Source organism: Pipistrellus hanaki, assembly GCF_964339955.1.
Source record: "Pipistrellus hanaki genome assembly, chromosome: 3".
Taxonomy (NCBI): domain Eukaryota; kingdom Metazoa; phylum Chordata; class Mammalia; order Chiroptera; family Vespertilionidae; genus Pipistrellus; species Pipistrellus hanaki.
The window spans coordinates 142,283,736-142,353,128 of NC_140505.1; the positions used below are offsets into that span (position 1 = coordinate 142,283,736).

The 69,393-nt window shown below is 56.4% G+C and overlaps 3 protein-coding genes across 13 annotated transcripts in view; 2 read left to right on the forward strand and 1 right to left on the reverse strand.

Moving 5' to 3' along the window:
- The first annotated feature begins 26,989 nt into the window (after nt 1-26,989).
- Nucleotides 26,990-59,263, forward strand: FIGNL2 (fidgetin like 2). Of its 2 annotated transcripts, none has more exons than XM_084877401.1 (2): nt 26,990-27,204; nt 54,851-59,263. In XM_084877401.1, exon 2 carries the CDS (start codon nt 54,862-54,864, stop codon nt 56,818-56,820), a length of 1,959 nt encoding a protein of 652 aa, XP_084733527.1. In that variant the 5' UTR covers nt 26,990-27,204; nt 54,851-54,861; the 3' UTR covers nt 56,821-59,263. The 2 variants fall into 2 exon arrangements, with proteins under 2 accessions (XP_084733527.1, XP_084733528.1); XM_084877402.1 differs by lacking the exon at nt 26,990-27,204 and adding an exon at nt 28,118-28,373.
- A 1,927-nt stretch (nt 59,264-61,190) lies between these two features.
- Nucleotides 61,191-62,841, forward strand: TMDD1 (transmembrane and death domain 1; the record flags this gene model as incomplete). The annotated part of the gene is made up of 2 exons (XM_084878265.1): nt 61,191-62,114; nt 62,794-62,841. The coding sequence occupies 2 exons, from the start codon at nt 61,191-61,193 to the stop codon at nt 62,839-62,841; spliced, it is 972 nt and encodes a 323-aa protein (XP_084734391.1).
- Nucleotides 62,662-69,393, reverse strand: part of SCN8A (sodium voltage-gated channel alpha subunit 8) — a 179,391-nt gene continuing 172,659 nt past the window's right edge. For 8 of the 10 annotated variants that reach the window (XM_084877342.1, XM_084877343.1, XM_084877347.1 and 5 more), the window contains one exon: nt 62,662-69,137. In XM_084877342.1, the coding sequence (XP_084733468.1) occupies nt 68,011-69,137 (1,127 nt within the window). In that variant the 3' untranslated portion in view covers nt 62,662-68,010. The remainder of the gene's footprint in view (nt 69,138-69,393) is intronic. The other 2 variants (XR_014794460.1, XR_014794461.1) reach the window with 2 other exon arrangements.

The following is a 69,393-nucleotide window of genomic DNA, read 5'->3' on the forward strand; positions in this document are numbered from 1 at the left end:
GGGCAGACTTCTTTCAGATTCAATCATACATGAAGGGCATGCCCTTTGGTATCACAGCTTTTTAGAGAAATATATTAAATTCCAACCTTGGTTCCGTCAAAGATAAAGACTGCAGAAACTGAAGCTCAAGTTTGCCTGGTTCAACAAATGTCCTCAGACACAGTAGATGCTTTGTTCTACTCCCTGAGTTCCTGCCTTCCCTCATCAGGGGTGGGGAATTCTGGCCCTCAAAATCACTTCGTCTGGCCCTGTCAAGGCATTTATGGGTGAGTTAATTAAATGTTTGATGAAATATAGCAGGCTAATTTTTAAGCTGATAATTTTGTAGTGCCCACGAATGATGTTATAAATATCCAAATGACACAAAAAAAGTTTCCCCGCTCCTGCCTTAGATTATAACCTGATAAAGTCTTGCTATCTAGCCATTCTCTTCAATGCTTTTAAAAATAATCTGCATTTGTATTTTAACCGGCACTCAGAAAGATCCGTCCAGAGTCCAGCCAGTCATATTATAAGAAATAGAATTTTCTCTAATCCTAATTAAATTAAAAATTCAATGAGAAAATGGACAAAAGACATGGCAATTAACTCACAGAGGAAATACAAATGGCCAATAAATATATGAAAGGATGCATAATCTCACAGGTAAGCAGGAAAAGGCAAATTAAAACAACAATGGCCCTGCTGGTATGGCTGAGAGGTTGAGGGTCGACCCATGAGTCAGAAGGTCACAGTTCTATTCTCAGTCAGGGCATATGCCCAGGTTGTAGGCTAGATCCCTGGTGGGGGACATGCAGAAGGCGGCTGATCTATGATTCTTTCTCATCATTGAAGTTTCTATCTTTCTCCCCCCCTCCTTTCCTCTCTCTGAAATCAATTAAAAAATTTTTTCAAACAATAATGAACCCCTATCCAAGTAACTCAGTGGGTTAGAGCATCATCTTGATACATCAAGGTTTAAGGTTTAATCAAGAACATACAAGAATCAACCAATGAATGCATGAATTGGTGTAACAACAAATCGATGTTTCTCTCTCTCTCAACTCAATAAATTAAAAAAAAACAACAAGAATGAAATATTACCTTTGGCCCATCAGATTAGCAAAAATTAAACATTAATAATATTAAGTGCTTGCAATGTTGGGGGAATATAAATTAGTGAAGTATTTTTGGAAAGCATTTTGGCAGTTTCTACCAAAATAACAAATGTATATACACCTTGACCCAGAAATTCCGTTTTTAGAAATATTTCCCAAAATAGTACTTGCATATGTGAGTAAGGATATATACTGTATAATCAAAACTTGTTTGGCTCAGTGGATAGTGTCCGTCTGCGGACTGAAAGGTCCCAGATTCAATTCTGGTCAAGGGCATATGCCTTGGTTGCAGGCACATCCCCAGTGGCGGGTGTGCAGGAGGCAGCTGATTGATGTTTCTAGCTCCCTATCCCTCTCCCTTCCTCTCTGTAAAAAAATCAATAAAATGTATTTTTTGTAAAGAAAGATATACTGTATATACTTTGCAGCATTGTTGGCAATACAAAGAAAAAATTTAGAAAGAAATCAAATGTTCATCCATAGAGAAGTGCTTGAAAAATATGAGCATGCCTATTATCATTTGAATTCTAAAAATCAGATTCCTATGGACTGCTCTGAAAAAGTCGGAGACACGTTAATTGAGGAGCAAAGGAGCTCAATTAGTGTGTGAGGGGGGACACGGTGTGCTTGGCTGCTTACATGTACATACGTACATAGAAAGGGCTGGAACGGTTCTCAATGTTGGCAGCACAGCGTCATCTCTTAGGCGGGGACTTTGTAAAAATAGTGATACCTGAATTCTCTCCAGAGATTTGAGGTAATTAGCCTAGTCCCTAGGGCATGACTTGGACAGTGGGAGTTTTCGAATCTCCCCCTGTGGTTCTCATGTGGAGCTCATTCAAACGGAAGGAAGGTGAACAGAAGGGAGGTGAAAGGAGACCTTCACATTTTGCTTTTCAAACTTGTATAATGTTTGAATCTTCCACCAAGATTATTACAACTTGATAGCAAAAAAAAAAAAGAAAAGAAAAGAAAAAATAAAGGAATCAGAGAAATGTCCCTGTTTTTCCTTCTTTTCCTCCCCAACCTCTCCTATATTCAGTTCATCAACCCTCAGTGCTATTTCTGTACTTCATTTATTCATTCATTCATTCGTTCGTTCATTCATGAGGTAACTGTTCATTGAAACCTGCCTTGTGCCGGCACATGTTTGTCTTTTGTACACTAGTTATCGTTAATCTCGTTCTTGGCTGTTCCCCTCACCTTGGTCATCTCTGTCTCCTGCATGGAGCCCGGTTTCAGCCGCTCGGGAACCATGAGCTCCCTGACAGTTTCTCCTGTAGCCTGAGAGCCCCCAGCACCATTCAGGAATGGCTGTAGAGAAAGGTGCGACTTCAACCTATGCTGAGAGCCCCAAAGACATCTAGCTAGTAAAAGGGGATTTCACACTTTGCTTTTCAAATTCCCTTCCCCCAGGCCTAATCCAGACCAGCTCCAGTCTCTGCCGGGGTCCTATTTCTGCAAGGCCACACTCAGCCAGCAGGTGGCAGCCTGGGACAGGAATTGGGAGCGCACCCCCACCTGACAGTTGATGCTGTAGCAGAAGGTCAGTGGCCAGATGAGGAGATGGGGTCTTGACAGGACAGATGCTCAGGAGGAGGGTGGTGGGGGTCGCGTTTTTGGCCCAAATCATGAAGTGTAGAGGAGTTACTTCTATACATCAGCTTGAGCCCACCTGACTAGTTACCTGACTAGTTACCGAGGTTTGTGAGGTTTGTTTTACCTTCCACCAGTAGAGATGGCTGTTCTGAGGTCCCCTGTGCAGGCCTCTGTCCTCAGGAGCACTCTCTGCTGGTCCCTTCCTACCCCTGTCCAGTTCCCCAGGCTGGGTCTTTTTTTAAAATATATATATATATTATTGAGTTTTTAAAGAGAGGAAGAAAGAAGGATAGAGAGTTAGAAACATCGATGAGAGAGAATCATCGATCAGTTGCCTCTTGCACACACCCCCCCCACACACACACACACACACTGGGGATGTGCCTGCAACCAAGGTGCATGCCCTTGACCGGAATCGATCCTGGGACCCTTCAGCCCACAGGCCGAGGCTCTATCCACTGAGCCAAACCGGTTTCGGCCAGGCTGGGTCTTGACCCTCCCTGTTTACATCTCTGCTGGTGGAGATGGCTGTGGTAGCGGGGGAGGGGGTTGCTGGTTAATGTGTAAAATAATGGATAACATCCTGGGGGATATGGGGCGCTTCAGCCGGCGCCTTCTGGAGTCTTCGTGTGGTGCCTGGAGGATTGACAGCGAAGGAATTGTACAGCTTTTGCTCCTTTGACCTCTTAGCTGCTGGGGGCTGACAGGAGTTCACCAGAACACGCCTCTTGCCACTCCAATTTCTTTTCAACGTTGCTCTCTTCGCTGCCTTCTGTCTGCCCATCTTCTTTCTGTCTGTCTCGCTTTGCCTTTTCTCCATCTTTCCGACATTTGATCTTCCTCATCTCACCGTCAGGATCTTCCCACCTGTCTAACCCTCTGACAATGGCAGCACACATTGTCTGGAGCACCGGCTTGGTCTCCCTCTTGCTCTCTGTCATGTCCTCCCTCAGGCCATCGACTACTCCTTTAGGCAGGAGTCTTGACTTGTGGAACTCAACCACAGACAAGGGGGAGGTTTGGGAGAGTGCAGTGGCACACCCACAGAGAAAGCACTCAGCAAACTTTTTTTTTTTTTTAAGTGAAACACCAAATCTTTTTTTTTTTTAATATATTTTATTGATTTTTTTTACAGAGAGGAAGAGAGAGGGATAGAGTTAGAAGCATTGATGATAAGAGATAATCATCGACCAGCTGCCTCTTGCACACCCCCTACTGGGGATGTGCCCGCAACCAAGGTACATGCCCTTGACCGGAATCGAACCTGGGACCTTTCAGTCCACAAGCTGACGCTCCATCCACTGAGCCAAACCGGTTTAGGCTCAGCAAACTTTGAATCTGCTTTGGAGCACAGACCTGTCTCCTTTAGGAAACCAAAGGGCCTATCACCTCACCCTCTCCCTTTCTTCCCGGACACTTTTTCTCCCACCTCATAGGCCTGCTGGCAGGTGCAGCTGGGGCCAGCAGTCTGCGGAATTGGCTCACCTCAGCTTAAGACCAGACACGGGATGGGACCCAGAGGGGGGAGTGAAGAATGGAGGAGGTGGCCTCTGACCCCGGCCCTGGCCCTTCTGGGGGTCCTGTGTGACCGGCCACAGGTCATGCCCCTCCTCCCTAGCCACGATCTACATCACAAAACCCGCAGCTCGTAACTCAATGCCAGCCGGGGAGTCTGAGATTGATTTAGGGCCCCTCCCGCCAGCTTCCCCTCCCTGGACTATGGCCCCTCGGGAAGGGTTGGGGATGGGGGTCATGGGTGAAGTTCAGACAAGGGGTCCTGACCACCAGTCCATCACACCTGTTGCAGAGCCTTCGGCGAGCACTCCTAGTTGACTTGTTGGGGGCGGGGTCCGGGCCCAGGAGGCCAAGGTTCCCCTGGCCGGCCTGTTTTCTCTGGCTCAGCTCAGGGCACGCTCAGAGAGCTATGCACAGGGCCCACTTCATTCTGGTGTTTAACTCAGGATTCAGGCCCAACGCATCCTACAAAGCAAAGAGAGCCTTGCCACCCAGAGAGGGCGGTTAGGCAGGTCCTAAGAGCCCCTCTCCACCAACCTCAGCTCCCCCAGCTGCTCGGAGCCCGGCCCCCAGCCCATCACCTCTCACCTGGGGCGTTTCCTGTCGTTAGTGTCCATCCTCCCACCATTCCCTTCTGAAAACACTTCCCCCACGTAAAACGTTTGCAACGTTCTCGTCCGTCACTCATACGAAATACATCTACCCAGGACACATGAGCATACATATAACATACATATGCATATACATATACATATACATATACAACAGAAAGCAAAGTTTATCAAAACTTTGTGATGCCCCGTGATGTTTTCTACTCTATTCTATTTTGATATAAGAAAAACAAGGTCTCTAAGATGATTTTACAAACAACAAAGGGCCTGGCACGTACTGCTCATAAGGAACCGCTGACATGTTTACACCTTCCCAAGCTGTAAAGCTGGTTTTACAAACACAGACACCCGTGTTCTCTTCCTAAGAGCCAGTGGGAAGGAGAGGCCAGCTTTCTCATCGGCCCCGTTTGCAGACGAGGAGGAGACAGACTGGGAGAGGGAACGAGCCCGCCTGAGCGTGTCCCGCCAGTGGGTGGCAGAGAGCGGACTCCGAGGCCGGGTGTGCGGCCCGGTGTCCTGCGGCGTCTCTCCCCTCCTTCCCCCCACCCCCCCGTTGACATCATTATCTCCCAGTGTGAAGGCCATCCCTTCCACGGGGAAGGTGGAGGGAGAGAGCAGCTGAGTGGTTTTGCTTTCCACGTCATCTGTTAACACGGCACCATCTGCCCCTTCTACTCTCAGCCCCACCGTCTCCCCAGAGGCCGGGAGGGGGAGGAGGCGGCTTCCCGGAGCCGGACCTCCGGGCCCTCCTCTCCCAGGGCCTCAGAATGCCGACAGAAAGCGCGTTTTTCTGCCCAGAGCCAACAGCGGCAGGCTACAGCGGACGTGGGAGGAAGGACAGCGAGAGAAACAATGGGATTCACCCCTCACTCACCCTCAGGGTCTGGTCTTCAGGCCCCACACACGCTCCGCCTGGAGGCTGGGAGCTGCGGGGGGAGGAGCTCAGCCGGGGCAGGAGCCCCCGGCCCGCCCGGGCGGAGGCAGTGAAGTCCATCTCACAGGGAGCCCGGCAGATTTATGGGGCTCGGGTGTGGCCGGCTGTTACTCAGCCTCTGACTTTTTAATTCCCCTCTCCTCACCCGCCCGCCTCCTTCCCTAGCAGGCCTTTGTGCAGGACAATGAGGAATCTATAAATTCCAGGGGACAGGCGTGTGGGGGAGGGGAGCACCAGCCCGAGAGGCCTGCATGGAGCCCGGGGTTGGCCTCCACGGACGGCCCATCTCCTCTGATGCACACCGCAGCCCAGGGAGAAAGGTGGGCCAGGTCTCCTCCTTGTCAGAGGAAGAAACGGAGGCACAGAGCAGGGGATGTCTCTAGCTCCTGCTTCCCTCACTCCGTCTTTCACTCCTGTACTTATTCTCCCTCCCTTACTCATTCCCTGGTCACTCGGACATTCGCTACAAACACATGTAGTCTCTCACCAAACACGCACTGAGTACTAACTCTGTGCAGGCCAAGTACAGAAGAGGCCACAGGTGGTACAACCTGCCCCCCCCTGGGGGGGGGCACAGAACAGTGGCTGTAACTCAGCAGAGCTCTAACCCCATCTTCCCAGGGCAGCAACCGCACCTTCCCTGGTCCCTCCCACCAGCAAGCACTTCCATGAGCATTTTTAAATCCAGTCCTGGCAACCACTCCAGGAGCTCCTGTATGTAAGCCTCCCCTGGCATTCTGCTAAGGTGGCTCCAAGGAGGTGAGTGGTGGCCCCGATCACCTCCCTGGTGGGTGGCAGAACGCCGGGACTCAGGCCCTTGCCTCCGCACATCTGCACCCTGAGTGCCCGGGGAACCAGAGTGGCCTAAACTCCCTCTTCTGCTAGGACTTCCCCCTTGCCCAGACTAGCCCCATGCCCTCCTCCCCCCCCCCACACACACACACACTCCTCCATCCTGCCCTATTGCTCTGTTCCACCTTCCTGCATAGTTACTAAAGGCTCCTCACTCACCTCTGGGCACCCACTCCACCCATCTATCTGTTGTATGACAATAACCAATGGATTCAATCCTTAGGGTGCACTGGGTGTGTTTGCTGAATGATCACACATTCTTGCCTGTGTCCTGGTGAGTCTCTGCTTGTAAACTGAGGATATTAGTATTTATTTTGTGGTGCAAGTTAAAATGAGTGAAGCGGCCCTGGCTGGGTGACCCAGTTGGTTGGAGCATCATCCGGTACAGTACGCCAGAAGGTAGTGGGTTCGATTCCGGGTCAGGGCATATACCTAGGTTTCAGGTTCATCTCTAGTCAGGGTGCATATAGGAGGCAACTGATCAATTTCTCTCTCTCTCTCTCTCTCTCTCTCTCTCTCTCTCTCTCTCTCTCAGTGAAAACATAACCTGGGGTGAGAATATTAAAAAAAAAAAAAAGAAAAAGAAAAAGAAAAAAAGAAAGAAAAGAAAGAAAGACATTATTTAAGCCATGGAAAGCACTCAGAGCAATCCTTGGCACATAGTATGGCAGATACTCAGTAAGCACTGGCTGCTGAGATGATTGCCATTGAAAACCACAGGCCTGCCCGTGTCTGTCTATAAAACATGTGGGCTCAGTGGATAGAGCGTCAGCCTGCAGACTGAAGGGTCCCAGGTTCAATTCCAATCAAGTGCATGTACCTTGGTTGTGGGCACATCCCCAGTAGGGGGTGTGCAGGAGGCAGCAGATGAATGTTTCTCTCTCTTCCTCTCTGTAAAAAAAATCAATAAAATATATGATTAAAAAACAACAACATGTGGGTGAACACAGGTTAGCACAGAGGATAGCGGCCAGCCCATCTCTGGGACTAGCCCCTGAGGGTGACCTGTGCCCGGTGGGTTCCCCAGGCCTCCTGTGTTCCTTAAATGTAGGAGTGTGTGGAGCACCTGCAGGTTTGGGCCAGGCATTGTGCTGGCAGAGACAGACCCGGCCCCCATACTCATGAAGCAGCTGGCATTCTGGGCAGTGAGACAGACCATAAGCCAAGTGAATAGGGAAGATGATTACAGAAAGTGGTTCGTCCTGTGGAAGAAATAGAGCAGGTTAATGGGCACAAGAGGTTAACGGGCACAAGAAATAGAGAAGGTTAATCGGCCGAGGGGTGTGGGCTGCTTCAGTAGTGTGGTCAGGGTTAAAAGGAAGGATCTGCGCAGAGTGTTCCAGGCAAAGGGAGCAGCAAGGCCAAGGCCAGCGGTGGGGAAAGGCTTGTCAAGTTCAAGAGCCAGGCAGCAGCCAGCGTGCGCAGCAGCTGGGCAGAGGGGAGAAGGATGGAGGCCAGGCGGGAGAGGCAGGGCCTGTGTAAGATGTTGGGGCTTTCTTCCCCGCGAAGCCCTAGGAGGCTGTTAAGCAGTGAGTGACATGCCCTGAGCTGTAGTTTTTTTTTTTTTCTTTTTTAATATATTTTATTGATTTTTCACAGAGAGGAAGAGAGAGGGATAGAGAGTTAGAAACATCGATGAGAGAGAATCATCAATCAGCTGCCTCTTGCACACCCCCTACTGGGGATGTGCCAGCAACCAAGGTACATGCCCTTGACCGGAATCGAACCCGGGACCTTTTAGTCCGCAGGCCGACGCTTTATCCACTGAGCCAAACCGGTCCCGGCTGTTTGTTTTTTTTCTTATTTGTGTTTTTGAAGGTCACCTGGCAGATGTGTGGATTGACCCATGAGGAGCCAGGAGAGCAGACAGGAGCCTCTGCGGTTGTGCCAGACGGTGATGGGGGCTTGGACACTGGGTGGGTGGGGGAGGGGCTAACCCAAGATATATCTTAAGAGGCAGAAGGGACAAGTTTTGCTAATGAATTGGACAACACGGGGGAGAGGATGGGAGAGAAATTCAGGAAGAAAGAAAGGGCCACGGAAGCTCGATGGGTCCAGCTGTCCCGGCCATGGGCCCGAGTCCCCCTGCCTCTCGGGCCTGCCCTCCCCACAAAGGCCCCTCCGGCCACCGGGGGCCTCTCTGCGGCCAGCAGCTGCACCGGGCAGTGCGGGGTGCTCCCGGGCCTCTGTGGGAAAGGCCGCTTTGCCTTCCTTCCTTCCTTCGGAGCAGAGCGAGCCAGCACCTGCCGAGGCCCAAGGCTTGGGTTTCAGACGCCACTCACCCCCTCGGCCCGGCCCCCGTTTGATAGCAACCGATGCCACCGCCCGGCTCCGGGTCGCGGACCACCGGCCCGGCCCGAATCCGCGGAGCCGGGAGACCCGCGGGGAGCCGGGCTCCTGGGGGCACGGGCCTCGGAGAACTCGGGGAGCGGAGGCGGAGCGGGATGGGGCGCGGGCTCGGCCTTCCCAGAGGGAACCTCCCAGCCCGGCTCCCGGGGAAGGAAGCCCCCGCCCCGCCCGCCCTCCGCCGGGAGCGCGGGGAGCCGCTCTTCCGGCCGCGGGCTGGGGCGGGGGGGGGGGGGGCAGCCCGGGAGGGGGAGGGGGAGGCCCCGGAGGGGAGAGGGAGGCTCCGGAGCGGGAGGGGGAGGCCCGGGAGGGGAGAGGGAGGCCCGGGAGGGGAGGGGGAGGCCCGGGAGGGGAGAGGGAGGCCCCGGAGGGGGAGGGGAGGCCCGGGAGGAGGAGGGGGAGGCCCCGGAGGGGGAGGGGGAGGCCCCGGAGGGGGAGGGGGAGGCCCGGGAGGGGAGGGCCCGGGAGGACAGGGAGGGGATGGGCCCGGGAGGGGGAGGCCCGGCCGTAATTGCTGCCATCTGCTCCCTCCGCCTCCCTCCGCGGCCCGGCCCGGCGCGGGGCGGGCGGGCGCGCCGGCTCCCCTCTCCCCACCTCCGCACCTGGGGCGCCGCGGGGAGCCCCGGGGATGCCCCACCGACTCCCTTTGGGGCGGGGCCGGGGCCCCCCGCGGGAGTCCCTCTGCTCCAGACGGAGCCCCGGGTTCGGGTTCGGTCCTGCCCCCGCGGAGCCCGCATCCGAGAGGCCCCGGGCCGCCCTGCCGCGCTCGCTCCGGGAGGTTGACTCATCGATCCCGACCCGGAGGGATGTGACGGGGGCGGGGGGGTGTTGGGGGGGGGACCGAAGGTCGAGCCTGGAACCCGGGGCCGGAGGCGGGTGGCTGCGGGCAGAACTTGGCTTTCAGACGCGGCTGCCGCCGTCCCCCACCCCCTCCGCCGGCTCCTGCCCGGGGCCGGAGCTGCTTCCGTCTGCAGATCGGACACCCGGAGCTGCCGCCGCGGGAGGTGTCACCGGGGGACCAGCGGCTCCGGGCCGCCTCCGGCCTTGGGAGACAGCACGGGCTGGGGGCTTGTGGAAGGTGCTGTGGCCGCCGGGAACCCCTGGAAGCAGGGTCTCCCCTGGGGAAAGGGGGTGAGCTGGGACCCGAGGCGCGGGCAGGTCATGGGGCAGCCTCGCTGGTTCCAAGGCTGTCCCCTGGGCTCTGCGACATGGCTTCAGGAGGCGAGGATGACAGCAGTGAGGTCCTTGGGGTGTTCACAGGGCAGAAGAGAGCACCCCACTGTCCTGGGCAGCCCCCCCAACACATCTCTCTCTCTCTCTCTCTCTCTCTCTCTCTCTCTCTCTCTCTCTCTCTCCCCTCCCCCCCCCCTCCCCAGAGGTCTAATCAATGCCCCTGCTACTGAAGCACAGGTGATCCTGAGATGAGGGTCCCAGATACACCAAGCCCTGGCCCACCTGCTCAGGTCAGGGTCCTCTAGTGACACAGGGGTCCTTTCTGCCTAGGCCCAGGACCTCACCCTGTGGCACAGGATGCCCGCTCCCGCAGAGGCCAGCTCCCAGGGGCTGAGCTACAGTCCCCTAGCCCAGTGGTGGGCAAACTCATTTGTCAACAGAGCCAAATATCAACAGTACAACGACTGACATTTCTTTTGAGAGCCCAATTTTTTAAACGTAAACTTCTTCTAAATGCCACTTCTTCAAAAAGAGACTTGCCCAGGCCTTGGTATTTTGTGGAAAGAGCCACCCTCAAGGGGCCAAAGAGCCGCATGTGGCTCGCGGCAAGCCGCAGTTTGCCTAACCCATTCCCATCACCAATCTGATGGCCTATCCTCACACAGATGCACCCTGGGAGGGCCTCTCCCTCAGGGAGGTGAGGCAGGGGAGAGCACCCGGGATGGTAGGGACCCTGGGACCGCCTGAGGAGTCAGGGCCAGTGGCTTCTGGGCTAGGTCTTAAGGGAGAAATACAAGTTTAGCAGGGGCGGAGGAGGAGAGGTGGTGTCCCAGGCAGAAGGAACGGCAAGTGCAAAGACTTGGGAGTGAGGAGATACCTGTGTCTGGGGGAGGCCGAGATGGTCGGTGTGCCTGGAGCGAGTGTCGGAGGGGAGGGCTGGTCTGGGACAAGAAGACACATGTGCGGAGGGAGGCTGAGGTGACACATAGGCAGGCCGAGGAATTTGGACCTGGGTCTGTTGTGGCAAGTTGAAGTGGGGACAGACAGAGAGGGACAGACAGGAACAGACAGGGCTGGAAGGGGCGAAGTTGACTGGAAGTAAGATAAGAATTCAGGGCCAGACCAGTGATAGAAGGGCCGTTCACTCGCCTGGACCTCGCGTCTGGGATCGGATAGGGCTTGGCGGGGACTGTGGTGCACATGGAAGACCCCTTCTGAAGGCAGTGACTGCTCAGCCCTAACCAGTTACTGCCACGCGGGAATGCGAGCTCGGTGCTGTCTGATATTTTCAAGGAAAAATTAGAAATGTAGATTCTTTAAAAATATATATATATATATATATATATATATATATATATATATATATATATATAATTGATTTTTTTTTCTTACAGAGAGGAAGGGAGAGGGAGAGAGAGAAACATCCATGAGCTGCCTCCTCCACACTTCCTATTGGGGGTGTGCCTGCAACCAAGGTACATGCCCTTGACCAGAATCGAACCTGGGACCCTTCAGTCTGCAGGCCGACGCTCTATCCACTGAGCCAAACCAGTCAGGGCAGAAATGTAGATTCTTTACCTGTTGCCTCCTGATTTTTAAATGCTGAAAACTAGTTTTTAAAACTTTAAATGGAGCCAAAGCTGGTTTGGCTCGGTGGATAGAGTGTCGGCCTGCGGACTGAAGGATCCCAGGTTCGATTCCGGTTAAGGGCATGTACCTTGGTTGCGGGCACATCCCTGGTGGGGGGTGTGCAGGAGGCAGCTGGTCGATGTTTCTCTCTCATCAATGTTTTTAGCTCTCTATCCTTCTTCCTTCCTCTCTGTAAAAAAATCAATTATATATATATACTTTAAATGGTGAGTGTGTCCAAAGCACACACAACACAAACATATCTGGGAACACACACGGCTGCCCAGTTGCTAAAAAGCTATTGGACATTTTTGTGAGGAGAGAAATGATCTGAAAAACCGGCCTGGGTGTTAAGCGGCCCGCTCAGGGGCAGCAGGGACGGACGGCCTGGTCAATGGGGACAGCTGCCAGCATCCAGGCCGGAGGGCTGAGGCCTGGACCACGCAGCTGCCCCCAGAGGGGAGGGAAGGCTCCCGGGCACAAGTGTCGAGGTCTCCGGGGATTAACCTTCCCGGGGTTAAAAGTTTGTCCCCTGTCCCTTTGTCCCCTTTAAGGGATTGGAAACACATCGCTGACTGGGTGGGGGGGCCCTGCGGAGTGGGCTGCCCGGGGAAATCCCTCAGATTGCACTCCGGCAGGCCACCCCTGGACGCGGGGTAAGACTTTCTGAACAGCCCCCAGGAGGGAGGGCTCCTGGGGGAGGGGCTCAGGAATCCGCCTGGCCTCCAGGAAGACCCTGCCGCCCTAATGGGAACCACACGTGGGTGGCTGGGATCCCGGAGCGCCTGTGGTGGTTGGCTTTGGAATCGGACACTTGGCTCCGGTCACTCCTGACCTACTGAAGCCTGAGGCCTCCCAGCCCCAGCTCCCTGCTAATCGCTGCCAGACACGTTCTGCCCCGCACCCAGCGCTGGTCCTGAGTCCTGGAGCGGGGTGCCTCTCTGGGGGGCCCCACTTCCTGCTAGGAGAGCGGCTCAGCCCTGGAGGGGTAAGGATTCTCAGGCAAGAATTCTAGGCGTCCTGCTGGCCCAAAGGCTGATGCTCTCAGAATAGCAGGTTAAGAAGTCCTTTCCAGTGTACCCCAAAACAGTTTCCTTGAACTTCACACACACCGCCCCCCCCCTCCCCCCAGCCCTATCCACACCCCTCACCCCCGAGCCCAGAGCTGCTCTGGCCTTGTAGAACCTGGTGCCCTCGGCCTCCATCCGGCCCTCAGCCTCTGTAGGGGACTCTGTGGCTCTGGCACTCGGAGCCTCCCCCAGGCCTCACAGGTTCCCTTCCCGCAGGACCCCAGCTCCAGAGCAGGGAGCAGTCCGAAGGGCCGGGAAGAGCCCGGGGAGCAGGTGGTTTGCTCCTAAGGGTTCGCTATAGAAACTGGGCAAGAGAGCAGGTCTCTCCTAGCAAATTCCCGGTGCGTCCTCTCCCCCCTGACTCAACGCCTCCGAGCCGGGGACTGAAGATGTCTCCGTCAACACGGAGGGCCCAGGCGTACTTCCGGTTCTTATCTGAGCGGCTCACTCCAGCCTCTGAGGAATGCCTGTCATTACACCCACTAAACCCTCTTCGTAGCCCTCCGAGTTTGGTGCACGCACCAGTGTGTGCGTGTGCACACGCATTTGTGTGTGTGAATGTGTGTGCGTGTGCGTGTGTGCGTGAATGTGTGAGTGTATGTGTGTGAGAGTGTGTGTGTGAGTGCATGTGTGTGTGTTTGTGTGAGTGTATGTGTGTGTGTGAGTGTGTGTGCGTCTGTGTGTGTGTGTCAGTGTATGTGTGTGTGAGTGTGTGTGTATATGTGTGCGTGTGTGAGTGTGTGTGTGTGTGTGTGTGTGTGAGTGTGTGTGTGTGTGTGTGTGTGTGTGTGGTGGGGGTGCGTTTCCTGTTTAAGAACTGGACACTCCCCAAGGCCCCCTTCAGGCCCTCAGGTCCAGCCCCCTCCCCCTGGGTACCCTCCTTGAGAACTTCCAGGCAGCCTGCTCAGCATCAGGCCGGGGCCCAGGAGCACGGACAGGCTGCATTCCTGGGGGAAGGGGAGTGGAGAGGAGGGTTGCACAGAGCGCCCCCCCTTCTCCTCTATTCTAACATAAACCCCATGCTGCCCAGCCTGAAGCCCTCCCACGCCATGCTAAGAAGGTCAGTGTCGGCCAAGAAAGCCCAGGCAAGGCAGCAGGCCAGGGACCTGGGGCCTCTCCGGAGGTGAAGCCCTGTGTGCCCTGGCGGGTGGGGCCTGAGGCTGCAGCTTTGGTAGGGCCCACAGTGGTCGCTAGGGAAGGGGTGGGTGCAGTGAGGTGGCCAGGCATGGAGGGGATACAGGACAGAGGACTGGGGCATATTTTAACGCCCACTTTTTCTTCGGGGTGGCCCGATCTCCCAGAAGTCTCTAGAGAGGGCTTAAGGGACTTCCAGAGAGAAACCAGGCCAAGCAGCATGGAAACCAGGCAGCAGAGGTTGGGGAAAGCCTTGCCTGGAGCCGGGGATTCTGGGGGTCGGGGTTGTTCCTCCAACCCAGTCTGTTCCCCTCCCCCAGCCTGGTTTCGGGAAGCTCTCCCAATGAATATTTAATAGCTCGGCGCTGGGCCTGATTGAATTTTAATGCGGGCGACCCGAGCCCGGAGCCCCGAGTCCCAGCAATTAGTCAGGAGCCATTAACGCTGACCGGGCTGATTTATGGGCGGGGACCGGGCTGGGTGAGGAGGGGGAGCCCAGGCGGCGGACGCCAGGATTGGGTGGGCAAAGTCATCGGCGTTAGCCAATCCCAACAGCCTCCTGGGTTTGTTTTGCATCTCATTTGCATAGCACTGCCTGCGGGCAAATGTGGGCTCTGGGCGGTGGGGAGGCCGGGGTAGGTGGAGGCGGGCCCCTGACTGAGAGCTGGGCCCCCCGGGCTGGGCTTGGCTCGCCACTTGGGATTCCCCATCCGACACTCCTGCCATTCGAAGGGCCTCTCCCCAAATCCTGGCTGGGCAGAGCTGGGAGGAAATTCCAAAGGAGAAGGAGGCGAACAGAGGCTAGGGCCAGCCTGGAACTGCTGCGTCTGAGGACCTAACAAAGGCCCTGTGGCTTATACAGACGGGAGCTTGTGAACCCATACTGTGTGCCTGCAACTGTGATTCCATGCGTTTCATGGCTCTCCCACCTCCCGGGTGCACCTCCCCTCCCGCTCCCACTTCCCCCTTCCCCTCCCAGAGGGGCTTCTGCACTGACGCTGGTGGGGCTTGTGGGTTCCGGGGTGCTGGGTTATGCCTCAGAGGGCTGGGAATGACGCCAAAGGGCTCCTGGGGAAGGAGGCCCCCCGCCCCTCCCCGCCCCTCCGTCCCCCTGACCTGTGTGAAAGAGCTGGGCCGCAGCCTGGAGTGCTCTATTGAACTGTGCCCGACCCCTTAAATCATAGGTCAAGGATTTAGCTGGCCTGTCTGCCGCCATTCTGGCAGGTGGCCTCCTCCTCCCCAGCCCCGCCTCTTTCTGAGGTCATCTGGGCCGTGTGGTATCCTTCCCCTCCCCCGCAAACATCCCCTTGGTCAGGTCTTATGTGAGCGGGAGTGGTCCTTGTTGAGGGATGGGCAATGGGAGGGAGTAGCTGGAGCTGTGGGCTAGGGGGCCGGACTCTACTGGGAGGCTTGTGGAGAGGTTGGCAGGGAAGGAGGAGGCATTAGTCAAGGAAGGCTTCCTGGAGGAGGAGGAAAGAGTAGACACTGGAAGGAAGGGAGGAACCAGGTCAAAGAAAAAGAAAAAAAGAGGAAATTCTCTGCAGGGGAACATCCTGCTTGAGGCAGGAGAAGGGAATGTGAGCTCCAGACTGCCTTACATGCCAGCTACAGAGAGGACTGTGGCAGCCGCTGCCCAGCCTGAGGCTTCCTGCCTGGGCGTATGAGACTATTACTATCTAATGGGCACTTACTGTGTGCCAGGCTCTGTGCTAAACACTGTGGGTGCATTGCTTCCTCCGGTCTTTATAGAAACGGATGAGCTAAGTATTTTTAGAAATCCTGTTTCAGAGGCGAGGACACAGGCTCCGAGAAAGGCTGTACAGGTGGCTGGCGGCAGAACCCTTGTTCTTGTTCGCCCCTTTGCACTGCTCACAGACACCCCAAACTCAACGGATCCTCTTTTTTAATCCCCTAAATCAGCTCCTCCTTCTATGTCTCTTTCTTTCTTTCTTTCTTTCTTTCTTTCTTTCTTTCTTTCTTTTTTTTTTTTTTTTAATATATTTTATTGACTTTTTTACAGAGAGGAAGAGAGAGGAACAGAGAGCCAGAACATCGATGAGAGAGAAACATCAACCAGCTGCCTCCTGCATACCCCGCACCGGGGATGTGCCCGCAGCCAGTGTACATGCCCCGGACCGGAATCGAACCTGGGACCTTTCAGTCCACAGACCGACGCTCAATCCACTGAGCCAAACCGGTTTCGGCCTTCCATGTTTCTTATTTCCCTCTGCCAGCATCTACCTGGTGACAGAGACAGATACTGCCCAGAATCTTTGCCAAAAGCCTAAGAAGCAACCCCATCCACACTGTCCTTGGGTTTTACCAATCCTCTGCAGGTTTCTGAGTTCTCGTCCCTCCTCTCCTCCTACTGGTTCCTCTGCAAGACTCAGGCGCAGCTCATCCTCACCAGGGCCAGGCAGTGACCGAACTCTCACTGTGTGCCAGGCACAGTGCCCAGTTCCCTGCGTTTCCTCTGAATTGTCACTGGAGCCTGAGAATAAGTCCTGAGAGCAGGCGGGCTGGGGAAGTCTGGGGAGGTGGGAGGTGGGGGAAGGCCCCGCTGTCCAGGGCTCAATCTGATGGTGGGTGGGGAGCAGACCCACCAGGTCAAGCAGAGTTTCTGTCTCTGGTCCTTTCCAGCTGTTCCTCGGAGCCCATACTTTCCAGGCTGGGTCTGTATCTTGACCTCTGAGTGCCTCTCCCCCATTTTTACCAGAGGGATTGGGCTTCAAGCGACAGAAGACACAACTTAGAAATGGCCTAAATAGTAAGGACGCTCATTTACTTACTGCGTCGCAAAACAAGAAACCCCAAGGGGAGGCTGTTGGTTAAGTGAGTGACAATGTTATTTAAAAAAAAACAATCCAGGTCACTTCTTTCTTTCTTTCTTTCTTTCTTTCTTTCTTTCTTTCTTTCTTCCTTCCTTCCTTCCTTCCTTCCTTCCTTCCTTCCTTCCTTCCTTCCTTTTTTCTACTTTATTGAAATATAATTTACATGCAGTAGAACGCGGATTTTAAAAGTATAGTTTGACAAATCTTGACATATGGAATAGTATACCTGGTAACCATTCCAATCAGGATATAGCTCACTAGCCTAGCTGGTTTGGCTCAGTGGATAGAGCACCAGCCTGCGAACTGAAAGGTCCCGGGTTCGATTCCGCTCAAGGGCACATGCCCGGCTTGTGGGCTTGATTCCCAGTGGGCGACTTGCAGGAGGCAGCCGATCCATGATTCTCTCTCATCATGGATGTTTCTATCTCTCTCCCCCTCTTCCTTCCTCTCTGAAATAAATTTAAAAAAAATTTTTTTTTTTTTTTTTAAAGATATAGCTCACTGACGTTACTCCGGAAAGTTCTCTCTCACGTCCATATGTGGTCAATCCCTCCCACCCCCCAGCCGATCTGACTTCTATCTCCATAGCTTAGTCATGCTTATTCTAGACCTTCTTATTCTAGACCTTCAGGGGTCTTCAAACTACCGCCCTCGGGCCACATGCGGCCCGCAGAGGAGTCTGATCCGGCCCGCCAGGTTTTTTGGGCAGTGAGCGCAGCCGAGGTGTTACAGTAGGAATTAGTAGTTCATATAGTCCGGCCCTCCAGCTCTCTGAGGGACCGTGATCTGGCCCCCACTTTAAAAAGTTTGAGGACCCCTGCCTTATATACTCTTTTGTGTCTGGTTCTTTTGCTTCAAACAATGTTTTTGAGATTCACTCTTTGTGTGTGTGTGTGTATCAGTTCAATTTATTTATGAGTAGGATTCCATACTATGAATATTCCCCCCTATTTCTTTCTCTTTCCCTACCAGCCTATCACGTCCTTGTGCCCTGGCTTCTCTGAGAGTCACAGATGGCTGCCGTGGCTCCAGACCTCACATGCGGATAGCTCCGTTCAAAGGCCAAGAAAAGTTGTTTCTCCTTTGGCCTCTGAGAAGTCTTTCCAGAAGTTTCCCAAAGAACATCCTCTCATGTTTCATAGGCCAGAATCATATTTTACATGTCCATTCTTCAAGGACACACTGGCAGAGGGAGTGGGATTCCACGGTTGTCTCAGACTGACTGAGATTCAGCCTGGGGCTGGGGAGGGGTTCACTCCCCTAAAGAACAGGGCAGCCTGGTTCCTGAGCAAAACCTAAGCTCATTTAGCAAGAAAGGAGGGCAGTGGTTCCTGGTAAATAACCAAGAGTGCCTGCTTCTTCCCTATTCATAGAATTTTGTTCAGGGAGCTACCTATCAAGGAAAATAGCTCTGTGTCAAACTCAGGAGTAAATCCTGATGCATCTACGTCGATCCTGGTAGTCCTGGCCCCTGACCAGGGATTGGTGTAGGCTGGAGGGCAGTGGAAGACACTGATTGTGGCCACCTAACATTCTTTCTTCCTTTATAATAAAGAGTCAAACTTTATTTAAGGTGACACAGTGCCCTGCTAAAAAAAAATGTTTCTAGCCTTAACTGATTTGGCTCAAAGGCTGGAGGGTCAGTCTGTGGACTCAAGGGTCCCAGGTTCGATTCAAGTCAAGGGCATGTACCTTGGTTTCAGGCACATTCCCAGAAGGGAGTATGCAGGAGGCAGCTGATCAATGTTTCTGGCTCTCTATCCCACTCCCTTCTTTTCTGTAAAAAATAATAAGATATATTTTTAAAATGTTTCCAGTGTGACGAAGTCCTGACGGAGAAGATGTACTAGTAAACAGGGATGTTCCATAGACTATCCAGCTGACTCTTCTGAGGGCGAATCCTCCGCCTTCTGCTTTTGTTCCTTCTCGCCTACAATGTGGACCTATGGCTGGAACCCTGGCAGCCACTTTGGAACACGAGGTGGATTTGAGAATGAAATCACGTGAGATGGGTGGCACCTGGCTCCCCGATGACACCGAAACGGCCTTATCTTCACACTTCTTCCCTGTGAGGAAGAATACATCCCAGTCTGGTTTAATCATTCTGAGTTTTGCTAACCTCATCTTGACGAACACAGGCAGTAACCATTTCCGGTCAATGAGACAAGAGGGGAAACCTTTTGGAGTCTCTGGGAAAGATGTCCTTGCTTTCAAAAGGAGGCCCCTGAGAGTAACAGTCGGGACCAAGTGGGACGATTGAACGGCATCGGCCACTTTGTGACTTGAGGAAACCATCCAGGGGCACAGAGGTGCTGAGGAGGTGAGATTCAAAGACGGGAGGGCCCTGAAGAAGGTGCCGAGTCTTTGAATTTATCAATTCCGAGGCTGCCATTTCTCATTCTCTAAAGTGCACAGCTGGTCACCTTTGGACAATTCTGAAATCACCCTACATCTTATCATCGGCAGCATCGTAGTCTGCTGTCAGCCACCCAGCGGTGGTGCGTAGCTGTCCTCCCTGCACATGTGCAAGCGGAGTGACCTTCCTGAGGTCATGGCAGGACAACTACAACCCTGTGTAAGGATTCCTGGAGTCCTGACACCTGGTCATCCTCCAGCACCAGCACTTTCAGAATGGATGTCAGTGGCTTAGAAGGATGTGGTAGGCGGTCTGCAAAGTAGCCCCCCCATGGTCCTCACTCCTGCTCGGCACACCTTTATGTAGCCCCGCCCCATTTTGTCCTGGGTTGGTGTTTCTGTGACCAGTGGGGTAGAGCAGAAATCATGATATGTCACTTTCAATATTAGATTTTAGAAAGACTATGGCCTCTGTCTTGAGTGCCAGCTTGTGCTCTCTCTTGGGTCATTTGCTGTGGGGAAGGCCAGCTGCCCTGTCAGGAAGACAGTCAGACACCTGTGGAGAGGCCCAGGGGTGAAGAACTGAGGTACCAGCCAATAGCCAGCCAGGAGCTGACTCTGCCCACAGCGTGGGAGTGAGCCCTCCGGGGCTGCCCCCACCCAAGCCCTACCCCTGGCAGTTTGAGCGCCTGCTCCTAAGAGACTTTGAGCCAGAACCTCCCAGCTAAACCACCTCCTGGTCTCTGACCCATAGAAACTATAAGGCAATAAGTGTTTGTTGCTTTAAGCTTCTAAAATTTGGGATTATTTTTTTCTCACAGATTAATTAATAGATAATTAATTCAGTTGAACAGTCTTTTAAGAGATGCATTAGCACCAATACTCGTGATGGCCCGGATGGCGAGTCCATGCGGAAAATCACAGACACCGACAGCTCGGGGCTGAACAGTGATTCCAAGAACCAGACTCTGACGTCAGTGACGTTGAAAGAAAGCCCTAACCCGTTTATTTCGCCTGGATTTTCCTTATTACACACACACAAGAATAGCAATAGATGTTAAAAACATATTCCCCTATAGGTCTAGAAGAGCTTTTTTAACAAGTAAAACTTCTAAGTGATAAGAAGTCTTGTGTCTGTTTAATTGGCAGTGCTTTTCTCTTTCCAATGGTAACAGTGCTTCTCAACGTCAGTGGCAAATCAGTTGGATAAAATATGATCATGCACTTTTCTTAGTGAACAAGCCACTGCGGGAAGAGTTTTCTGGCACTTACAGCAGAGGGTTTTAACCTGGGGAGCACAGAAGTAGGGTCGAGGAGGAGGTGAGTGAGGAGGAGAGACCAGCATATGAAGGAGCGTGGGAGTAGGTTTGTGGCAAACAGCTGGAAAACATTGATAGGAAACCCACACTGTTCACTGTGAGAGTGGGCTAGTCCTAATCCTCCAGGGGGTTATTAGGAGCCTGGAATCCTATGTCACCGATCGCTGGCTGTATTTGGAAATGCCTGCATTTCCCAAACCAAAATGAGGACATGTGACCTGACACAGGAGTTTTGCTGAATATCATTCATAGACTTTGCTGAGTCAGACACATGTCCCATGAGCATCTTCTCATCCTTCCTCAGGATGCTCCCTGAGGGAGAGAAGAGCATCTATCATCAACCCACTTTACAGGTGGGGGAAGCTCGGGTCCCGTGTTAAATCCACAGGAAAGAGGGCAGATCAGGACTTGAACTCAGGCAATCTGGTTCCAAAGCATGTGTGTGTGTGTGTGTGTGTGTGTGTGTGTGTGTGCGCGCGCGCGCGTGCTACTACACTGGGACATGTTAAGTCTCTGGGGAATTTAGCAACCACGAATCCAAGCCCCTGATTTCACAGTTGAGGACACAGGGGCCTAAAGAGAGAGAGGGACTCGCCCCAGACCCACAAAGAAAGGGTGCCTGGCAGAGCTCCTGCGGTTGTGGATTAGCGTTGCTAAAAGGAGGGGGCTGTAGGCTTGTGTACACTGCCCCTCCCCGCCCCGCCCCCAACGCAAGTGCCCCTTCTTCCCATTCCGGGATGGGTACAACCCGGTGAGGGGAGAAGGGGGCTGGGGGAGCCACCGGGCCTCCTTCATTCCCGGATTCCGAGGCAGCCATTGTCCGGGGAGGAATGCTCTGCCAGCAGCCCCAAGGGGCGGGCCTCCTTCCAAGCCCCAGACAAGCTGGCTTTGTGCTCTCCACTGGGGCCCCTCCTGGCCGGCACCCGCCAGGCCTTTTGAGCATTTTCCAGGGTTCCCAGGCCAGGTCACTAAGTGATGAAGCCACTGGCAAAGGGAGGGGCCTTGGCTGATGCACTGGGCCTTGGAAGGCCAGTCTGGGAGGGCTGCCTGGAGGAGGTGTGAGAGCAGTGCCCAGAGGCCTGGGCTAGTGGTTTCACAATGCTGAAAGCATGTATTCTCATTAGTAGGAATTTACCCTAGTAAGACACCTGCAGCAAGGTGGATGTTACAAGTCTGTTCATTAAGCTTCTCTTTTTGGAAAAATAAATTCAACAACAAAGGAAACAAACTAATTCTTGCATGTCCATAGGATTGAGCTGTCAAATATTAAGCTGTCAAAAAATGACCTGCTATATGCCTGGCCAGGTAGCTCCGTTGGTTAGAGTGTTGTCCCGGATACACCAAGGTTGCAGGTTTGATTCATACTAAAAGAGCACATACTAGAAGCAACCAATAAATACATAAATAAGTGAAACAATAAATTGATATTTCTCTCTCCCTTCCTCACTCTCTAAAATCAATAAAAAAAAGTTATGTGGTATAAATGTATTTATAGTCAGAAAAATATATTCAAAATATTTGTCTACAGATCACAAAATAGTGTGGAGATCTTTTATATATCAATATCTGGAAAATGTCTGGCCTGTTCCAAAGTCTTAACAGTGGCCATCTCTGGGTGGTGTGGTTAGGGTGATGGGTTGTTTTGTTTTGTGCTTACCTATATTTTCTAATTTTTGTGAAAAGGTGTTTTCCTTGTGTAACAAAAGTATCTGAGGGTCTCTGATCTCCAACCACTGCACTCCAGTGCCTCCCCACTCATGGCCGTTACAGCATCATCTTACATTTCTTTGTCCACCCATCGCTCTCCTCCACTGACCATGAGTTTCTCTAGGGAACTCTGAGGTCTTATTCAAAGACCTTACTCTGATGTAAGTCTCTACTCCTAGAACTTGGTACACTTAGGTGCCAGTACATACTGTTGAATGAATGAATGAACGAACGAACGAATGAATGAATGCCAATTCAAACCTGGAGCCCTGGTGAGGGCATTAGATCTACAACCCTATCTTTGTAGACGGTGTTTTTATTCTTACTGTGTTCTCTGCATTTGTTTCCCTTTTGTTCTTCAATACCAGCAAAGCCTTTTGGAAAAGGCTGACAGCAAGAGTTGTCATGGGATCTGAAGCAAAGCTTTAAAGAGGCAGGAGCACTCCCCGTTTTCGCCACCCATAGCAGGAACGGAGGCAGCCACCCTGGGGCCAAGGGCATAGAGGAGAAGCCCTCGGTCGGCTCCCTTCCTGCCTGGGGAGGTTTTCTGTCCAGGACCGATGCTTGGAAAGGATGGGGTTCCACACACTGAGCCGTGCTGAGCACAGGCCCTCCCAGACCCCAGACCCCGAGAGGCTCGGGCCCAAGGGTGGGCTGTGGATCTGAGGCTGGCCAGTCAGGGCAGGCATCCTGGAGGAGAGGCCTGGACGGCTGGTTCGGGAAGGGGAGGAGACCAGGGCAGAGGGGAGGGAAGCGGGGAACATGCCTGGGCGGTTGGCCACTGGATGATTTAAGTACAACCAGATGTGCCGGGAATCTCCTGTCAGGCGAGGCCCAGGGAGGGCAGCGTGGGGGTGGGGAGACCTCTGGACCACTTGGATTGCCAGCTCCCTGTTCGGCCGGGGCCTGTGAGCTCCAGGGAAGGGAGAAGCCCCGCGGGCTCCAGAGGAGCTGGCGTGTGGGAGCGGGAGCCAGGCAGGCCTGGGTGGAGTCCTCCCTTCGGATGAGGAGCAGGGAGGGAAGGATTCCTCCAGGAGGCAGGGGATTGGGCTCAACACCCGGGACCTATTGTAGAAAAGGGGATCAAGAGGCTTTGGGGTAGGAACCACCAGCTCTGCGGGGGCGAGGGGTCGCTCCCCAGGCAGCAGAGGGGAGTGATACTCCAGGGAGAGACCCTGATGTGTTAAAATGGGTGGGTGCTTCGTGAGAGGCTCCGTGGGGCTGTGATGAAGGTTCAGGATGAGATGACAGTTCAGTGGGGCCTGTTGGCTCAAAGGCTGTGCTGCAGGGTGGGGGTGCGGTGGGGGTGCGGTGGGGATGCTCACAGGGCAAATGGCAGAGCCCGGTGCAGGGTGAAGGGTTTGGAAGTGGGGCCCAGGGTCCCCACGTGTTGGGCTCCTAGGGGAGAAGACGGGACTGATGGCAAGTCCCAGCTCCTCCCTCCCCACAAGCCTTGTGTGGTCTGGCACAGAGCTGTATCTGACTGCCGTGGCCGGCAAACTGTGGCTCACAAGCCACATGTGGCTCTTTGGCCCCTTGAATGTGGCTCTTCCACAAAATACCACGGCCTGGGCGAGTCTATTTTGAAGAAGGGGCGTTAGAAGAAGTTTACGTTTAAAAAATTGGGCTTTCAAAAATTTTTTTCAATTGTTGTACTGTTGATATTTGGCTCTGTTGACTAATGAGTTTGCCGACCACTGGGCCAGAGGAAAGGACACGTTTTCTAACTCCACGAAGAGCCCCTAGCTGGCTGTGGGGTGGGGCTGGGACCCATACACAGGCCGTCGTTCACTGAGAAGGCAAAGCTGGAATAAGCGCAAATGGTAAAGGCGTGAGCGGCTGGACAGGGCTGGGGAGGCCCTGGGAAGCAGAAGGCCAAGCAGCCGGGGTAGGAGGGCTAGGGCTTCCATTTGTGGGGAGCAGCCCGAGCCCAGTGAAAGTGGGGCGCAGCAGCAGCCCACAGGGTGTGGTGTCCACCGGGCATGCACCCCAGTCCCTGAGCCAGGACGCATTTCCTGGTTCTTAATGACTCCTGAGCGGCTCATGCCCAGGCCCACCAAGAGAGGCCTCCCCGCCCTTTCCTCTTCCTCTCCTCCGTTTCTTCCTCCCTTCCTCCCCCCACCCCATCCTTCCCCAGGGCCCTTGTCTTTCCTTCCTCTTCACCCTATCTGCTCCTCCCCGCTCCTTCTCTGGCCTCACACATCTTCCCTCTTACTCTCCTCTCTCTCTCTCTCTCTCTCTCTCTCTCTCTCTCTCTCTCTCTCTCTCTCTCTCTCTCTCTCTCTCTCGTTCACACCACTGAATGCTGATCCCCTGCCCAAGCCCAGCACTAGGAGCGACGTGGTGGAGGGTAGGAGGCTACACAAACAAAAGGGCTAAGAAAGAGTGAAGGGCCCTCCGCCAAAGCCACACATTACTGCCACCAACGCCACTGTCATTATCCCATCCACTACGGGGCACTTGACCTGCTGGGGGGTGATCACCAGACGCCCTGACCGGCATGTTCTCAGCGGGGGGCTCTCCAGGCACAGGCCCATTGTCAGGGGGGCTCTCCAGGCACAGAGCCATTGTCGGGGACAGCCAGAGGGTCAGCAGGGCGTCCTCAGAGAGCAGACCCCCCAGGCTCCACACGTGAGGGCGGAGGGAGAGACGTGATGGAGGGCCATTTGCCGGGATTCATTGTCAGCCCGGGAGGCTGGGTGATGATTTAACAGGACTTTAATGAGCTCGCAGAGGGGGTCACACTTCATTGCCCGAGTACTGGTGCAGGATTGGGGAGCTGAAGGGTGAAGAGACTCGCCTCATCCCCACCTGCGCATGCGACTCATGCCCGTTTACCCATCGGAAGCAATTCGGCACCTCCGAGATGCCAAGCCTTGGAGTCCAGTGAAGGCCCATCCTCAGCATGCTGGCCCACCCTCCCCTCTCACTGGGAAGGCCTTCCGGAGGTCTAACCTGGTCCTTCCTACCAAGACCGGAAGGGGGAATGAAGAACTAGACGCCTGCTCTAGGGGAGCATCCCATCAATTCTTTCCTCCACCCTAACGCCGGTCATCCACCCTGCCCTGGCCCCAGGGACACCCAGCCACAAGGCCCTGGCCAGGCCAGGTTTGACCTGGTGTTCGTCTTGGTGGCTGAAGTCACTCAGCTCATGCGGGCATTGGTCTCTCTTGCCTCTAACCCTTGGGGAGCTGGGCAGGCGGGATGGAAAGAGCACAGTGGGTTCTAGATCCAGCTTTGCTGTGTGACCTGAAGCATGTCACTCCTCTCTGGCCCTCAGATGCTCGTCAGTAAGAAGTGCTAAACAAGGTCCTTCTGCCTCTGTTGTCCCTGGGATTGTGGCTGCAGCAAGGAGCTTGGCTCTTCTAGGGCGGTGGCTACTATGGCCCTCTTCCTCCTACCTTTCTAACCCCGAAGCCAGGGCTGCCCTCACAGTGAGAGCCTGGATACACAGCTCCCCTGCGCCGGGTGTGGTCCCAGGGGTGTGGGGTGGAGAGGAAGGGTGGATTCTGGGGGTGGAGATCCTGATCTTGGTGAGTTTGAAAACCTAATGGGGTGCTGGTCTTGTTTCCATGGTTGGGCTGGGAAAAGCATGGGAGCTATGGAGGGTCTCCCGGTTCTCTTTCCCCTAGTGGCACCATGGGGGAGGGAGGGCTGGTGGGGTCCCCTGAGAGGTCAGAACCCAGAACTCCAAGAGGAACCGTCACTAGAAATGTTTAAATTCTTCACAACACACAGGACAGAGCAGTACCCTGCAGGCTGGTGGCGAGGGGCACAGGGGCAACCTTGTCCTGCTGGCACTTAGACTGAACTGCACGCAAAGGGAAGAAAAATAACCCCTCCGAAGAGAGGACCCTCACACACTGCCTTGGGACCCTCCGGTGCTCGGCATCTCCTCCAGGAACTCTATCTGGGTCCTCCAAGCTCAGCCCAGCCCGTCCACGACCTCCTGCGGCAAAGTCGTGGGTCCCTCACCTGCAGGCGGCGTCCTGGCTGGGTCACTTCTGCAGCCGAAGCCTCGTGCCCGTGTGTCTGACGGAATTCTGTCTGACCCTGGACTGGGCAGTGCTTTGGGCCCTGTCCGATGTCCCCAGCGCCCAGCCCAATGCCGGCCCAGGGATGTGTCACGAACACCTCAGTACCCTGAGTGTCCACCTTCCCTGCTCAGCCTGCCTGGCCTAGTGGGAATGTGGCCTTCATGGGAAACCCTTCCTGGGGAAGCGCGTTTGTAACTCACACCCCACGTCCAGGGCTCGCACCCAGCCCGCACCCAAGGGCTCTGCGTGGCGCTGTGCCAAGGGTGGGCTTGCTGGGCTGCGTGTCCAGCCTCTGCACCCCGGGTAGGTGCTCAGTTCCCCTGGGGGCGGGGGTGGGAACGTGAGCCCACAGGCTGTGCGGCCAGGGGCGCAGGCACAGGGAGGGGGTCTGGGAGCTGGCGGACGGGGCCCGCCCTTCCACCCAGGAAGCCGCGCACACCAGGGCCTCGCTCGCGGGCTGCGCTCAAGCCCGGCCGCCGCTCGGCGGACCCCGGCTCCACCGCACCCACCTCCCCGCCCCGACGGCAGCAGCAGGGCGGCCTGAGCGGCCAAGGACACTCCGCGGCGGGGTCACCGGCTCCGTCCCCCGAGCGGCCAGTTCACTCGGAGCGCGGAGGGGGCGGGCGGCCGGCGGAGGAGGAGCCGCGGGCCGGGTGGGGGCGGGGCGGCCGGAGCGGCGGGGGGCGGGGCGGGCGGGAGGGAGGGGCCCGGGGAGGGCGGAGCGGGCGGCGGGAGGGCGGAGCGGGAGGGCGCAGGGGCGGGCGAGGGGCGGGGGCGGGGTGGGGGTCCTGCCGCGGGGGAGCCGGGCGGCCCCGGTCCGGCCACCCCCACTGCCCAGCCCTGCTCGGGCCGCGGCGGCCGCAGCGGAGCGGCTCCGGGATGGTGAGCGCCGCTGCCCTGCAGCCCCGGCCGGTCGCCCCCGGCCCGCGCCCCGGTCCCGGCGCCGGACGCCCCCCGAGGCCGCGCACACTCACCTAGGACGGCGGGATGCCGAGGTAGGGCCGGGGCCGGGCCGGGCTGCGGGGCCGGGCGGCGGGGTCAGGGCGGTGACCGCTCGGGCCGGGCGTGCGGAGCTTTGTCCGCGGGCGGGCGCGCGGCGGGCCAGGGTCGGGAGGGCGGGGGCTGCGGGTCGCGAGGCACAACCAGGCGGGGGTCGGAGGGCAGGACCCGCGAGAGGCCGGGCGGGTGCGTGGGCGCCGGGGTCACTGCCCGGGGGGCGCGGGCCGGGGAGGGGGTCTCTCCGCCGACGGGCGCCCCCTCTCACACCCCCCCCCCCCCCGCCTCCCCGGGGGCGGAGGCGGCGGCAGTAGCGGGCGGCCGGCTCTGGGGGGAGCTTGCGGGGCTGGGGGTGGGGAGCCAGGGTTTGCGGGTTCGGGTCCCAGAAGGAGCCTGTGTCCGGAGCCCGAGGGCCGGCCCGCAGGCCCCTCCCACTCCGTCAGGTCTTTGTCCAGCGGCCCGTGTGAATGTGAGTGTGTGTGTGAGTGAGAGTGTGTGTGTGTGTGTGTGTGTGAGTGAGTGTGTGTGTGTGTGTGTGTGTGAGTGTGTGTGTGTGTGTGTGTGTGTGTGAGTGTGTGTGAGAGTGTGTGTGTGAGAATGCGTGTGTGAGAGTGTGTGTGAGTGTGTGTGTGTGTGTATGTGTGTATGTGTGTGAGTGTGTGTGTGAGTGTGTGTGAGTGTGTGTGAGTGTGTGTAGGTATGTGTGTATGTGTGTGAGTGTGTGTATGTGTGTGTATGTGTGTGAGTGTGTGTATGTATGTATGTATGTGTGTGAGTGTGTGTATGTATGTATGTATGTGTGTGTATATATGTATGTGTGTGAGTGTGTGTGTGTGTGTGTGTGTGTGTGTGTGAGAGAGAGAGAGAGAGAGAGAGAGAGAGAGAGAGAGGAGGTGGGGGTGTGCTCCGGGCCCGGAGGTCCCCCAGCTCGGTGACGGGCAGTGACAGGGGACGGAGGCCAGGGGCCCCGCGTCCTAACGCCTGGCCCTTCCTTTCTCCTCCCAGGCCCGGGGGAGCACGGACCCACCTCGGAGCCCGGTGTCCCGGAAGCTCTCTGACGGCACCCCTGGCCGCAGGCTAAGGGGCTCCGGACGGAGCCCCGGGACCCCCTCCGGCGCCCGGTCCGCACCATCCCCATGCTGGGCGCCCTCCGCAGGGCCGGCACACAGTAGGTGCTCAGCAAGCGCGGGCCCAGCCCGGCCCTCCATCCCCTCCGTCCCCTCCGTCCCGGGCCCTCCGTCCTGGGCCCCTCCGGAGCGGGCCGGAGCGGGGCCGGAGCAGGCGGACGGGTGGGTGGCCGGGCCGGGGGCCGCCACTAAATCAGGATTAGGCCGTGGGCTGTCAGGGCCGCCCGTCTCCATGGAGACCTGATTCGGGGAGAACAGAGGGCGGGGAGTGTTTGTGTTGGAGTCCGCGCCGCTCCGGCCCTGCAGCGGGGACCGGACCGGACCCGGACCCGGACCCGGTCCAGTTCCATCCTGGGCTCCTGCGGGGCGGAACCCTCAGTCCGGGGCCCAGAGCCTCCCGGTGGGCTCCTCAGAGGGCGGGGGTGCTGGGGTCCGGACTCTGACCCAGCGCGGGGAGCCCTCGGACCCCGGGACCCAGCCTGAACCCCCTGTGCCTCCGTCTGGACTCGGCGGGGCCGGGGGTCCCCAGCTGCTCCGCGCTGAGCCCGGAGGGCGGCCGCGCTGCCGGGCCGCGGCTCCGGGGACCCCCGCAGCCGCACGGGCGCCCCCCGCGGGCCCCGGGGGCGAGGAAGGGGCGGGCTCGCCGGCCGCGGTGCCGGGTCGGTGACAGGCCTCGTAAATCCCCGCTCCTCATATTTAACCCCATTTCATTTATTTCCACGTGACTCCATCGGGGCCCGCAGCAGCCACCCTCGTAAGCAGTGACCCCTGCGCCCTGGCTGTCATGTCTTCCGGGGGAGGAAGCCCGCTTGGGCCAGAGGGAGTTTAGCTCCCTGAGGCCGTGGAGCTGCCCCCGGAGGGGCACACAGGCCCCGTTCCTCAGGAGGACCCGGTCTTCCGAGGAGAAGCGGGGCTAAGGGATACAGGACGGCCCGTGATGCCCTCCGGGATTTGGGGGTTTTCTGGCCCGGGGATAGGGCTGGGCTGGGCCAAGGGTCCTGGGGACGGACGATGCCAGTTCAGGGACAGGGGAGAGGGACCCAGAGCCCTTGCTTGCTTTCCTCCCGGTCCTGGCCGCAGCGTTTTATGGAGCAGCATCCTCTCCCCTCCCCCACCCGGGCTCAGCTTTATTGCCGAGGTCTCAGGCTCTCCACGCAATTTCACGCCTCTCTGCCTTTGCTCTGGCTGTCCCCTCAGCCAAATGCCTTCCCCATTGTCCCTGTCTCCACAACCTCCTCATTCTCCAAGGCCCAACTCGGATGCCACACTCCCCCCACGTAGCTTCCCCAGAGCCCCCAGCTCCTGCTCCCCGCTCCATGTTCTCCTGGCCCTGCACCTGTGCCTCCTCCAGCCTTGGGGCTTTGCCTCCTGGAGGACAGACCTGGAGCATAAACGTGCTTGCACCCTGCCCCCAAGGGCCGGCTCGGGGGCTCACAGCTTATGAGTACCTGGTAAATGTCTGTTGGCTGAACCTCAAGGGCTTTTTTTAAGGATAACCTGCGAAGCATAGAATCTGGACATTTTCAGGCGAACGGTTCTGTGCTCCTGGGTGGGTGGAGACCCCTGGGTGGGTCTTCTCTTCCCCTCATTGCTGACGCTCCCCCTCCCCCCCCAAGTCGGGGAGGACTTTGCCCCTTCCTTCCCCACAGCCCAGCATTCTTTCCCTGCCATTATCATCCCGTTAAACAGAGAGGCCAGTCAGGATCCATATGGATCACATTAACAATTGCTTATTATCTGGGCAAGGACTGCCCCCGCTCTCCACCCCAGCTCCTGCTGCTGCAGGGGCTGGACCCTTAGGAGCCCGGTCCCCCTGCCTCCCCCTCCCCCGCCATTGGTCAGCCAGGGAGGCCAGGAGACAGGCCGGTCTCCCTCGCCCTCCCCTTGCCTTCCAGCAAAACTTTGCCGCTTCTTGACTCGGCAGGCAGTTAATGGCTCCTTTTCCCGATTTAACGAGAACCAGGTTCCCCCCAGGAGCACAGCTCGGCGAGGATCCCGGGCTGCAGCAGGGGGAGGTGGACCCAGGGCCCAGGTGCACCTGTGTCTGCAACGGCCCCTGCCTTCCAGCTGACAGAGGCGAGCCCCACCAGGCCGGCCATGGGGTGTACTGGTGTCTCCCGCCACCGCAGCGCTGGGCTGGCCCCGCTGTCCATTGGGAGCTGGCAGGCTGGTGAGGAAGATCGAGAGCAGAGGGACTCTGCAAGTGGGCCCAAGACTTGTGCTGCAGTCAGAGGAGCCAGATGTTTGAGAGGTTCCTGGGGCAGCAGCTGAGGGAGCCTTGCAGGTTGGGGAGAAGTTTATGTTGAGATGCATGTAGCCCAAGAATACTAGGCATGGAAGAGGCCCTCGAGATTACCCAGTCTGAGGGTCCCTAACTTTTTGTATTCACAGACCCCCTCAAGGAACCAGCAAAAGTTGTCCCCAGAAAAGTGCACTCGCATCAGTTGACACTAGACTTTGCATTCTGCTTTAAAGGTTCTTGGGCCACCCCCAACCCCCCCCTCCCCGGAGCCCATGGGACCCCACTCCTCGTTCACCTCCTTCGGAAGTGCTGAGGGCAGAGCTAGCCTGCACCCAGCACTCCTTCCTGGCAGGCAGCACTGTCCATGGCCTTACACTGGCAGGCGAACAGGGTGAGCTAAGGGGCCAGGGGTAGTGGATCAGAGTGACAGGCCATCCTTCTCACTGCCCAGGATGTGGGTTCCATCTCGGCTCTGAGTGTGGCACCTGGAGAGACCATGTCCAGCGCTTATTTTGTCTGAGGATCCATTGGTCCCCAGGGACCAGGATGAGCGGCAGGGAAATCTAGCTTCTCCAAGCATTTCATAGACGTCTTGATAAATCATAGCTAACATAGGCAGCACTTATTAAATATTCTATATGTCATCTGTGACATGGGACCAAGAGCAGCGCATACCTCATAAGCATTATTGTGAAGATCAAATGAGTCAGGAGTCTGGAGCTGGGATTAATCAGGGATTGATAAGAAGAGGTGACGAAGAGGCTGCATTTTGCTCTAACAAACCTATGTTGAGCACCTGCTGTGTCCAGCACTGTGCAGGGTGCTGGGTGTACCTCGGCCAGGCTCCGAAGAGCTCCCAGCTTGGGTTGGGGATTCCTGGGCCCCTGTGTACCAGGCCATGAGCTGGGCCTTCACACCTCAGGTCTCCTGTGACAACCCTCCGTTTTTCCCGTGGCCAGTGAGGACCAGAGCCCATCGCCAGCCCGGGCATTGATGGCTTCACCACAGACACCTGGTGTCGCTCAGGAGCACACTCCGCAGGGCCTGTGCCGGGCCCCGGGTATTTTATCCGGGCAGCCATTCATCCAACAGCCATTCTTCTTGGATGTGGTCCCACTTACGAGGAGCTTACAAGGCAGTTGGGGACCAAGAAGAGGCAAAGGGACAGGCCATGCTTTCAGAGCCTCTCTCCTGAACTCCCTGGGTAGAAGGGAGCCCCTGAAGGTGTGCGAGCTGGGGGTGACCTGCTCGGAGCTGTGGAGTGGGAGAGGAGAGGCGCAGGGAAAAGGCCAGTACTTAACGGCAGGGCGCGGCATCCCCAGTGGGGTTTCAGACTGGGTTTCCCCAGGGGTAGGCTGTTCATAGGCAACAGAGACCCTAATTCAGTGAATGAGTGGGGACCTGGTAGAGTCTAGTAGCTGCTGTCTGACCTATTTGGCCCTTGGATCCTCATGAGTCCCGGCTGTGTGTTCTTTTTTCCAAGCCAGCGGGGAAAGAAGAACTTGTGAGACTCAGGTCCTACTGGAAAAAGAGCACCCTGTCCCCTTCGGGTGGTTCTGCCTGCCCCTAGCCAGTCTGCCTCTGGCTTCCCTGGGAACTCTGGCCAGCGGGGGACATCACCCCGTCACTCAGCTCTTCAGAGGGACAGCGTTCATTAGCAGCCAGACCCTCACTTCTCTAAGAAAGGGGTCCTGTTCTAGACAGACGGAGTCCTGTGGGAGGCCACGGCGATGTCGCCATCTTCCACCTTGTGGTCTTCTTCAGGCTGAAGGTTTAGGTCCAACTGCCTGTCTCTTTGGGGTGGGGAGGGCAGCTGGGGGCCTGGGAGGGGGTCAGCTCAGTGTGGGGCTTGGGGTTACGGTGCCTGTTAGACACGCAGGGGGGGATGTCCCAGAAACACGGTGGGGGGGGGGAAGAGCCCTCCCCCAGAGAGCCCCTCCCAGCAGAGCTAGTGCTTCTGCCGAGTGCCTGCTCCGATCGGACACTCACATCCAGCGACAAGCCATGTGTTGTCAGACAGCTACCATTAAGCCAAACATCTTTAAAAAAAAAAAAAAAAATATATATATATATATATATATATATATATATATATATATATATTATTGATTTTTTTTACAGAGAGGAAGGGAGAGGGAGAGAGAGAGATGGAAACATCCATGATTAGAGAGAATCCTTGATCGGCTGCCTCCTGCACAACCCCTCTTGGGGATTGAGCCCGCAGCCACAACCTGGGCATGTGCCCTTGACTGGAATCAAACCAGGGACCTTTCAGTCCACAGGCTGAAGCTCTATCCACTGAGCCATACCGGCTAGGGTCACACATCTTTCATGAAGTGTGCACCTCATCCGAGGAGGGGAGGGACCGCGGGCTGCCACAAGCTGCACAGTCTGCCACCCGACAGCCCTCAGGCGTTCCATGGTCAGGAGCCTCTCCTTCCCAGTAAGCACTGTCCGTTCCCCTAGCCCTGGTCTGTGTGCAGCTGGCTGCCCCGGCTCCCCGGTCCGCTTCCTGCTTTGTAACATGGGAGGAATAGCTGCCGCGGTGCTGGGAGTACCTCAGCCAGGCTCCGAAGAGCTCCCAGGGTTACTGTGAGGATGGAACGAACTCATGTGTGTGGAGCACTTAGCGCGGTGCCTGGCTTGTGTGTTGGCATCTGTACAGCAGCAGAAGGAGAGGGTGGCTGTGGTTGTTCAGACTCTGCCTGGCACCCTCCCCCCAAGTTCTCTCAGTCTCTCTCCATTCCCATGGCCATGCAGGTGTGTGGGGCCACCCCCTTGAGGACATCCCTGCCCACGCACACCCAGGTAGACCGGCCAGGCTGCATAGCTGGAGTTACTCAGCTCAGCACCCCAGGGCTGGGAGGGTGAGGAGGGGACAGAGGCACCCCTGGGGAAGCCTGGGCAGGCTGCCTGGGCCTGCTTCTTCCTTCTGCTCAGGCCCGGCCCTGCGGGGGTGTCTCCCACAGACCCCTAGGCGCTGGGAGGGGAGCAGAGTGGGGCCCCGGAACACAGGGTCACCTAGACTTTAAAGCTTGTGTATTTTGGAGGTCACATGCCATCTAAATGGATCCAGTTCAACCTTGGATCCTAAACCTGGCTTGGTGGGCGGGGAGATGGGACTCTAGTCTCTTGGGCTGAGACATGTGGTCCATGACCCTGGATGAGTTCATGAATAGAATTGTATTTCAATGCTATTAATTCCCTCCGTGGTCCCATATATTTTTTAAATTTCTTCCCCCAGTTTTACTGAGGTATAATTGACAAAGTAGTCCTTTGTATTATTATTATTTTTTTTTTATTGAGGCATAATTGACATATTGGTTTCAAGTGTACAACCTAATGATTTAATATTTATATCTTTGCAAAATGATCACCACAAGAAATCTAGTTAACATCTCTCACCATACAGAGCTATATTTTTCCCCGTTGTATTTTTTTCTTATGCATTGGAAAAATAGTATTTTTGAGAACAGACAGCGTATTTACCAGACTGAAAGGGGGCATCTGGCTGAAAGTGGTAAATAGCCCTGAGCTCAGCCTCCATCCCACACCCATGCAGGGCCGAGTCCCGGGGACGGGGAGACGGGCACTGGGAGGCCTTACCCAGCCCTGGTAGCTGTGGTGCCGAGTGGGATATAACCACAGCCTTCTCTACCTGGGCCTGCTTGCCTGAACCCACTCAAGGCCCCGGGAGCCTTTGCACAGCTGTCACTGCTCCACGTGTGGTGGGAAGCCGCAGGGAGGGGATGGCTCTATTCAGGGCAAAGCACAGGGTTCATCTGCAAATCTTGCCTCAATGCCTAGATGAAAAAGCACCTCAATGAACAAGCAAATCATCTTTAAAAATTACTTATTATAAGTAATTCCTATAGTAAGAAAATACTCCAAAGGCCCTGCTCTTATCACCATTGCATCAGGGAAAGTTTTCTGAGGGAGGGGGACTTTGGGAGGGTAAAGGACATGGTGGAGCCGAAACCGGTTTGGCTCAGTGGATAGAGCATCGGCCTGCAGACTGAAAGGTCCCAGGTTCGATTCCGGTCAAGGGCATGTACCTTGGTTGCGGGCACATCCCCAGTGGGGGGTGTGCAAGAGGCAGCTGATCGATGTTTCTCTCTCATCAATGTTTCTAACTCTCTATCCCTAACTCTCTCTCCCTCTCTCTCTCTCTCTCTCTCTCTCTCTCTCTCTCTCTCTCTATATATATATATATATATATATTTGTTTAAAGGACATGGTGGAAAGGGAGCAAGAAGGGGCTGCTGGGTTAGAGAACTGCTGTGCAAAGGCCCAGGGTAGGGTGTTGGAGCAGGAAAGGTGACATCAACTCTTAAATAAGGCCTTTGAGTGGCAGGACAGATGTGCAGGGGACCCAAGCAGGAGCCAGCAATAGTGTCAGAGTCAAAGCTGCCTAGTAGTCTGGGCGCACCCCAGCTGCAGTACCAGGAAGGCAGCCTTCTGGGCAAAGGGACCGCAGAGCAAAGGCTTGGAAGTGTGGACATATAGGGCCTAGAAAATGGACCATTGTGGCTGGAGGGGCTGGAGCAGGCCATACTGGCAGGACCCAAGACTGGAAGGAAGGAGAAACTGACTCTCCGCTGATGCCAGGCTAAGGGGTTTGGTGTCCACTCCAGGGTAAGCGGGGGTTAAGTGTGTTTTAGATGCAAGGACCACCCTGGCAGACATTCAGAGAAGGACTAGGAGGGCAGACACCTGAGGTCAGAGCTGGGCCAGCTGTGGTGGGGGAGGTGAGAACTATGGGTCATTTGCAGAGAGGGTGCCAGGGGACTCAGTGGCCAGCTGGATGGGTGGAGGCTGGGAGAGTGGAGACACAGGGCCTCCATGGTTTCCAGCTGAGTGAAGGACAGACTGGAGAGAGAAGGCAGAGATGTCTTCCCTGGGGAGTCGGAGGTCTTCGTGGGCCCCCAGGGGGTCCTGTGGTCTCACCTAGATCCCTAAATCTCCCCCTGAAGTTCCCAGGGACCATGAAGAGTGTGGCTCAGCGTGAAGTTGGTGTGGCGGGCTCTCCAGAGGGACCTGGAGGGCATGTGACCTCGCCTGGGCGATTTCTAAGAGGCAGAAGTTTGGGGGTGGGGTGGGCATGCCAAGGTCCCAGGCTCCTCCCTCTGCTGTCAGAGGAGGCGCCTGGGGACACATTAGAGGGGCCAGGTGTCAGGCTAGGGCGGTTTGGGATTCAGGCTAGGGCTGGCTAGGAGCTTAGCTCGCCCACAGCCTCTGCAGACCCACCTGACAGTCAGCCAATCAGGGGCGTGATGGGACCTCACTCCCTCAGGGCAGAGCTCTCTAATCTTTGCTCAGCAGGCAACCGGTTCTCTTCTCTCCTGGAGTCCCTCAAGCCCATTGGATGTTTTTGGCATCAGAAAGCATCCTTTCTCTGCCCCCTCCCAACGCGGGACCCCCCCCCCCCACTTTTTTTCAAGGCTGAGCTCCTAGCCAGCCCTCTAAGGAGCCAAGTCAGAGCCTGGCTGGTGTCCTGCCCCTGCCCCTGGCTCCACTCCAGCCCATCTGGACAGTAGAACCCGTCCTTCAGTGCCCTCACACCAGCCTGTGAGGGAGCTGCTGCGATTGGGGGAGAAGCAGAGATTGAGACCCCCGAACCACACCTCAGCGGCTGACTCACTCCTGCACCGTCTGAGCCACAGGAGGGAGGTGGGGTGTGAGCTGCACATGGATGCCCTGGTTTGCTAATGTGGGCTCAGGGCCCCAAGCCCTGGGTCAGCATATATATATATATAAAATGATTTCAGAGAGGGAGAGAGAGATAGAAACATCAATGATGAGAGACAATCATTGAATGGCTGCCTCCTGCATGCCTCACACTGGGGATGGAGCCCACAACCGGGCCATGTGCCCTGACTGAGAATCAAACCGTGACTTCTGGGTCATAGGTCGACACTCACCCGGGTCAGTCTTTCAGGCTGATCTAACTCACATCGCTACTGCATCTGTGGGTCCCTGGGAGCAGCGAGTGCCGGTGAGGAGCAGGGAGAAGGGTGGGAGTGGGCCCTGCAGTAGATGGGCCTGCACACAGTGCCGCCCAGCAGCCTGTTGTGGGGGCTGAGTGACACGGAGCGCCAGCCCAGCCCAGCGTGCAGCCGCCTCCCCCAGGAGAGAACAGCCCAGCCTTCCGAGCCCTCTGGCATGCGCAGACATAGGGTGACCCGCCCTCCTTTGCTGTCCTGCTCAGAGCCCAGGAGTTGAATCTCTCCTTAACCTGCTCCACCTGAGCTCAAGTAGTGAGAAGAGGGTGGGCAGGGTGGGCAGTTCCCAGCCTCAAAGACCCCTTAACTTGGCTTCAATGAAAACCTGCATTTGCGCCGTGCAGCTGTCTCAGCGGGCATCTGGGAGAGCAAATCAGCCTTACTGCCCTTCTTGGAGGGGTGCGTGCCTGGTAGCCCCAATGAAAACTTGTATTTTCCGGTACCTGGAACCTCTTAGAGGTACCATTGGTTTAAAAGAGGAAGCCGATATAGATATAGATATAGATATAGATATAGATATAGATATAGATATATACACATATTTCAGAGAGGAAAGGTGAGAGAGAAACATCAATGATGGGAATCATTGATCAGCTGCCTCCTGCATGCTCCCTACTGGGGAATGAGCACAACCCGGGCATGTGCCTTGCCCTTGATCAGAATCAGACCGGGGACCTTTAGTCCTCAGGCCGATGTTGACATTTGGCTGGTTGACTAATGTGTTTGCTGACCACTGAGCTCGGGCACAGAAGGATGCTTTTGAACCAGAATGGTTTTCAGTTGCTGAAATTCCTGCAGCCTGAAGAAGCGAAGGGAACAAAATGTGGGCAGGTGAACGGAGTGTTTTCTCCCGGGGGGTGGGGGGGGGGGAGGTAATGGGGGGATGGGTGTTCTCCCTGGTTTCCAGCCCGGAGGAGGGAAGTGCTGGCGCAGAAAGGGCCTCAGAGCGGCCCCAGCAGCACAGCCTCCAGAGGGGCCAGGAAACCCGGAGGAACGTTGGGGCGGCGGGTGGATGGCGGAGGATTCAGAGCTGGGAAAGTGATTAGTGGTGTTGATGAGGCTCGGGCAGCGCGGGAGAGAAAGAGCTGTTCTTCCCAGAGGACAGACCAAGGTGGCTGCCTGGCGGGCCACCCCCAAAAGGCAGCCAGACCAGCGGGGGCACAGGCAGTTCCCTGAGCCCTGGGGACGGGTGCTGCTCCTAGGGATTCGGGGTGGGACCCTGTCCGCAGGACCTTCTGCAGAAGTAGGGGAAGCCCAGGAACAACCCCCACCTCTGGGATGGCAGAGGGGCCGTTTGATCAGCGAGTGTGTAAATTGGGATTTTATGGATCGCTTATTCGCTGCTGGAGCCCAGGCCCCCAAATTCCTCTGTGCCCCAGAATGCTTAATCTAGTCCTGAACTTTCCCCTGGGCGGGAAGGGGGCCGGCTCTCCACAGGCCCCGCCCTCCTGCTGCGTCTTCCCGGCCCCAGGCTTTGTCACTGCAGGCTGAGCACTTCCAATGTGCAAACACACTCCCTGGGGCCACTGGGCAGTGGGGCTGGCCCTTCAGGGCTGTGATTGGCGTGTGGTTCAAGGCAGCAGCAGCTCTGTGTGTGTGTGTGTGTGTGTGTGTGTGTGTGTCTGTATATATATGTGTGTGTGTGTGTGTGTCTGTGTGTGTGTCTGTATATGTGTGTGTGTGTGTGTCTGTATATATGTGTGTGTGTGTGTGTCTGTGTGTGTGTCTGTATATGTGTGTGTGTGTGTGTGTGTGTGTGTGTGTCAGAGGGAGGGCGAGAGTGGGGGGAGGGAGAGAATGTGTGTATGCCTGCTTGGGGGAGGGGGTTAGCGGGTGTCCACCCTGCGCAGACCACTGGGCAGAGACAAAGAATCTTCGTCGACCCTGGAACAAGGATTAATACCAGAACAAGCCTCGTCCCTACCTGGTCAAGCTGGTTAGGGAGCCTACCTGTCCGTCTTTACGTCCTCTTACTATATCCTGGCCTGGCGAGGACTTATTCAGTGTGTGAGGAACGGACGGAGGGATGAGTGGCTGCACTTTTAACTGCGGCTGTGTCTGCTCAAATAACCCAGCACCTACGCATTCATTCCTAAATCCTAAGAGGCCCCTCCTCCCCTCACTGAGATGTGCTTTTAGCCCCAGCCTGGCTGACACAAGCCGGACATGAGGGACTGGCCAGGCCTCGGGGGACACAGCTGTGACCCCCGGACTCTGTTGCCACTTGAGAGTGCTTTCACCGTGGTCACGTTTCTCCCTGCCAGCCCCCATCTGTCCGTGATGAGGATGAGGATGGTAAGCCAGGGGGGATGGGTGTTGAGCGGCTGATGGGGAGGGAAGGAAGCACAGCCCCAAGGGCCAGATGACAAACAGCCCTGTCTGACCATCCTCTATGCCTCTTCAGCCCGCCCCTCTCCTCCTGGGCTAGTGGGGAGTCCCGCCTCCCTCCTTCCTGGGGAAGCTGGAGCCTAAGCTCACCATTTAACTGCCCAGCAATTCTGGGCAAGGAGGCTGCGTCCTGGCGAGGTCCACTCGGAGAGCCTAAGAAGTGAGACTCCTCCTGCAGGAGAAAGCGGAGCGGGCCGGAGGGAGCTCTGACAGGAGGGCTTCTGGGAGATGGGACTGTGTGAGCCTGCGATGCCCGGTCCGGCAGCCACTGCCGCACACGCCTGCCGGGCGCTCCGAGCGTGGCTAGTGCTATGGAGGAAGCGGAATGTTAATGCAATTCATCTTCAGTGATATTTAATAATAGTGTGAATTGTAAAATAACAGTGATATTTAAAAATAGTGTAGTGATATTTAGTAATAGTGTACATTTACATGTAAGTAGCCACCGGTGGCCGGCAGATGCGATTCGGACAGCAGAGGATCGGAGTCTGTGTTGAGAGAGAGAACCAAACGCTTGGGCGCAAACCCCTTTCTGGCTGTGTGACCTTGGTCAGGGCTCTTCCCAGAATGGACGCTCCCACCCCCCCCCCAGGCTGTCAGACCCCCCAGCCCCAGGGTGGACACAGGCAGTTAGGGGATCACCTGCTCCTGGGGGGGGCGTGGCTGAGCTACTCTTAAGCGGTCCTAGGCCTCAAGGGGCCAGCACCCAGAGACAGACCTACAGCCCAGGGTGGGAAAGGAGTGGCTGTAGGGAGCTCTAGACTTTGCAGCATCTTAGGAAGGTCCATGGGGCGGCCACTCCCAGAAGGCTCCTGGGAGGAGGGGGCTGAAGGCTGGAGTTGTGCCTGCAAGCCGAGCTCCGGGATGGCCAGGTGTGTGGCGCCTCCGCAGCTTGGCACATGCTCTAAAGAGTCCCAGCGTCCCCTCCTCCCAGGTGTCAGGAACTTCGGGGAATCACTCCCCCTCTTTGAGCCTCCATTTCCTCTTCTGTAAAACGGGGAGAAGATGAGTATCCGGCAGGGAAGTTGTGGGAGTGAAGCTGAATGGTCGCCATGAAAGGTCTTTGCAAACACTGGCAGGCTGGGGGAGAGGGACGGTTACCCTCCAGGGTGCTAGGCTCCTGGGCTGGCCTGGCTGTTCTCTCAAGAGGACAACAGATGGCCACAGCCTGCCTGTGGCCCTGACCGCGGACACAGGCAGGGATGTCCGCACTCTCCCCTCCCCCAGCGCGTGCACACACAGCCCAGATGGGGGCCACTTGGCCAGCTTGGCCGGGCTGACCTCCTGCTGTTTGGCATTTGACATATGAAGAGTCCGGGCCCAGAGCTCACCCCCACCCCCACCCCAGAGAGGAGCCGGGCTGGCGGGGAGGCCTCTACCCCGAGGAGCGGGATCCCCAGGGCCCTGATCTCTTTACCATGTGTCCGGGCCTTTGATGGGAATTCCATCGCCCCTTTGTCCTCTCCCAGAGGCCTGGCTGGGGGCAGAGCGGAGGAAGATTAAAAAAGGAAGGAAGAAAGAAAAGGCTAGCTGGGGCGGCCGGTGGCTGGGCTGGGTGCCCTTGAGTGCAGGTGCCCTTTCCCTACCCACCATAGATAACCTGGCTTTGCCTTTTACCACCCTCACCATCTCATTGCTCAAATATAGTCACCCTAACTTTAAAAAAAAAAATTTGGACACAGTCCTAGCTGGCTTGGCTCCGTGGATAGAGCCTTGGCCTGAGGACTCAAGGGTCCCAGGTTTGATTCCGGCCAAGGACACATGCCTCGGTTGCAGGCTTGATCCCCAGTAGGGGGTGTGCTGGAGGCAGCTGATCAATAATTCTCTCTCATCATTGATGTTTCTATCTCTCTCTCCTTCTCCCTTCCTCTCTGAAATCAATAAAGAAATATTTTTTAAAAAAAGTTTGGACACAAAGGCAATTTCAAGCCTCTTTGCCCATTAGCCATCTAGCCACCCTTCGGTTACACAGGTCTGTTAAGGACTTGGTGTGTGCCAGGCACTGTCCTAGGTGCTTGAACTAGTCCCGGCTCTCATCGAACCTTCTAGTGGGAACTGGAAAATAGAGCACCCGGTGGCTCAGCTTACGGTGAGTGCTGCAGAGGCCATCAGGCTGAGGGGACAGTGAGTGGCAGTTGAGCAGAGACCTGAAGTAAGTGAGGGTGTGTGTGAGCCACACGGAGACCTGGGGAAGGTGTTGAAGGCATGGAGCACAGCAGGGTCAAGGGCCCCCCGGTGGGCGCAGGCTGGGTGTGGGGGTCCCTGAGGAGGCCAGCACAGCGGGCGGAGGTCCGGAGCTGAGGGGAAGTGGAGCTTTAGGACTGCCAGGCCACAGGAGGCCTTGGGTGTTTCTTCTGGATGAGAAAGGAGCCTCTGGGAATGTCTAGGTGGAAAGAATGGCAGGATCTGACGTGTTTCCTAGGTGGCCGCTGTGCTGGGAATGGAGCCTGGGGGACAAGGGCAGAGATGGGAGGTGAGATCGGAGACCACTGCAGACATCCAGGTGAGAGAGGTCGCTGGAGGTGGTGAGAAGGCTGCAGTTTGGGTAGATTTTGAAGCCAGATTCGCTGGTCTGAGGAGAGTGAGAGATGACGCAAGGTTTCTGGCCTGAACATCTGGAGAGGGTGGAGCTGCCATTTCCTGAGATGGGGAGCTGAGTGGAGGGAGGGGAGAGGTGGCGGTGGTGAGGAAGTCAGAAGTTTGATTTTTATCGAACGTGTCAGTTAAACGTTGGAGTGGAGGGGTCAGTAAGAAGGCTGGGTGCACCAGTGGGGAGTGCATGACAGAAAACCAGGCTGGAGAACCACTCTCAGGAAACCTCAATGCAGAGACGATGGTCAAGGCCACAAGACTGGAGGGGGGCTCTCAGCAATTCATGTGGAGAGAAGACCCGCAGACTGAATCGGCTCTGCGAGGCTGGGTGGGGGCGAAGGCGGGCAGGGCAGAGGCTGAGGAGGAGAGGGGCGGGGAGCCTTGTGTGGATGGTCCAGAGAGCAGGGCTGTCCGCTGAGGCTGCTGCTGCTGAGCTGAGGCCACTGAGGACTGACCCTCAGACTTCACGGCGTGGTCACACCCCACCCGGCCCGCTGGGGGCCGAGTGCCCGGTGTGAACGGCTGTGTGGGAGGGGGGGCATCAGGGACAGCAGTGTCGGTGTCTTTCAAACTGTTGTGCTTTTTGTTTATTTGTTTGTTTTTTGTTAAAAAGCAAGCAAAGAGCAAAAGGATGTAGTTGGAGGCGGATCAAGAGACTGTTTTGTTTTTTTGTTTTTGTTTTTTGGTCTCTCTTTCTAGCTTTGTGTGACATACATTTAAAGTTCTAGGCTCCTTTAAGTAAAAAATATAGGATTCATACACTGTTTAATGTGCTCTCAACTCGAATTAAGGAATTCCTGGATGTTAGATACCTTTTCAACACTAAGAACTGACTTGGAGAAGCTGTTTCAGCTGTTCTAAACGAGTTCTCATCTATTTACTGTCATTTTCTCTGAATTATACATGTTTTCATGTAGTTTACTATATTAGGCCTTCTTGTCCAAGTATAAGCATTGCCCACACATACAAACAACTTCCTATACACTGTTATGAACAGAAGAAGCTCGAGAACATTGTCCCTCAACTATGTTAGAGAGTGTAATGCTACATTACAGTGAACTGTAAGGCTTTCCAAAGCTGTTCAATTTGCTCATTTCTCACTTTCAAGCCTTGTTTGACACACATGTAGAGTTCTAGGCTACTTTAAGTAAATAAAAGAGGTTTCATACACTGTTTAATGTGCTCTTCACACTAATTAAGGATTTCCTGGATCTTAGATACCTTTTCTACACTAAAAACTGACTTGGAGATTCTGTTTCAGCTGTTCTAAACGAGTTCCCATCTACTTACTGACATTAAGAGACTGTTTTGAACACCACCTTCCCCTCAGGTGGGAGAATGACAGTGTGTTTGTGGGCCGATGAGATGAAGAAGAGGGGAGATGGGTCACGCAGGAGCCGGGAGAACTGAGGGAACAGCATCCTTGAGTGTTGAGAGGGCATTGGATCAGGGCAGAGAGGAAGAACACCCCGTTCTTGCTGTCAGGAGGGACTCTCTCCGCTTCCCCCGGACAGCGAGGCACCGGTCAGGGCCGGAGGAGGCATAAGGAGCAGGGCTGCCAGGGGCCTTGAAGGATGGGCGCTAGTTGCGAGAGGGAGGGCACTTCCAGTGGGGGGTGAAGGGAGGGGACCTGTGAGCAGAGCTGGCTTTTTCTGGATTTCTTCAGGGCCTGTGCGTGGAGAGGAATGCAGGCTGCGTTTCATTATTGGAGGGATCGGAGAAGCCTGGGACTTCCTGCCCCAAGACAGGAGAGAATTAGCCAACACCTGTCCTGAACCCTGACCGTTCCCACTCCTTGGCGCTCATAGCATGCACCCCTTCCCCCCCCCCCCAGGTGCGTCCCCACCTTCCTAAGTCCCCCCCCCCTCCCAGCTCCAGGCTCACCATGTCTCCAGCCAAGGAGAATAGGGACATGGAAAAGCGGGTTCAGATTCTTGTGCATAGACGACCCCCCCCCCCCCCCCCCGCCCCGGCTCTACTCAGGGGTCTGCTCCGCGGTCCCGGTCCGTATCCTCGCCTCACCACAGCCTGTGTGTGTGTGGGGGGAAGCACTGCTCAGAGGGAGGAGGCCCCATCTGGACCCGGGCAAGCCACACCTCCTCTCCGGGACTCAGTGTAATGTCTGTAAATGGTGTCACTGAGGTGGGTGTTGCGGGCAGTGAGTGATGACGGAGAGCCAGCACTCCCGCTCAGCTCTGGTCCTCCGCCTTCACGGCAAGTCCATGAATGTACCCCAGTGCTTCCCATCCAACACACCCATTTTAGGTGCTATCCTGACCCCCCCCCTCCAAAAATAGCATCCACTGAGTACTAGACTCATTCTTTTCTTTTTCTTTCCCTCCCTCACCTTCTCCTCCCCTCCCTCCCTCTCTCCCTCCCACCCTCCTTCCCTCCCACCTTCCCTTCCCTTCCCTTCCCTTCCCTTCCCTTCCCTTCCCTTCCCTTCCCTTCCCTTCCCTCTTTCCTCCTTCCCTCCCTCCCTCCTCCCCCCCTTACTTCCTTCCCTCTCTCCTTGACCACTTAAGCCTTATCTTCTCTGTTACACAATAGAGTCTGTGAGGACAGTTCGCAGTTTGACCCAGTCTTGCATCTCTAACACCGGGCAGGCACTCTGCCCTCGGGTGCTGGCTAGGAATGGGCCAGGACAGGACGGGGTGGGGGTGGGGGGTCGGGGACAGGAGGGGCTGCAGAAACAGGCTGCAGCCCTTGCAGTGAGTTTGCAGCTGCCTCTCTGGCCGCCTTGGCTAATCCCCTAACGTTCTGCTGGGCCAGTACCGGGCCCAGACAGTCCCCCAGGCGGGGCTGTGCAGGCCCAGCTGTGCTGGGGGCTGCGCTCCGGCCTGAGCTGGGGGCAGAGCTTCCCCTGTGGTGGGTGCCAGGGCTGTGGCAGGTGACTGGTCCAGGGGAGTCCTTTTGTCCCCCCTCGCCCCCTCCGGCAGGGCAGGGCCCACGGGCGGGGGAGCAGTTGTGAGCACTGGACAAAAAGCCGGGGACAAAGGGCCTGTGGGAGCTGCGGTGAATAGATTAATGAGATTTCCATACGAGGGCCAACAATGGGATTCTCCTCTCCAGCCCCTTTGTTCCCGGCTGAGATAATGGAGCCCTGGGGAGCCGGCCGAGAGGGGGCTGCGGCAGCCCCTGCTCCTCACTGGCCCGGAGCCGCCCCGCCCCAGCCCTGCGCGCCCAATCCCGCCCTCCCGTGGGTAATGGAATTCTGGATCAGGATTTCTGAGCTGGGGGAGGGGGCCAGAGGCAAGGGGTGTTAGGGGCCTCCTTAGAGAGATGGAGGGGGTGTTGGCATGGCACGGTTGGGGTCTCTTACTGCTGCGTCCAGTGTAAAGTTTACTTTAAAACGTTCCTCGCGCGAGAGAGCCTGCAATCCACCTTCTGCAGCAGCTGTCTCACTTGACAGCAGACGACAGTGAAGCTTACAGAGACTGGGCTCCTGCCCAGCCACAGGGACAGCTCGGGGGGGTTTGCTGCCCTGGGTGTCAGAGTGGGGGCGGGGGAGGAGGGTGTGAGGGAAAAACAGTCTCTTGATGCTCACACTGCCCAGCTTCACTTCTCACACCAAATGTGTGGGTTTCCACACCAGCCAGTTCTTTTTTTAATTTAATTTAATTTAATTTTATTGATTTTTTACAGAGAGGCAGAGAGAGGGATAGAGTTAGAAACATCGATGAGAGAATCATCGATCAGCTGCCTCTTGCACACCCCCCACCGGGGATGTGCCCCCAACCAAGGTACATGCCCCTGACCGGAATCGAACCCAGGACCTATTAGTCCACAGGCCGACGCTCTATCCACTGAGCCAAAGCGGTTTTAGCCACACGAGCCAGTTCTGCACACCAGCTGGGTGTCCTACACATTTAGCTAAATCCTGACACTATTTACCTGGAGATGGCATCAGACCCCATAGGCCCGTGGTCAGCAAACTGCGGCTCGCGAGCCACATGCGGCTCTTTGGCCCCCTGAGTGTGGCTCTTCCACAGAATACCACGGCCTGGGCGAGTCCATTTTGAAGAAGTGGCGATAGAAGAAGTTTAAGTTTAAAAAATTTGGCTCTCTAAAGAAATTTCAATCATACCATTGATATTTGGCTTTGTTGACTAATGAGTTTGCTGACCGCTGCCTCAGGCTAAGCAGTGGTTCTCAGCCTTTCTAATGCCGTGACCCTTCAATACAGCTCCTCATGTGATGGTGACCCCCAACCATAAGATTACGGTACTTTCATTGCTACTTCATAACTGTAATTTTGCTACTGTTATGAGTCGTAATGTAAACATCTGTGTTTTCCGAAGGTCTTAGGCTCTACAGCAGCAGTTCTCAATCTAGAACCGTTGGCACCACCTCCCAGCACCTCCACACGTTCACCGCCCAGAGCCTCTGTGTTTTTGTGGAGGCTTTGACTAAACCCCTGGCCATTGGCGATGGAGCTGTGTCTCCAGCACTTCTCCTTCCTTCCCCCGGAGGTGGGGGTGGGCTGGGTCTGGAGGTTCCCCATCGGTGGGTTAACTATAGGAGCTCCCCATCGCCCGCCCCGTCAGGCCCGCTGCGTGGAGGGCCCGCCCTCGGCCCCTGGGGACCGGAGAGGCCCATGGGGACCGGGGAGGCCCGTGGGGACGGAGAGGCCCGTGGGGACCGGGGAGGCCCGTGGGGACGGAGAGTCCCGTGGGGACGGAGAGGCCCGTGGGGACGGAGAGGCCCGTGGGGACCGGAGAGGCCCCTGGGGACCGGGGAGGCCCATGGGGACCGGGGAGGCCCGTGGGGACGGAGAGGCCCGTGGGGACCGGGGAGGCCCGTGGGGACGGAGAGGCCCGTGGGGACGGAGAGGCCCGTGGGGACGGAGAGGCCCGTGGGGACGGAGAGGCCCGTGGGGACCGGGGAGGCCCGTGGGGACCGGAGAGGCCCGTGGGGACCGGAGAGGCCCGTGGGGACGGAGAGGCCCGTGGGGACCGGGGAGGCCCGTGGGGACCGGGGAGGCCCGTGGGGACGGAGAGGCCCGTGGGGACCGGGGAGGCCCGTGGGGACCGGAGAGGCCCGTGGGGACCGGAGAGGCCCGTGGGGACCGGAGAGGCCCGTGGGGACGGAGAGGCCCGTGGGGACCGGAGAGGCCCGTGGGGACCGGAGAGGCCCGTGGGGACCGGGGAGGCCCGTGGGGACCGGAGAGGCCCGTGGGGACGGAGAGGCCCGTGGGGACGGAGAGGCCCGTGGGGACGGAGAGGCCCGTGGGGACGGAGAGGCCCGTGGGGACCGGGGAGGCCATGGGGCTGAAGTGGTGCACTGAGTGTTCTGGCCATTTGTGAAGTGGAATCGCTTCTCACTGATCCCGGAAGACTTCCTCTAAATGAGGGCCGAGGGTGTAGGAGTTTTGCACTGACTGACTGTCTAGGAATTCCTCCCGTTACCATTTCCTGCTCGCCTGAGTCTGAGGGACTGCGCTCCCCGGTGGGCCAGCCTCCTCTGTGCGGAAGGGCAGGGTCTGCCAGAGAGAGCTGCTCCGAGCCTGGCCTTGCTCCCGGAGGGTGCGGCTTCAGGAAGTTACATTTTCTCCTGAGTCCAGCCGCCACCAGGGGAGTCCCAGACTCAGAGAAGGAGCTGTCTGCCCCCCCAGGGAGCTGAACACCTGTCAGATGGCAGGTCTGCCGGAAAAAGACAGCTCTCCTGGCTGTTTACCATGAGAGGACACAAATGCTCCTGCCTGGGGGCCCCTTCCTCCCCCAGAAGGTGCTTCCAGCTGCAGGTCCACAGGGTCACTGCACAGCGTGTGAGGCACAGCCACACTCCCGGCAAATACAGACACGTGTTTCCACGGGCCGAGGAGAAGACATAGGCAGGTCATGGCCTCTGGCTCTTCCCTGGCTGTGAGTCCCCGGGGGCTGGACCAGGGACGTAGTGCAGCCAAGGGAGAGGGCCTGGGCTCCTGGTCAGGCTGCTGCCGTCAGAATCCTGCTCTATAATGTGATGGCTGGGTGACCTGGGGGCTGTATTAATCTCTCCGCCTCCCCACCTGTAAAGTGGGAATGATGACAACGGCATTGACCCCATAGACCTGTTGTGAGGGCTACTTAAGGTAGCTCAGGGCCTGGCGCTGCCCCCCGCGGGGGGTGCTGGGAAATGGCCCGAGGACTGTTCCATCCTATCAGCTGGGATGAAGCTCCCTCACAGAGCATTCTCCGAGTTACCTCAGCCCCAAGGGGGAGGGCCTTGTTCAGAGCCACTCAGTAAGGATGGGCCACTGCTCCTGTTCTTAATTGTCCCATTTATCACACCACTTTGTACCCCCTACGGGACTGCGTACTTTACATACATTATTCTTTTAAAATCCTCAAGACTGCTCTGCAAGGCCTATGTCACACCCTTTAACAGATGGAGACGTTGAGCTCCGGGGAGGGCAGGCACCCTGACGAGGATCGCAGAATAAGTGAGACTGGATTCAAACCCAGGTCTCCCTGATTCAAAGCTCACCCTTGTCCCCAAGCCCCTGGGTGATGTAGGGGACAGGAGTATAGTCTGTGAACCCTGAAGGAGGCTGGATCCCCTGGGAGCTCCCTCATGGGGGAGGCTGAGTGGGAGGGGCTTGTGAGCTGGGTCGCAGGTAGGTGCAGAGTAATGGTAAGAGCCTGGGTGTGGGGCTGGGAAACAGCAAGCTCTGCCCTAACCTCTCGGGGGGGGGGGGGGACACGCGGGAGAAGGAAGGCAAGGGGGAGGCTGGTTGTGTCAGAAAGCACCCCGCTGAGTGTGCACGTAAAGCCCCAGAGCGGTGAGACAGAGTATGTGTGTAAGTGACAGGCACAGACATGCACACGCGCCCGCTGCCCAGTGTGAATGCAGGAGTGTGCCAGGCTCCTGCGGGCCAGCGTTCTCAGCCTGGGTGCAGGAGGGCAGTCTCACCTCCTCCAGCTCCCATCTTCTCCCTTCCCTGGGCAGGGGCGTTCTGGCCAGACCTTTGTTCTCCCCTCGGAAGAGGCCAGAGGAAGTCTTGAGATCAAGTGCTTTGTGACTGAGTTTAAAGTTGCTGACTGGCCCTCTGCTCCCCAGTCAGACCATTAAAGGCTCTCTGACAGAGGCCAGGGCACTGCGTTGAGACAGCCATCTGAAAGGATCTCGAAAGAAGGGGAAGAAAGAGGGGCTGGTAGCAAGTGGGGACTTAGGGTCCAGGAGGTCTTTTTGAAGACCGGAAGCAATTATGCTTGCCTTGGGGAGGGAGCCAGGACACCATAGCGGGAAGGAATCCTTAATTAATGAGGCAAGATCCCAGGCTGAACCAAGATGGGGTCAAGGGCTGGGGTGGATGGACCCTCAGGCTTCCTGCCTGCAGCGTGGAATGTAGGCATAGATAAAGGTGCAAGCAGAAAGCCAGAAGCGGGGCAATGTGCCCTGGGTTCAAATGGAAGAGCGTTACCTAGAGTGGACGGCCAGCATCCGAAGGGGTGGAGGGTAGAGATCGAGCGGGCTGGATGAGCTGCAGGGACAAGGGCCCCTGTGGGTAGGACGAGGAGCGGCTAATCCTGGGATGGATGAGACAGAGGGGGCGGGGGTGTCGCTGGGACAGGTTGGAGAGCCACACCTGCTGGGTGGAGTGGTTCAGTGCTGATCCAGGCTGAGTGCTTGGCCTTGAGGGTGGGGACATGAGCGAAGAGGAGCAGGAGGGGTGAAGGAAATGCCTGTGTCTGTGGAAGTCCTTCCCCATTATTCCCAGCTCACTGTGCTCGGGAAAGTGCTGTCATCAAACATCTTTTCTCCAAAGGAAGGAGCCAAAACACAGATAACGATGAATAGGAGCCCCCCAAACAGGCTCAAAGGTCCATGTGGTATTACAATGGGTGTGTGTGTGTGTGTGTGTGTGTGCAAAAGCAGGTTTACAGTTTGTATAGAAAATACAATAATTATCAAGTAATACAATAATAAATTGTGTTTCCAGTACTCACAACTGCAAACCCACTTTTGCCCCACCTGATCTGCATTTGCATAACTCCGATATCCCCTCCTAAGACCCTGCCGCCAGCCCCCTTGTGAGTTCTGATGTCCCCGGAGATCACCCCGCCGACACCAGGCAATGCCTCTGTTCTCCGAGGACCCTCCGTAGGACCGGCACGTCTGCCGCAGACCTCCCTCAGCTCTGCTCTCTCCCTCGGAGTTCGGGGTGAACTCTGAAGGCGAAACAACCTTAAAAACTTTCCTTTCTTAAGCGTTAGTACTTGTGGCTCACGCCCGCCCTAGGGCGGTGGGGATGAGATAAATAGTTTTAGATCCAAAGAGCGCCCTCTCCCATTGGTGTCCGGTCACGGCCTTTGGAGGTGGTGCTGCCAACAAACGGCTGGCTGTACGCACGGGCAGCTGAAGAGAACCCGAGAAGCCACTTGCTTATTTTTTTCACCTTCTTCTACCACGGCTCCTCCATACACCTGCCTCCAAGCCTTTGGTGACGTGATATTTCTTGGTGCTCCTTCTAGGCTTGCAGTGTATGATTATGTAGGTTGCTCACTGCACATGAGCACTATTTCTTTATATATGTATTATTGTTGACAGTATTAGAGAGGTCTCCCAGTAGCCCCCTCTGCTCAGCCCCTACTCCCCATGTAGGCTTTCACCACACTATTTTAAAAAGATATTTATTGTTGAAAGTATTACATATGTCCCCTCCCCCTCCCCCCCCTTGACCCCTTCTAGCCCACCCTCAGTCCCTGCCTCAGGCCTTCACTACCCTATTGTCTGTGTCCATGGGGTATGTATATATGCATACAAGTTCTTTGGTTAATCTCTTCCCCCCTTTAGCCACCCTCCCCCCCGCACCTTCCCTCTGAGATCCCACAGTCGGTTCCATGCTTCTATGTCTCTGGATCTATTTTGTTAATTAGAATCCACATCTGAGTGAGGTCATTTGATCCTTGTCTTTCTCTGACTGGCTTATTTCACTTAGCACAATGCTCTCCAGGTCCATAGTGTCTCAGAGGGTAAGCGATCCTTCTTTTTTATAGCTGCATAGTATTCCATTGTGTAAATGTACCACAGCTTTTTAATTAAAAAAATATATATATATATTTTTATTGATTTCAGAGAGGAAGAGAGAGGGAGAGACAGAAACATCAATGATGAGAGGGAATCATTGATCAGCTGCCTCCTGCACGGCCCCCCCCACCCCCCATTGGGGATTGAACCCACAACCTGGGCACTTGTTTATTTATTGAGTAGGGGCCCAGTGCTTGAAAGGAATTGTGGGCTGTGAGGCTGCGGTGGACACAGTGGTGGGTCTCCGCCCATTCTCTGCACCCCCACCCGCCATGGTCCCATCTGCTGGCAGCCTTTCTCCCACTGTCACTGCTCAAACCCACTGACCGCACGGAGCTTTGGGGGCTGGTGCCAGCAGTGGCTGCTACCCTGATCGCCCTCAGGAGCAGGGAGAGGTGGAGAAGCCCTGAGGGGCAACCGGGGCCAGCAGCTGACACTCGCACCCGCTGATGGCACTGAGTGATTGGGGTAGTGCCAGGCGCTGGCAGTGGGTGGCAGCAGGTGCAAGTGCTGGGTGGGATCATGGTGTGTGGGAGTAAAGAATTCTCAGTAACCACCAGAGGCTGGCTCCAAAGACAGCGACCAGTACCCCACCTTAGTCTGGCAACCCTTGCTCACCTGCTCCACCATCCCACCACGGATGATGCCCACCATGTTTCATGCTCTGCCACCTGCTACTGCCACCCGCCATGTTCCCCTGGTGGTCAGTGCAAGTCATAGGGACCGGTTATTCTGCCATTTGGTTTATTTGCATATTAGCCTTTTATTATATAGGATAGGATGGTAACCATTTTGACAGGTGTGAGGTGATATTTCATTGTGGTTTTAATTTGCATTTCTGATGATTAGTGACTTTGAGCATTTTTTCATACTGTATTGGCCATCTATTGGCCATCTGTATGTCCTCTTTGTAGAATTGTCTGTTCAGGTCCTTTGCCCATTTTTAAATTGGACTTAATTGTTGACTAGTATGAATTCTTTATGTATTTGGATATTAACCCCTTATCAGGTGTATCACTGGCAAATATGTTCTCCCATACAGTGGGGTCTCTTTTCATTTTGATGGTAGTTTCTTTTGCTGTGCAGAAGCTTTTCAGTTTGATGTAGTCCCATTTGTTTAGTTTTTCCTGTTTCTCTTACCCTTGGAGATGTATCAGTGAAAATTCTGCTATGTGAGATATCTGAGTTTTTACTGCCTATGTTTTTTTCTAGGATTTTCATGGTTTCATGACTTACATACTGAACTTATCTTGTGTCTGGTGTAAGTTGGTGGTCTAGTTTCATCTTTTTTGCATGTGCGTGTCCAGTTTTCCCAAAACCATTTGTTGCAAGACTGTCTACGCCATTGTATGTTTTTACTTTTCTTGTCAAATACTGACAGCAATGGTGTGGGTCAATTTCTGCAGACTCTGTTCTGTCCCATTGGCCTATATGCCTGTTCTTATGCCAGTAACAGACTGTTTTGATTACAATGGCTTTGTAGTATAGTTTAATAACCAGTATTGTGATCCCTCCAACTTTGTTCTTCTTTTACAAGATTGCTGTTGCTGTTTGGGGTCTTTTTGTTAGTTAGTTTGTTTGTTTGAAGCCCTATTTCTTAAGGTACATGATTCACATCATAGACATAGTAGATATGTAGATTTATTATGACAATTTTCAAGAATGTGGCAATAAATTGTCTTGAGGAGGGGAATAGGGCCTATGAGTTAACCCAGGCCCGCCTTTCTGAATACACTGTGCTCTGTACCTTTAAAGGTGTTGGAACCCTCTAGCCTGTCTGGTCAACTTGGTCCCTCACCATTCAAAGTCCAGTAAAGACACCACCTCCTTGGTGAAGCCTTCTCCACCAGGTGCAGCATGTTCCCTTGAGCCCCAGAGCTTTGGGGACACACCTGTATCTTCCCACCTCACAAAAGATGTCTCTCTGTCTCCACATCTGGCTGAACCGTCATTCACCTTGCAATCTGCCCCTCTCCCCCCAGCATAACATTTAGTATTTGTTGAGGAAAGAATATGGAAACTGTAAGGTTAACTTATCTTATTGAAAGCTTAGGTTTGAGAAATACTGATCACCAAAACTCTCTCTAGTATGCCATTTAGTGTTTGAGATTCTACCCTCGGATCAGGCTAACTCATTGGCGCCATGTGCCAGAGAGTGCTCGTCCCCGGCCCCGAGTGGCCTGACTGCGGTTTTGCTCGTGCCTTGACTGGTGCTGAGGGAGTGGGAGCAATAGCCATTAATATTTGTGTGGCATGGCTATGAGGACATTATTACACCTCACAGGCTTGCTTCCTGAGGTCCATGAAAAATAAGCCCTGTGATCTCTGTACTAGGAACATTTTGCTTCTTTTGAGTATAGCAGTGTTTTTTACTTTGCAAAGTGAGTTATTTAGTTACTGTGAAGCTAAGATGTGCACTTAACTGCAATGCTGCAAACTAACTTTCTCCCCAGCTCCCCTGGGATATGATTTATCTATTCTAAATGACCTCTCCGTATTGTGATGAACATATTTTGGGAACCAGACAGATGGCAACACTTGCCCTGGGCACACAGCCATCACGTGCAGAATTGGGTCTGGAACCCATGTGCTCTGACCTTATCAGGCAGAGACTGAAAGGAACCAAGTGGAAAGGAAGCGAATGCTTCCAGATCAGCCTCTGGGATTTCCTAGGGACAGTGCAGAACTGCCAAAGACATCTATGTCCCTCACTTCAGGCCCCAAGGGGGCCCTGGAGTGTCTAGGAAGATGGAGGTGAACAGAGCACGTAAGACTATCACACTGTTGGGCCATCGGTCAGGGGCCCTGGGCAGGCCTCTCCTCATTACACAAGCTCAGTGGCTCCTTAGTGCCTCCCTAGCACATGGCGGGTGTGCAACAAGCAGCCGTTACTGAACGATCCCCACTGGGCTTGGCTCTTCCCAGGGCTAGGATGTTATCCCTTCACTACATTAGGTCTGGAAGGCAGGACCCTTGTGTCCTAGTCAGGGCTGGGGTGGCCAGGATAAAATAGTGCTCATTGCCTGTAAGATGAAGTTAGTTAGTTGCCAGAGGGAAGGGGTGGGAGGAGAAGGCAGCCCCAATATGTGGTACAGGAGAAGATCTGACTTTGGGTGGTGGGTACATGGTGCAATACACAGATCTTACAACATACTAGGTAGAAACCTATACCTGAAACCTATATCATGTTGACCAATGTCACCCCAATAAATTAAATATAAAAAAAGGTGAAGTTAGGGCCCAGCATGTCCTTTCCAGATCCCTCCTGTTCTGAGGGAAGTATTCTCAGATAACTTTAACCTGGACAAGAGGGGTAGATCCTGTACTGCAAGCATGTCAAACTCAAAGGCTAACCGGGTCAAATAAAAAAGGTTTATGTGGGCTGCAAAAAAACAAAAACAAAGGCAAAACTTCAATTTTCATAGATTTATTTTAATAGAAACATGCTGAATACAAGGGCTGAAATAAATGAGTAATCGTTAACATAAAATAGAACATTTTAATAAAAATTAATATTTTTTCTTGAACATTAACAGAAACTGAATAACTGCACAAATTAATAAACGTAATGCAAATAAACCCACTGTTCTCTGAAAGCGAAGTATTTCCTGTTGTGCATGCTAAACAAGTCAGTACAAGACTAATGATGTGGCAATCGGCTGCTAAAATATTCGCTGCTAGTATTAGTGGAGAGAAATGGTGAGCCTGTGGTAAGGCACATATGGGAAATGAATGCAACACGATTATAGTAATCAGTCATTAGTGAACATTGTAGTTCGTTATTAATAATTACTTATAATAGGATAATTATAAAAATTAACCAGTTAGCTGCCATACATCCAAAACGGGATGATATTGGAATATCTTCCATATGCGCTGGAATATTTATGAATTTAAGTTACCATAATTTTCTTTACAAACCCAGAGATGTCACTAACAAGTCTAATTTTAAAATTGGGCGACCAGAGTTGATATGCGACTATAGCTGTGCATGGTGTGTGGGGAAGATTATGAAATTATTAAAATGTTTCTTCCATAACGTTATATTGGCTGGGCCTCAAACATATTCATTGTGGGCCACATGCGGCCCGAGGGCCCAGTTTGACATGCCTGCTGTACTGTGTACTTGGTGCTGGAGAAGGTTCCCAGGAGGGCGGTGGGTGCCGGAGAACCAGCCGGGCCAGAGCTACAGTCTCAGTGGTGGGCAGGGAGGTCGGTGGGCAGGGAGTCAGTGGGCAGGGAGGTCCACCCAGAAGGACCTCAGAGCCACCTCTCTTTGCAGCTCTGTTGAAGATGCACTGGACACCGGAACACGCCCAGCCTCTCAACCAGTGGCCGGAGCAGCACCTGGACGTCTCCTCCACCACGCCGTCGCCAGCCCACAAGTTGGAGCTGCCCCCTGGCGGTGGTCGCCAGCGCTGCCACTACGCTTGGGCGCACGACGACATCTCGGCGCTCACGGCCTCCAACCTGCTCAAGCGCTACGCCGAGAAGTACTCGGGGGCCCTGGACTCGCCCTACGAGCGCCCCGCGCTGGGCGGCTATGGCGACGCCGCCTTTCTCAACGGCGCCAAGGGGGACCCCGAGCCCTGGCCGGGGCCGGAGCCACACTACCCCCTGGCCTCGCTGCACGACGGCCTCCCCGGAACCAAGCCGGGCGGTGGGGGCGGCTCGGGGGGTCTCGGGGGCTCCCCGGTTCTAGCCGGGAACCTGCCTGAACCCCTGTACGCCGGCAATGCGTGCGGGGGCCCGGCGGCGGCGGCGCCGGAGTACGCGGCCGGCTACGGCGGCGGGTACCTGGCCCCCGGCTACTGCGCGCAGACCGGCCCCGCGCTGCCCCCGCCGCCCCCGGCCGCGCTGCTGCAGCCCCCGCCGCCGCCCGGCTACGGCGCCCCGGGGCCGCTGTACAACTACCCCGCGGGGGGCTACGCCGCGCAGCCGGGCTACGGGGCCCCGCCGCCCGCCCCCTACCTGTCCTCGGGGCTGGCGGCGCCCACGCCGCTGCCCGCGCCCGCCGCCTACGGCTTCCAGGCCGCCGCGCCGGGGGCCGAGGCCGGGGTGTCGCTGAAGCGCAAGGCCGCGGACGAGGGCGCTGAGGGCCGCTACCGCAAGTACGTCTACGAGCCGCCCAAGGCCCCGGCGGCCGACGGCGCCGCCTACCCCGCCGCGGACCCCGGCGACGGCCGGGGCAACGGGTTCCGGGCGAAGCCGCCGGGGTCGGCGGCGGAGGAGGCGTCGGGCAAGTTCGCCGCAGGCGTCCCGCTCAAGGCGCTGGGCTCCCCGGGCTACGGGCCGCCGCTCCAGCCCTTCGAGAAGTTCCCGGAGCGCGCGCCCGCGCCGGCGCCCCGGGCGGCCTTCGCGCTGCCGGCGGAGGAGCCCCTCAAGGCGGTGGACCCGGCGGCGCTGGAGCTGGCGGCGAGCAAGATGCTGGACCGCGGGCCCCCGGTGCAGTGGGCGGACGTGGCGGGCCACGGCGCGCTCAAGGCGGCGCTGGAGGAGGAGCTGGTGTGGCCGCTGCTCAGGCCGCCCGCCTACCCCGGCGGCCCGCGCCCGCCGCGGACCGTGCTGCTCTTCGGGCCGCGCGGGGCGGGCAAGGCGCTGCTGGGCCGCTGCCTGGCCACGCAGCTGGGGGCCTCGCTGCTGCGCCTGCGCGCCGCCGCGCTGGCCGCGCCGGGGCCCGCCGAGGGCGCGCGCCTCCTGCAGGCGGCCTTCGCGGCCGCGCGCCGCCGCCCGCCCGCCGTGCTGCTCATCAGCGAGCTGGACGCGCTGCCGCCGCCGCCGCCGCCGCCGCGGGAGGACGGCGCCGCCGCGGGCTCGCTGCTCGCGCCGCTCCTGGCCTGCCTGGACGGCGGCTGCGGCGCGGGGGCCGACGGCGTGCTGGTGGTGGGCACCACCTCGCGGCCCGCGGCCCTGGACGAGGCCACCCGCCGGCGCTTCGTGCTCCGCTTCTACGTGGCGCTGCCCGACGGCGCGGCGCGTGGGCAGATCCTGCAGCAGGCGCTGGCCCGGCAGGGCTGCGCGCTGGGCGAGCGGGAGCTGGCGGCGCTGGTGCAGGGCACGCAGGGCTTCTCCGGCGGCGAGCTGGGGCAGCTGTGCCAGCAGGCGGCGGCCGCGGCGGGCCTCCCGGGGCTGCAGCGCCCGCTCTCCTACAAGGACCTGGAGGCGGCCCTGGCCAAGGTGGGCCCCCGCGCCACCCCCGAGGACCTGGACTCGTACGCGGAGTGGGACAAAATGTACGGCTTCGGACACTGACGGCGCGGGAGCCGCCGCCCCGCTCCCCGGTCCCGGGAGGGGTGTCTGGGCCCACCTGGCTGCGAGGGCGCTGCCGAGTGATGAATGTGGGGAGGGAGGAAACGGGGCTGTGGGTGGATTTTTTTTTTTTTTTTCCGTGAGAAGGGAAATGCTTCTGCTAGGCAGATAGATGCCATATGCGCTGTGTACTCAGGTTTTTTCTATTTATTGTGGACGGGAAGCTCGCCATCTCAGCCCCTCGGACGGGCGTGTCTGCCTGGGGCCTAAGGAACTCTTGCGCTCGCTCTCACCACAATTCTCCTGTCTCCTGGCTCTCTGGATGCCTCCCTCCTCCTCCTCCCCCCCCCCCTCCTCCTCCTTTCCCTCTTCCTCCCCCCCCCCCAAACCCCTCATCCTGCCCAGCACCCCCCCCCCACTCCCCCAACTTCCATCCTGGCTCAGTTTCTCTTTTGCTCCTCCCTCCCTATCTCCATCCATCACCCTCTGCTCTGTCTCCATCCCTTGCTCTCTAGCTTCCGTGCCTCCTGTCCTTCTCCCTGCCTCTGTCCCTCTCCTTCAGAGACTGCGCCGTCCCTTTGCAGGAGGCCTGGAGGCCCAGGCCCAGGAGGAGGGGCGGGGGCGTTCCCTCCCACCCGTCACCCAGCGGAAACCTTGGGTCTGGGGGAGGTGTCAAGCAAAAGCCACCCAAAGAAGGGTTTGTTGTTGTTTGTTTTGGAGGGGAAATCCCAGGAATGTAGCTTGTTTAATATGTAGGCCTCTTATTTTTGTAAGATGTGTAGAACTTGCTGTTTTTCTTTTTCTTTTGACAACTCAGGAAGAAATTGACCTCAGAAAGAATGTTAGACTCAGGCTACTCTCCTGTGCGATCCCACCACCCACCCTACCCCTCAGGAGACGTAGAAAGGGAGACTGCGGTGGGGGAGGGCGAGGGGGGCCAGAGCCACACGCAGACCCTGCTCTTCCCGGGACAGACGGAAGCGGAATGTACTTGTAGGCTTCCTGCCCGGCCCGGGGCTGTAGACAGGGGTGTTGGGAGCGTGTTGTGGGATTCGAGAGCAGGTGAGTCTTGTCCCCTTTCTGCTACTCATCCAGCTGGGTCCGGCTCTCAGCTCCGTGCTTTCTATGAAGGGTTAACTCGCCCACTTCCTGCCCCAGACCCTGAGAGGCCCCAATGGGGGTGGGGGGGACAGAAACAGAAAGTCCTCAGAGAGGTCAGCTCACCTGGCCATTGACTGACCAGGCAGAGGCCTCCTGTGTGCAGGCCACGGGGATTGTTCTGCAGGGAGAGACAGTTCGGCCACAAGTCCCGTTGGGCACAAAACTGACTGCAGACCCAACCTTCCCTGTCTGCGCGGAGGCTCTGATGAGGGGTGAGCAGGAGAGGTCCTGTGGGGAAGTATTCTTTTCTCATCTCCGAGGGTCCCAGGTCTGGAGGGCAGGCAGTGGGAGGGGGCAGGCTGCTTTATTCTGACGTTGGGGGTCTATTCTCAGTCACACCCACACTTCCCACCAGAGGCCCAGGCTCCGGCTTTCTCTGGGAACCGTGTTCCTCCTCTTCCTACCAGCTTCCCTGGATGGGGCGTCAGCCCTTTGCCACCTCCCCCTCCGGAGCCCATTTCACCACTCTGGCCTTCGGTCCAAAGCTGGGGAACATGCCCTCACCCCTTCTCTCCCACCCCAGCCTCCCTCCCCGATCCCTGCCTGCCCTCACAGCTGCTACAGTCTCTGTACCACCCCCTCCCAGCTGGGAGGTGTGCAGGGGGGACATCGGGGTGCCAGGGCGGAGGGCTGCACCGGCCTCGCCGAGCGGCCAGGAGAGCTGCTCTGTGCTGCCCTCACCCTGGTCTCTTTCTGGCCAACCTCTCCGTGGAGCCAGCCGTTTGCAGCCTGCTGCCTCAGAAGCAGCGGGTGGGCTGCAGGAGCCAGGAGTGAGGTTCTCAGGTGTGTGTATGTATATGGGGGGAGGGCATCAGGGAAGTGGGTGGGGATCCCTCCCTTCCCTTCAAGAGGCAGGCGGCTCTGGGGGTTGGGGGGGCCTCATTGATTGAGACCCCCCCCCCCCCCACCTCTCCTGCTGGCCTCGGGGAACTTTGCACAAGGAGACATCCCCTAATCTGCTAGCACCTACCTCATGGGCACTGGGCTGGGCGGGGGAAGGGCAGGTCCAACTCTGGCGATGTTGGGGGGGGCATACCAAAGAATCCAGGGGCAGGGCTGGGGGAGGACAGACACAGCAGGCTGGCCCTCCCCTGCCTCCACCCAGGTTGGGGTTGGGGTCCTCTCCTCCAGCTGTAACCACTTCTACCTCATGTTGCTGTGTGTTGTATACATGGACGTATTTATCTCCTGTCTGAAGATGCTCTGCAGTTGTGGTCTGTCTACCTCAGAAGAGACTGTATTTTAAAAGAAAGTATTACACAGTATTAAAGCGATGACATGTGGTTTCCGGAGGATTTCTTGTGTGTGTGTTGGGGGGGTAGCGAGATGTGGGGAGCCCTCTGGGGAATGCATGGGCACCCAGGCCCGGCAGGGCCCTGGGTGTGGTGCTGTGGGTGTTACTATTCCTTCAGCAAAACATGACTGTGGAGCCCCTGCTGTTCAGTCTGGCACAAGCAGGGCCCACAGGCGCTGGGCCCTGCGGCCACCAGATGAGAGGCCATAGGCTCAGGCTCCGAAAAGCCCTGGGGAGGGAAGGCTTTCATGCCGCTCTGAGCTCTCAGAGGCTCTGCATTGGGGCAGACTCGTATCCCCGAGCTCTGAGGTATGAGGGGGGGGGGGGGGGACGACGACAAAGAAAGGCTTACATGTTTGTTGAATGAATGAAGGAAGGAATAAATGAGTGTATGGAGGGAAAGTGGGCAGAGTGTGGAGATAGAGGAATTCTAGTCTTAAGGTCCCAAGATCCTTTATCCGCTACCAGTTACCAATCCCCAAACTACCTGACAACTCTGCATAAACTGGGAGACTGATACAACTAGGAAGGAGCAGTCGATGTGTCTTTGTCACATGGATGTTTCTCTCTCTCCCCTCCCTCCCACTCTCTCTCTCAAAAAAAAAAAAAAAAAAAATCAATGGAAAAAAATATCCTCTGGTGAGGACTGACAAAACAAACAAGAGTGCCCAGAAAAGACCCTGACTCACAATGGGTGTCAGAAACACTTCCTGGACAGCAGGAGGTACAGCCACAAAGAATGGAGGCTGGCAACAGCACCCTCCCTCCATGTGATTTGTTCTAAGAGCGAAAAGAGGGCGGGAGCAGTGAGGCTGGGGGAGTCACTGGGACACGGCCACGGCCCCAGGAGTCCTCCCTCGCCCTGTGGAGGCTCCATGATGAATGTATGTACGTTTGGGTGGGTGGGTGGGTGGGTGGGACACAACTGATTTGAAAGTTAATGCCCACACTGATTCAAGAAATCTTGACCAAAGGATGCACTGGTTGCTATGGGGACAGTAGATGGACCTTACAGCCCGATGGGGGAGACAATGAAAGAGCAGAGCTGTGGGAGTAGATAGGAGGGAGGCGGGGAGGCTTTCCGGAAGAGACCTGCCAGCTGAGGAGTGACCCGGCAGAAGAGTGGAGGGTGTGGAGGGAGGAGGGGCTGGAGGAGGCGCTTGCCTCACCCAGACAAGCCTGAGTGAAGGTTTGGTTGCCCATCAGGGGATGGGAAACGACAGTCTAGAAATGGGTATTATTTAGCTGGAAGGCAGAGAATTCAGGTATTGATTGGATATCAGAGAGAACGGAGAAAGCTAGGGGTCTAGGGCTTCTGGTGAAGGATGAGGAGGGGCAGGGTTAGGGTTAGAAGAGATGCCAGGGACGTTTTAAAGTTGAGGCCTTAGTGGGGCAGCTCCTCCCAGTCTGGGGTGCTGGGGAACTCCCAGTCCTTAGATGTTGTAAGAACCTCCGTTTTTTTTTTTTTTTTTTTTTTTTATTTTATTTTATTGATTTTTTACAGAGAGGAAAAAAGAGGGAGAGAGAGTTAGAAACATCGATCAGCAGCCTCCTGCACATCTCCTACTGGGGATGTGCCCACAACCAAGGTACATGCCCTTGACCGGAATCGAACCTGGGACCTTTCAGTTTTCAGGCCAAGGCTCCATCCACTGAGCCAAACCGGTTTCGGCAAGACCCTCCGTCTTAATTCCTGTGTGCTGGGAGATGGCCCTCCAACCAGTCCCTGTATTGGAAGCCCCCTTCCAGGTCCTGGGGTGCTGGGCGCCCTGGCCCCCGTTGCTGAATGTGGAAGCCTCCCCTTCCCGTCACCCGTGGGTGTTGGCGCCCCTCCCCTCCCGTCCCCTCCCCTCCCGTCCCCTCCCGTGCGCGTTCGGAGCCCTCGTCACCGCCGTCACCGCCGCCACCGCCGCCGGCCATGGCAGCCCCGGCTGCGGGCGGGGCGCTGGGCGCGTTGCTCTGGGCCGCGGCGCTGGCCCTGGCGGGGGCCTTGGACGCCATGGGGCCGCACACAGCCGTCCGCCTGGCCGAGCTGCTGACCCCGGAGGAGTGCGGCCATTTCCAGTCGCTCCTGAGGGCGCCGGACCCGGACGTGGAGGAGGAGCTGGCCAGGCTCTCGGAGGATCGGTTGGCCCGGGCCGAACCGTCGGGGCCCGCGTTGGGGGCGCCGGGCCGGCGGCGGCCGCGGAGGGAGGCCACCGACTCCGAGGTCTCGGACGGCTGCCGGGAGCGGCTGGCGGCCTGGCTGGCCGCCGAGGCCCCGGCCCTGCCCTGGGACCGCGTGGCCCGGGCCCTGCGGCGCTGCGGCCGCCCCGACGTGGCCCGGGAGCTGGGCAAGAACCTCCACCAGCGGGCGACGCTGCAGCTGCGCCAGGCCGGGCAGCGCTACCTGCCGCCCGGCGCGCCCCCCGCCCCCGCCCCGGCTCCGGCCCCGGTCCCCGTTGCACCCCTCGCCCCGGCCCCGGCCCCTGCCCCGGCCCCGGCCCCCGCCCCGGCTCGGGCTCCGGCCCCGCGCTCCCGCCGCGCCCCGGCCGCCGAGCCCAACTGGGACGCGCTGGAGCTGATCGTGGAGCGGCTGCCGCAGGCCCCGTACGAGCGCAGCCCCGCAGGCTGGGCCGGGCCGCTGGCGCTCGGCTTCTGCGCCGGCTTCGTGGGGTCGCTGGGCGCCGGGGCGCTGCTCATCCTGCTCACGCTGTGGGTCACGGGCGGCGACGGCGATGGGGATGCGGTGCGGCCCAGGCCCAGGGAGGCGCACGGCCTGCGGGAGGCAAAGCCGCTCCTGACTGAAGAGCAGCTGGTGCAGCCGGAGGCCGGGTCCTCCCTCTCCCCGGTGCCCCCGCATGTGAAGTGGGCACAGTTTTGGGGCAGGGCTCCCCGTGACATATTATAAAAGTTACAAAACTCGCAAAGGAGGGAGCGATCGGTTGGTTTGTTATTTCGTTGAAAATGATGGCATGTTCAGGGAGGAGGGGGGCGGAGGCAGGCCCTCTGGATGACTGTCAGCCTCAGTTCCTTACTGTGAACGCATTCTTCTGCTAAGAGCTACCATTCATGGAGCACCAGCCAGAGGTGCGCCCACTCCCAGGGTCTGAGGCCTCCCAGCTCCTCTCCTCATTCTGGCAAGGCCTCCTGAAGGCCTACCAAGAGCCCCAAACCGATCCCACCCCCCTGAATGCCTGGCCACTGCCAGACCAAGCCCTGAGGCTGGGTGAGCCCTCATACAGGCTGCTCAGATAGTGTTCCCTCCCCCAGCCTCTCCGGTCCCAGGGGAAGGTGTGGGGTCCTGCTGGGGGGTGGGGGGTGGGGGGGAGTGCGGGGACTCCCCATCCACCCTGGGCTGAGAGGCTTTGGTGTGAGAGCAAGGACAGAATGACAGGCCAGGCCAAGAGGAGAGTTGAAAACAAGATTGACGTAACCCTTTATTGCAAATTCTAAAGTAAAAAGATGTACAGTACAAAGTAAAATTGAAATTTCAGACTATAAACTTCCAATCCACTGACACATTCTCATTTCTCAAGCAGTTCTGCCATTTCCGCGTGAACGGAACCGGGGACGAGTTGAGGCGGTGAGGGGAGGAGATACAGCAAGGGGGGAAAACTAAGTGTTCAGGATAACCACAAACCCCAGAAGCAAGGGAACGGAAAGGTGTTTTCCCGACCTGCCGTCCTGGTGATGAGAAGCGGGAGTGGCTGGAGCAGTGCAGTTTAGAATGGCTCTCAGAATAGCAGCATTTATGGTGCCATCGCGTCTTCCTTACGGCCATGTGCTACGTCGCCCTTCCCTAGTGCCTTTGCCTCGGTATCTCAACACACTTCGCACGACGTTTAGGTAAAGCCTCACAACACCCCTGTGAGGTAGGTCAGTATTATTACCCCCATTTTACAGATGGGGAAACTGAGGCACAGAGAGGTTAAGTGACTTGCCCAAGGCCACACAGCGAGCCAGCGGTCGAGCTGGGAATGGAACACAGGAGTTCTCTGTCCCTTTTCTGGAACCACTGGACCCCGCTCCCCTTTACCTATATACATTCTTCACACACACACACACACACACCACAAGTGCACACCCACCCACCCCACCCCCCTTAGGCTTTATGTACAGCGAACAGGAGTGGGGGGACCAGGGCAGGGGGTGCCTCAGCAGCGTTGTAATGGAGGAAATCTCGGTCATCTTAGAAGGGGAGCCCAGGAAAGCACAGAGCTGAGCCACAATGCAGGCTCTGTGCAAACCTTGGGCCCCTCCCCACCCAGACCTCCTCTCCCCTCCTGCTGTCCCCCCGGCTGGCTGGCTGCAGCCAATGTGTTAGGGGTGGGGGTACCTGAAAATGAACGAAGCTTTTTGCAAAACTTTGGGCAACATCTGAGAAAAGAAAGAGGCATTGTTACCGAAGATGCCCAGGACTCAAGTCACAGAGTTGTAACCCGTGGCAACCTCACCTCCACAGCAGGCCTGGAGGCTGGGGACCGGGGAAGATGGGGACTGACCTACCAGCCGTTTCTCTGCGGAGTGGAGCTACTGGAGCAGACAAGAGTGGGCACTTCAGAATCCTCCTGAGAGTGTTTCTGGGTCGGGGGACAGGGCCTACAGAGGGCTGTTCCCAGAGCAGGGCAGGGCGAGGGACGCGGAGGGGTGCCCCTCACGCCTGCACACATGTGAACGAGACCAGCCCTGGCGCGCTGGCGTACCTGTGGGTGACGGAGGGCAAGGCCCAGCACAGCTAGCAGAGCGGAGGCTGCTGGGCACCGTGCACGCCTGAGCTTGGGGGCATTGGGTTAGATATTTTTCACAAACTGGTGAAAAAGGCAGAAGTAAGGCCAGCCCATGGGGTTGGCTGATATCATCCCCGGGGGCTCTGCCAGCTGAACCGGTGAGGAAGGGGTCTCATGGGTCTGTAAGCACCAGCCTAGGAAGGGGGGACACATGCAATGGGTGGATGCGGGGGGGGGGGGTGTGAGGGGATGAGGGGGGGTGAGGTGTCAGGACCTTGCTTTTCTCTCCAATCTCTACCCCTCAGCCAGAATGTGGCCAGCAACCCTGATCTCTGTCCCGTTCCTCTCCTTTCCCCAAATGTGCTGGGGTCCCAACTCCCAGGCCCCTCCCAGGGCTCGAGAATTGGGAGAGTCAAGCAACAAACACACACAGCAAGACAGGCTTCCCTTGTAGAGTAAAAAGGGTCATTTTTTATTACGGCTCCTTTTTGGCTTATAGCAGTGATGTTCGTGTTGTCCTGACTCATGTGGAGCAGTGTCGGCCCCATGCATTCACTGCCACACTGACCTTCACTACTGGTCTTGCCCAAGGTCACGTGGGTGGCAGCAGGAAGTAAAAGCACTCTGGGCACTGCCTGCCAGGGGCTGGGCCTGGGGTCCCTCTGCTCTCTCCCAGGCCCACTTCCGAGGCCCACGCAGCCCTGCCGACTCCCGTCCGCTGCTGCTCTCGCCCTTGGCTCTGCTTTACCCTGTGGAGTCTCCTCCTCCGAAGTAACGGAGAGATTGAGGAAAGAGGGGGAAAGTGCCTTTCACACAAACCAGCAACCGCGTCAGCTGCTGCCCGGTGGCTTCGGCTCTGCTTTTTACATGAACGGCATCACACACATCTCTCTGCTTTCTGTCCTTTTTTTTTTTTTTTTTTTAAAGGTGGATTGTGGAGTATAAATACTGCACCAAGGACCTGGCTACAAAAAATAAATATTTATATCATATTTATATATCTATATATTTATATATATGTGCAGTGATACTGTGGCTGCTGCTGCTTTTTTGATTGGCTTCGTTAATATTTGGCAAAGCGTTGCCACTGACCCACTCCGTGAAGACGTGCAGAAACGCCACCACCGATTCTTTTTCCGCTCGATGCCTGTTAACTGCGGGTGTAGACTGCTGGTGATGTGTCATTTACTACCAAAGAAGTGTGGAGCAGGGCAGGTGAGTGAGTGAGAGCGAACGGTGGGTGGGTGGAGGGACCGTGGGGAGGAAAAAAGATGGTGGGAAAAGTTTTGGGGAAAAAAAAAAAGTGAGACTTCAGACAGAGTGGTTGTGGCTTCTTTCCTGTGAAGCTGGCTGACGGGTGTCAGGTACCAAGGCCCGCGTGTGACTGAGGAGAGAGCCTGCTGGGCTGGGGTCGGGGGCTGTGGGGAGGGAATAGGTCAGATATCAGAAAAAACTCATTCATATGTTCTAGTGGCTTAATAATGTCATTAGCATGAGCCCTCGGGGTAGCGAGTGGCATCTCGTAGCTCTCTTGCCCATCTCGGTCCTAAGAAACAGCTCTGAAAGTGTAGCCAAATCTTGCATAGAAGTGGTTAGAATTTATTGCACATTGGAACAAAAATATATATTTGTGTTGTTTTGGAAAAGACCATTAGCAATAAAAAATTTTTTGTCTGTCTGTCTGGTTCGGGGATGTACATTGGCTGACAGCGTCTAAGTTCTAAGAAAGAAAGAAACGTATAAAAAAATAAAAGTAAACATGACAATGGCATAAGCCAGAAGCCATTTCCTATTTAATCCGTTAATAGTTTGTATTTACAAAAAGGCATGCCAGTAAAATAAAATGATATATTACAGTATTTATAGTTCTCTTTTTTAAAAAAGAATAACCACACATGCCAGCTTCTGTTTTGTGCTGTTTTCGGTGTAACCTGTACACGTCACTATGCATCTGTCCTAGCCGTCAGCAGGGTCACCTAGAGAAATGCCTCTTCGGCCTCGTGCTGGGCGCAGCGGCCCCGCGGGAGCCGGCCCGCGCCCAGCGGTCCAAGACAGGAAGCTCTGCTTCCCGACTCCCTGTGGTCTGCTCTACGCAACACTAGCCAGGCGGAGTACATCCCGAGTGCTTCTACTGCAAGGCAGATTGGTGTGTCTGATTATGGGTCCTTCCCCCCCTCTAGTATAAGGTTCGGGGAAATTCATTTTGGTTTGGTGAGCAAGCTCAAGTCTCTCCTCATGCTTCGTATAACTTCCTGACACATCCCACGGCAGCGTCTCGGCTTTGACATCTCATCACGGGACAAGAAACCCCTGGACGAATAGAATCTGTCTTCCCCAACGCAGAAGGCGGGACGGGAGAGAGGACCCCCGAAGCCGCTCCGGTGGCCATGAGCAGGTTGCTAAGCAGACAGCAAAACGGGCTGGGAGGGGAAGCGCTGGGGGAAGCCGGGGCGTCTGAAGGATACGTATTAAGTTGCTTTCTTGTGAGAATCAGTGCAAGAGAGAAACCAAGGGGGCTTGGTTCAGAGGCGGCTCCATCGCTGCCTCAGGTCCCCCCGGCGATGAGCCATTCTAACGATTACATGAAAGAGACCGCGGCCGCAGCCTAAGGGGAGCCCTGCTCGGCAGGAGATGGGATGGAGGCGGGAGGAATCATGCGGTGTGTGAGCCTGGGACAGCCCCTCCGTGGAAGGGAGGCCTGTTCGGAACGCCTGAAGCCCTCTCCGTGTGGACCCGCGCCCGGAGAGCCACGATGCAGAAGGACATGAAACCCAATGGAGTGAGCGCCCCTCAGCCCCCAGCGAAAGGTGGTGCAAGCTCCCCGAGTCACCCCCTGAGGTGGCGGACTACTCTGAGTAGCGTTTTTACCTCTATCCCACACAGGCGTCAGTCCTCCAAACAAACGTTTGATTTTTGTGTTTAGCCCTAGGATTTGGTATTACAGTGACATTATTAATACAAGCCATTTGAGATAAAAATTCCCCCACGTACGGGACACAGAGCAGCATTCGGCAGTTCATCTTTCCCAATGTGCGACAATGGCTGTAGGAGAGGTCTGTTAAACATAGACACACACGGATCCATCTGCTTGTTGGACTGGGTTTGTTTCTGTTGGAAGTGGTCAGTTGGTCGGTTATGTTTCCCTATCGGGTGTATGGAAGGCTTCTAAGAATTCACAGAGGATTATGGTGGGTGTGGAACTCTTACCATTTTGTTTTTCCAAAGACAGTGAACGGTTGCAGGGCTGGGTCCTGTCCGGAGGCTGGCCCAGTGCAGGGGGCGGGATCGGCAGCGCCCTGCGGCGTATGGTTCTCATGCACGGCTTCTGGTCACGGCATGCCATCATGCAAATCATTTCCACGCATTGAACGGGCACAACGTTTGGCATCGGCCTGAGCAAGTCCTCCTCAGCCTGAAGAAACCTGATTGTGTTCCCCCACCCGTCTCCAAACCGCGTGCAGCCCGTGTGGAGAAGATGCGGGTTATGTCAAGGAAACTGGCAATGACGTGGGCGAAATGTGAGTGTGTGTGCGCGCGTGCGCGCGCGTTTCCTTTTGCCGCTTAGCGTAACTAATGTAGGAATGCAAATAGAGTTTGCGTGAACAAACGAACTTTTAAAGTGATTACTTTCTGCTTCTGAGAATCAACAAAATGAAAAAATAAAATCCGTTTGGCTGCCCCAGAAATGTGCTGGTCCCGGCAGCCCCTCCTCTGTGTGTGTGTCCTGTGTAAGTGTTGTCCTAAGTTGCATTGACTGATGTGGAACATGCAGTAACCACCTGCCCAAGCGTTAGAAAATCTGTGAGTCGGGGGGCGGGGTCCTTGGCCCCGGGGCAGGTCACTGCTCAAGATGCAACCACGTTACATAGTAAGCAGACTACGTTTGGTATAGATCTTCAGGGTAAAGTGTCTCCGGAGCTGTTCTGCACTGATCGTAGCCGGGAAGTTTGTAAACAATCTTTCACTCGCAGATTCTAAATCTGTACGATCTTAAACGTTTGCTTCCCTCTAACCCTTGGGTTCTCCGAGCTATTTTTGTCTTCTGGCTCTTTCCCTCCTTCCTTCCTCCGCCCGCTGCTGCTTCTCCTTCTCGGGCTTAGTCACGCTGTCGTAGGAGGGGAGGGAGGCGGTGGACGGGGTGCTCTCCTTCTTCTCGGGGCGCGTGCCCCCGTTCTCCAGCTTGTTGGAGCCTGTCTTTCTGCAGATGAAGCCCCGCCGCGCGAGGTGTCCCCGGTAGGCGCGCTGCAGGACCACGGCCGACACCTCCTCCTGCTTGCGCCGCAGCGTGGTTGTGATGGGCTCGTAAGACACTTTGGAGGGATTGGATGCCACGAACCGCTCCTCCATCTGCTGCCGCAGGATGTCCAGCTCCCCGCTGTCCCCCAGGACCCGCTTGGTGAAGGCGAAGAGGATGTCCAGGCAGTGGATGCGGTCCCCGCTGACCATGGGCAGGTCCATGGCGATGAGCTCGATGGTGTTGGGCTTGGGCACGCGGAGCGGGTGCTCCAGGGCGTCCGCGAAGTCCGCCAGCTTGCAGTACTCGATGAACTGGGTGGCGTCCGGGTCGAACTTCTCCCAGATCTCGTAGAAGGTCTCGAAGTCGTCCTCGCTCAGGGGGTCTGCGCTCTCCTCCGTGGCCACGCTGAAGTTCTCCAGGATGATGGCGATGTACATGTTCACGACGATCAGGAAGGAGATGATGATGTAGCTCACAAAGAAGAAGATGCCCACCGAGGGGTTCCCGCAGTCCCCCTTAAAGCCGCTGCCAGGGTGCTCCTTGTCCAGGCTGCAGTCGGGCGGCCGGTTCAGGATGGGCAGCAGCAGGCCGTCCCACCCGGCGGAGGTCGTGATCTGGAACAGGCAGATCATGCTGTTGCCAAACGTCTCAAAGTTGAACATGTCGTCGATGCCGGCCTCGTGCTTCACGTAGGCGAAGTTGGACATCCCAAAGATGGAGAAGATGAACATGACCAGGAAGAGCAGAAGGCCGATGTTGAACAGAGCGGGCAAGGACATCATTAAGGCAAAGAGCAGGGTCCGAATCCCTTTGGCGCCTTTGATCAGACGCAGGATGCGCCCAATGCGGGCCAATCGGATGACTCGGAATAGGGTTGGGGAGACAAAGTATTTCTCAATTATGTCAGCCAGGAACATTCCTAAGAAGAGGAACAGAAGAAGGTATGTTACTGGGAATGGAGACATCCTTTCTTTCTTTTTTAAATATATTTTATTGATTTTTCACAGAGAGGAAGAGAGAGGGATAGAGAGTTAGAAACATCAATGAAAGAGAATCATCGATCAGCTGCCTCTTGCACACCCCCCACTGGGGATGTGCCCGCAACCAAGGTACATGCTCTTGACCGGAATCGAACCCGGGACCTTTCAGTCCGCAGGCCGACGCTCTATCCACTG

Excerpts from the sequence above, each read along its gene's own strand:
- FIGNL2 (XM_084877401.1), top strand. The coding sequence starts at position 54,862 with ATGCACTGGACACCGGAACACGCCCAGCCTCTCAACCAGTGGCCGGAG.